General features: G+C 35.0%; 3 protein-coding genes and 1 long non-coding RNA gene across 4 annotated transcripts; 3 read left to right on the forward strand and 1 right to left on the reverse strand.

Moving 5' to 3' along the window:
* Positions 1–1,486: 1,486 nt before the first annotated feature.
* Positions 1,487–5,144, forward strand: LOC149209621 (glucan endo-1,3-beta-D-glucosidase-like). The gene is made up of 2 exons (XM_089398689.1): positions 1,487–1,732; positions 4,593–5,144. The coding sequence occupies exons 1-2, from the start codon at positions 1,487–1,489 to the stop codon at positions 5,142–5,144; spliced, it is 798 nt and encodes a 265-aa protein (XP_089254815.1).
* Positions 5,145–34,221: 29,077 nt separating this feature from the next.
* Positions 34,222–37,812, forward strand: LOC149209622 (WAT1-related protein At5g07050-like). Its single transcript, XM_089394303.1, has 7 exons — positions 34,222–34,560; positions 35,320–35,382; positions 35,488–35,604; positions 35,722–35,974; positions 36,443–36,601; positions 36,704–36,855; positions 37,389–37,812. Exons 1-7 carry the CDS (start codon positions 34,376–34,378, stop codon positions 37,621–37,623), a joined length of 1,164 nt encoding a protein of 387 aa, XP_089250429.1. The 5' UTR covers positions 34,222–34,375; the 3' UTR covers positions 37,624–37,812.
* A 3,434-nt stretch (positions 37,813–41,246) lies between these two features.
* On the forward strand, positions 41,247–42,349 carry LOC149209623 (uncharacterized). Its single transcript, XR_016252242.1, has 3 exons — positions 41,247–41,734; positions 41,820–41,861; positions 41,948–42,349. It is a non-coding gene; the product is annotated as an uncharacterized LOC149209623 (long non-coding RNA).
* Positions 42,350–54,320: 11,971 nt separating this feature from the next.
* Positions 54,321–56,893, reverse strand: LOC149209624 (uncharacterized). Its single transcript, XM_089398690.1, has 2 exons — positions 56,032–56,893; positions 54,321–55,360 (listed from the first exon to the last, which is right to left on the reverse strand). Exons 1-2 carry the CDS (start codon positions 56,891–56,893, stop codon positions 54,321–54,323), a joined length of 1,902 nt encoding a protein of 633 aa, XP_089254816.1.
* Positions 56,894–72,089: the final 15,196 nt, after the last annotated feature.

The raw sequence follows: 72,089 nt of genomic DNA on the forward strand, positions 1-72,089 counted from the left end.
ACAAACAATATTTAAGCAGAAAACAAGCTTACGAGATATCTTTAGATGAACCAAATAAGAAAGAAATAGTCCTAGATCGGTTTCCAAAGAAATGATTCCTGTAACAGCGAAAATGCATACACAAAAAAAAAGAAACCAGCTCTTGTAGGAAATAGTGTGACAAGCAACAGTGTTGTAGTAAACATTAAATGATGTTCAGAGAAACATATACATGTCAAACGATTCACAGGAAAACGTATATATATATATATATATATATATATATATATATATATATATATATATATATATATATATATATATATATATATATATATATATATATATATATAGATATATATATATATATATATTCAGCGAGCCGCGAAGTACAGTCCAACCATTGCCAAGTTAAGGACTAAATAGCATTTCGACTTGAGGATATAACATTCAGAACTAATTAATCTCTTACATATAGAGAACCCAAGATCGAACGGCCAAACATCTATTGTAATGAGATGCAGGCGCAATATTCGCAGGTATCTCACCAAAATCTTGCTAGAAAAATAATTCTGATAGTAAACAAAGCTTTACATAACGCCGGAAGACAGTAAGCACATTTTCGGAATAGAGGATTTCAAATTACAAAACCTGGGTAGTGTGCGAATTTCTCTACTCATTGTAAGCACATTTCAGAACAGAGAACAAAAATACAGAGTCTGGGTAGTGCTCGCACTTCCCTATTCATTCAAATCTTTAAATTAAAATGGATACTTGTAAATAACAAGAGTAATAAACAAGAGTTGAATTGATTTTAACAGCCGCAAGGCTATATCGGTCCAAACCAATACCAAATGAGCCGAATGTCCAACATATGCCTTCAGAAGAGTCATAAATAAGGTTAAACCAAAATATATACAGTACGTAGTTGCTACAGTAAACTAAAGACGGAACAATAGCCTCATAACTGGAAGCTTCCAACTCAGAACCGCTGGAAGCGAGGGGGCTACCCCAAAATCCGTAACACAAGACCAAGACGAACTGGACCGGACAGTGTTGAACCCTCCGTCGCCATCTGCGTCCAACCATGAAAAGAATAAGGTTGGGGCATCGTTTAGGCGCAGGGGGTAACCCTCTGCCGACGGATGGTAGGATAGATGAGCGGAACATTCACCCAGAAATTAGAACACACAGTACATCAAAGAGCCGAAGATGCGGTACCTGTGGTAACCTCAGCAATCTATCGCCTGGAGGAAGACCACCCTGTCGTATTAACACCAGAAGCGGATGTCTGCATCAAGCAACAAGGAGATTGAAGAAATCATTAGTCCAACTCCTTAGAAGATAAACCAAGGAAAACGAGGAAATGATAAACTGGCTGCAACACTTACCAGAAGCTAGATTGAAGAATATAAGCTCAGAAACAGAAGCTCGGCGGTGAGAACGCGTGCGAGCGGAGATGGCAGACATTTCCTCGGCGCGGAACAGTCTCACTTACTGTGGCGAAATGGAGTCAAATGTCGGAAAACCCTCGAAGTTTCGGGATAAGCTGAAGTATATAGCCGATATCAGAGGTGGAGTCGTGGGGGCGCCTCCACCCTCCGATTTACCCAGAGTATCCACGCCGTTGATTAAGGCGGTAACACCAAATAGGAAGCGGGAACTTTCCACCTTGAGCCGTGCCATTCACGTGAACGGGCCGGCGGAAATTAATACCGTGGCCACATGTCCGTTGCAGGCGGTGCCAACGAAGGTAACAAGCAGATACGCCCAAAGCCAACGCGTTGGATTATATATGGTATAATTCACATAGGTTTAAACATCATAATTAATAAACACATCCAATGCAAAGGTAAGTTAATCCGATGGTAAGTTAATCCGAGAATTATTAAGCTGCTGAAGTTGTAGTCTTATTATAAAAAAATTTGTATATACATTTTAAAATAAGGGTGAGGTACGTGACACAAAGTATGAAGAGAATTGAATCTATGAATTAATTTATAAATTTACAAAATTATTTATAAATTAAAAGAAAATTAGAATTGTAGGTCAAAGGTATAAAGAAAATTGAATTTATAAACTAATTTATAAATTTACAAAATCATTATATAAATGAAAATTAAAATTTTAATATGTATTTTATATGGATTAATTTAAATCAAAATATTCACTAAAAAAGTTATTTGACAAATCCAATTTTTTTTTATGAAATAGATAAGGAAAAAAATGCATATTTTAATAATCGTGGTATTTCTCCCATTGATCACAAGCAGTTTGTAAATTAAAAAAGAAAACAAAAAATATTGCTGATTTGCATGAAAAAATTCTCCTCTATAATATTTATATAATTTTAATTTTCTAAAAATATATATATGTAATTTTAATTTTATAATATATTTCTATAATTTGAGATTTTTGTTTGTTTGTTGTATATATGTATATTTGCTAACTTTAATTATAATGAAAATCATAATTTTTACAACACATACTTATCTTGTACGATAATATTAAATGAGAAACATTGTATACAACAAATAAATTTTAATGAGTGAAATGGAGTAGAAAATCAAATATCTACATGATCAACTGCCAACAACTTTTATTTAGTGAAATGGATTAGAAAATCAAATACCGATATGCTCATGTATCTTTACATTGCAAGAAAATTAAAATGCTTTGCATATGGTATTGTCATGTTTTCTAGACCAAAAAAACAAAATAGCCAATATAATCATAAAAAAATTCATAAATTATTATTTCCAATTTTAAGGCCATCCTTACATTACAAGAAAATTAAAATTCTTTGCATATGGTATTGTCATGTTTTGTAGACCAAGAAAGAAAAATAGCCAATATAATCATAAAAAAATGCATAGATTATTATTATCCAATTTTAAGGTCAGAGCCAAGGTAGACACCAAATTTGGGTATCAGACCCCTTGTTTGTGAGACAAGGACCCACCTCCTAAGGCACACATACTCTACCCTCTCTGGTTTTTGAACTTGTGACCTCTTAAAAGCAAATACATGCTCTATTAACTCAGTCATCGTACTCCCTCCAGTGATATAAAACTAGCCTACATATTTTGTGGAGAAATTATTTAACAATAAATGAAATAAAAAATGGCCAACAAAAGCCCAATATCTAAATTTGAAACAAGTTAATCAAATTGCTATGTTGTAATTATCTTATAGGGTTTTATGTCATGGTCTCGAAAACACCAATGTAAACAAATTTAGTTTCATTTCATAGCTTCCAAGCATGCTATAAATGTGGGGATTTCAAGAAACGAGGAAACAACAACAAAGCATAGAAGAAAATGGAAACTAAATGGGAAAGGGAAAAGGAAATAGTCAGAAAGGATGCAAAAGGGGTCGATGCATGGTACCTTGCAATAGAAAATAGTAAAGAGAAATAGTTATTGTTTTCAAGGAAAAAAAAAATTAATAAAAAAGCCATGGAAAAAGACAAAAAAAAAAATATCCAAATTAACAAGTAATAAAAAACAAAAAAACATATTGGAAAAATAATTTTTACTAGATTTGTATATTAGACAGAAAATATGGAGAAAAAACTAAAAATGAAAATAATAGAGAAAATAAAAAAAAATGAAAATAAAAAAGATAAATAGAAAGAAAATTAAAAAAAAAAAAAATTGTAACTAATAAGAAATTGGAAGTTATTAAAAAAACACCTATAGTAAAACCTCAACAAATCACCTTACAAATAAATCAATTGAAATAATAATAAAAAATAACCTAAATTTAATTCACAAATGTTAAATTTTAGATAAATTGCAATTTTTTTAGTTAAAAACAAATTAATACAAGGTAAAATTAAATGCAATAAGTGTAGAAATTATAATAAGCGCTATAGACTAACTAGTACCTACAATTTAGCTTAAACATAACTTAATTAAACTAAAATAAAATAAAAACATAAATATTTCAACACAAAAATAAAACAATTAATAAAATAGTGTATTCTTGAATGCCATCACCAAAAATTAAGAAATATGATTAACTATAATATATATATGTGTGTTTTATTTTTATTAATATATATTTTTTATAATTAAATTTATTAAAATATGTTATAAAATAATAAGTCATCTTAAATTAAAATAGGCCGAAAAAATTTAAAAATCATGAAAACTGAAATAATAGAATAAAGAAAAAAACAATGAAACAAAAAATAAATAAAACAAAATAGAAATGGAAATTACTAAACAACCTATAATAATACTTCAACCAATCATCTAAGTAAATAAATTTAAATAATAATAATAAAATAACAAAAATTAAATTTCCAATATTAAACCTTGATCTAAAACCATACACAGTAAAAACAAAACTGAATATATAATTCCATATCTACCTCTAATATAATAAATTCTACCATATAGTAATCATATACTAAATTTAAATACATACAAATACTAAAATGATGTCTATTTTCCATAAGTAAAATCATAGCTTCAATGAAAAATAAAGCCCTATCATATATTTAGTTTCCCTCATAAAATCATATGTTAAGAAAAACACAGCATTAGCATTAGGTACGTGAAATAATTTTCTTCCCATTTTTAATAATGGCTTTTCATTTTATGTAGACAGAAAACGTCATTGGAAAAATGAGAATGTTTGACGCTGAGCCCACTGTTATAAGTGCATTTGAGAACTCAGGTGTGGAAATAATGGTGGGAGTCACCAACCAGGATATCCAGACGTTCACCAGCAGTGAAAACCCTGCAACCCAATGGTTCAACACCAACATCAAGTCCCACCTTCCTGCAGCGAATATCACATACATTTCGGTGGGCAACGAGATTCTGCCCGCTGATCAGGTTAATGCCCCGTTACTCTTACCCGCCATGCAGAATCTTTACGCCGCCATTCAAACAGCCGGTTTAGAAAACGACATCAAGGTGTCTACAACACATAGTATGGCTATCCTCGGCTCTTCTTACCCTCCCTCTGCCGGCGCCTTCAGTGCTCAAGTTGCAGACACTATAAAATCAATTCTAGGTTTCCATTCCACTACAGGTTCTCCTTTCATGATCAATGTGTACCCTTATTACAGTTACTTGTCAGACCCTAAGGCATTTCTCTTGACTACGCTTTGTTCAGACCCATGGAAATCTGACTTATCAAATTCTGTTTGATGCAATCGTGGACGCCATACTGTTCGTGTCACACCAACGTTCACATACACATAATTTTTTTTTTTACTATATACCTCATTTAAAGAACTTGCTATATAACACATGATTTTCCAACCTTTATGTATACACGTATGTTTAATTATTACCATACGCATGCCACGTATTTACAGCTGATTAGCCTATGTTTTGATTACTGTTGTAACCCCGGTTTATATAAGCTACGTGGCTATATATTACACTGTCATACGGGTTTTGTGTATGCATTGACTTCATGTAGAAGCCAGCTATTAGACCACCAGTTCTACAGTGAATATTAATGTGGCATCGGGCTTTGGCGGTCCTGCCGCAGCCCTTGCAGGTGCCAACTCACTCTTGCCTTAATGACTTCAGTCCTTAACGAGGCAGGTGGCAAGGTTTGGCTCCTTTGGCCATGTGACATCTCGGTCACAGTGATCTCGGCCTTTACGCTTTGTATTCCCGCCTTGCATAGACGGTCAGGATCTCACCCTTGGATCAAAGGGCTGAGATGCACTCAAGGGTTTAAGTCCTTACAAAACCTCATCCGAACGTTCTCGGGGTTTATTCATTCGTTCGGCCTTTCCGGCTCCGTCTCGACGTTCATCCTCTGGTTCAACCCCACCCGCGCTACCTTCTTCACCTGCAATTGCTCCGAAAGCTGTGAAGTGCCTGACTCTAATCCAGCACAGGTATATGGGACCTCGACTCTTAAATCTATTGCATATATTTACAGTTTTGATTATCTGTAACGATCTCTTATGGCTTGTTTTCTCTTTGCTTACAGGGCGCGCAGTTGGGCTATCTGAACCCCTCTGGTGGTGCCAAGGCGGTTATACATGCTGGTTCCACCCTCTCAGCAGCCACAGGTATGCCCTCAGATTCTTATTTGCTTTGCCCCTGTCCACAAGAGCTCGCGGACCATCGATTTGAGTTGTTTAAAATTATGATTGTGCAGACCGCTGTTCGAATGAGGGTCTCTTCGCATCGATTGCCGAGGTATTCTCCACAGAGAACCCTCACAATTTGCACTTAGGTTTTCTTTTGTGTTCTGGTCAAGTCCATGACCCATCCTATTGAGATGTTATCCACAGCGGAACTCTCCTGAGTTCTGTTGTATGTATTTAAGGACTTATTTTGTTTGTAATGCAGCCCCTTGCGGCATACTCAGATTTTTGGTTTACCATATCTGATCTTGGACATGTGACTTCGGATCTGGCCGTAACGCGCAGATCCGGCTAACGGGTTCAGGTTCTGTTTAAGGTTTCCCCGTTATTTAATGTATGAACAGTTCTATTCTTCCAAGATTTCGCCATTCGGGTTTTGTTCTTTGTGTTTTATATATGGAACCCTTGCAATTTATGCATGGACTACGACTCTATCTGAGCCTTTAGGGAAATTTACGTTTTGCACCTTATATGAATATAATCTGTGTATTTAACCATGCTAGAACAGTGCATGAAGTTTATGTTTTTATTACTGGTTTCGCTCGTCTCCACGACGGCAACCTCATGGATTATCTCAGGTCATGATGACTGCTTCGAATCATTCGTTCTGTATTCTCTATACGACTGACGTGTTTGCTAAGCTTGTTCAGTATGTACAATATGCATTTGGATGGTTATAAGAAAAGATATTATACTTTCCCCTTTCTTATGAGAATGTCGAAGTAAATGCATGCCTGATTTTCCTCTTTGAAGTAACATGTACAGGATTACTTGAATATACATATTCATAACTTGTTTCATTTATCGCTCTAAATGAACTGGGTTCTCTGATATTGAGTCCGTGAGTACTGTAACTTAATAATGTGGTTTGATGGAATACAATATGATTCTCATTCTCTGTTTGCATAGTTTACAGAATAGACTCTGTTTATGTGAAGTAGTTTATTTGTTTCTTTATATATCACAGTCATTTATTCTAAATAACTGTAGCCGTCGACGAGATAGCATCCAACTGTCGTCGGTGCTCTCTACCCAGACTCAGAGGTTCTAACGTCGTTCCTGTCGACACATTCAAGTATCTACTTGATTATTTATCAAGGTGTTCAATACTATTTATTCCACTGTTAGTTTTTTTCTATTGTTAAACAGTGACTTGGTCTTTTGGACGAGGTTATATCATGACCGTTATTCAATAACCAGTTTTTGATTAACCTCCCCTTGTGCCAATATCCAGTCTTTAACTATATACATTTATGTAGCTTTAACTACAGTGCGACTAGTTCAGACCATGTCTATTGAATGACAATCTGTCCCTTAACTTAAAACTACATCTGTGTAGTTATATTATTGTTATGACAGTAACTAGGAAAATGAACTTAGTTCCTGTTTGACTACTGTAAATTCACAGTATTTCCATATTCAATCAGAGACTCTGCAGTTTGAAACCGTACCTGGTTCACCAGAGTCAGGAATGGGCTCTCAAACAAGTCACCTGTGCTTTGATTTTGCTCTTCCACCCAGCCATGAGATCCATCTCTCAGACGGAATTCTCCCCCCGAGCCATCTTGCAGGCCTCAAGCCCTCAACAAGATTTGTGCACTTTGTGCTTGGTTATCTGGTCCTAACCAGACTTAACCAGTTCTTCTTTTCTTTTTCCTTTTTCCTCTTCTTAGGAAAGGTCTCTTCTATCTGTCCCCACAGCACAGAACTTCCTCCCTACAGCCAGGACTTTTCCTATTTGGGAGGGTAGTTTCCATCAGTTATTATAACTGATCTCTTTCTTTTAAATCCACCTCCTAGAGGCTGCCAACATTTCAAGAAAATATTTAAATTACTTTTAATAAAATAGTTTGTCACAGTTTTGTTTTTAAAACATAAACAACAACTGTCTTACTGTCTTTTACCACAGTACATTTTCACATTTACATAGTCTGGGGTCATTACATCTCCCCCTCCTGTGATTGGACATCGTCCCGATGTCTGTCTCCCTTAAACAAATTCGGGTAAGCTTCTCTAAGGAGTTCCTCATCCTCCCAAGTGGCCTCTTCAGGCCCATAGTGCTGCCACTGCACTTTAGCTTGGAAAATAACCCGTTTCCGCAGCCGCACTTCTCTCCGGTCGAGAATGGTCAGTGGTTCGACCAGAACCTCGCCTTCCGGCTCGACCCGAACATTCTGCCATTGAATCACATGTTTAGGATTGTAGACGTATTGTTTTAACACGGAAACGTGAAAAACATTATGGATCCTAATATGGCTTGGTAGGGCGAGTTGATAAGCTACCGGCCCCACCCTTGCCAAGATTTGAAAAGGTCCAAAATAGCGAGGCGAAAGTTTGGCACACCCGCTCCACTGCAAAGTACTCCTTCTGGGTTGAATTCTAACAAACACATGGTCCCCAACCTGGAATTCTTTGAACCTTCTCTTTCGATCAGAAAAACTTTTTTGTCTGTCCTGAGCGGCTTTTAAGTTGGTACACACTTTTTTTACCGTGTATTCCATTTCCTTGAGCATTTCAGGACCAATTCGTAACCTATCCTCAGGTCCACTCCAACTTGAGGGTGTTCGGCACTTCCGCCCATACAGCACCTCAAAAGGACTCAGCTGTGTTGAGGAATGATACCCATTGTTATATGCAAACTCGACCAGGTGGAGGTATTCCTCCCATTGAGTTGGTTTCATCATAACACATGCTCTCAGCATGTCCTCCACTACTTGATTCACTCGTTCCGTCTGGCCATCAGTCTGGGGATGATAAGCTGTGCTAAAGTTCAGCTGTGTTCCCAGTTCAGCAAACAATGTCCTCCAAAAGGTTGATGTGAACTTAACATCACGATCAGAGATAATTACCTTCGGAAGTCCATGCAATTTGAACACATTTTGCATGAAAATATGAGCAATTTGCACAGCCTTATACGTTGATTGCACAGGTATGAAGTGTGTTGCCTTACTTAACTTATCCACTACCACCATAATGGAATCATTATTTTTCTTTGTTCGAGGCAATCCGGTTATGAAGTCCATGGAAATAGTCTCCCATTTCCATTCCGGAATGGGTAAGGGTTGTAGCAGCCCTGCTGGATGCAGATGCTCTGCCTTAATTTGTTGACATTCTAGACATTGTGCTAGATACTCGGCTACCTCCTTCTTCATTTTTGGCTAGTAATATTCTTTTCGAAGAGCGGTAACCATTTTCTGGTACCATGGGTGCCCGGTGTAATGGCTGATATGAAATTCGTCCAGAATCAGCTTCTTAAGACTATCTTCATTGGGTACATACAACTTTTTATTAAAATACAGCATTCCGGCATCATCTAGCTCATACCCCTGTTGTATTTCCTTACCAGAAAGTTGTTGTACTTGCTGTTTAATTTGCTGGTAAACAACATCTTGATCAGCCGCTGTTTTTATCCTTTCAAGTAGGGTACTCTGCCATTTACTAACCGAAATCTTGCACACGCATTGTACTTTTCGACTCATTGCATCCACTACTCGGTTCTCCTTCCCCTTTAAATGCTTAATTTCAAAATCAAACCCGCTTAAGAAGTCGGCCCAACGAGCTTGTCTCGCATTTAAAGTGGGTTGGCTGAAATAGTTTGTTAAGCTGTGGTGATCTGTTAACAGCAGAAATTTTCTTCCCAAAAGGTAGTGTCGCCACATTTTCAGGGCATGAATAACAGCTGCCAGCTCCAAGTCGTAAGCAGAATATTTCTGCTCATGTTCCTTCAGTTTCCTTGATTCATATGCAATTACTCTTCCTTCTTGCATCAGCACTCCTCCCACACCTTCTTTACTTGCTTCAGTACAGACCACGTAATCCTTATTAGGATCAGCTATGCTTAATATGGGCGCGGTGGTGAGTAAGTGCTTGAGCTATTCAAAGCTCTGCTGACATTCTGAGGTCCACTTAAATACCTTTCCCTTCTTTTGTAAGGAGGTGATAGGGTATGCTACCCTTGAAAAGCCTTCCACAAATCTTCTGTAATAACCTGCTAGCCCCATAAAGGACCTAATATCTGCCACGTCCTTTGGTATGAGCCACTCCATTATAGTTCTGATTTTCTCAGGGTCAACTGCAATTCCTTTCTTTGTGATTACATGGCCTAAGTATTGTATTTCCTCCTTAAAGAAATCACACTTACTAAACTTTGCATATAATTGATGTTCTCGCAAAGTTTGCAACACCAATCTGAGGTGTTCTTCATGCTCCTTCCTTGATCGGGAGTAAATCAGAATGTCATCTATGAATATCAACACAAATTTATCTAAGAACCTATGAAACACACTGTTCATCAAACAATGAAGGTAGCAGGTGCATTGGTCAGACCAAAAGGTAGCACCACGAATTCATAATGGCCATACCGCGTTCTGAAAGCTGTCTTAGCGATATCCTCTTCTTTAATTCTGATCTGATGATATCCAGATCGCAGATCGATCTTAGAGAATACCGTTGCCCCCTTCACTTGGTCAAAAAGTTCATCTATCCTAGGCAAAGGATATTTATTTTTAATCGTGAGCTTATTCAGCTGACGATAATCAATGCACATCCGAAAAGTTCCATCTTTCTTTTTGACAAATAACACTGGGGCTCCCCAGGGTGATACACTGGGACGGATGTAATTTTTATCTAGCAGCTCCTGCAGTTGCATTTTTAATTCTGTTAGTTCTGGTACACTCATTCGGTATGGTGCCCGTGACACGGGTGCTGCCCCAGGAATTAATTCAATGGTGAAGTCCACATCTCTTTTAGGTGGTAATCCCGGTACTTCCTCGGGAAAAACATCTGCAAATTCTTGTACCACCGGAATGTTACCCAGCGTAGCAGTTTTTTCTTTCTGATTTGCGTAACCCACCTGAATAGCGTAAATTTGACATTTCTTTCTGATGCATTTAGCTAACTGAGATGCTGTAATGGGTCGAATCTGTACGAGATGCTTGTTTCCTTGTAACTCCTGCTGCTCTCCACGGTCATCCTTATAGTAAATGGTTTTTGTCTTGCAATTTACTAAGGACCAGTGCTTCTCCAGCCAATCCATCCCGATCAGGATGTCATATGAACCCAAAGGTAGTATGTTCAAGTCTGCCACTATTGGCTGCCCTGCTATGGTTAGAGAGCAGTTATTTATCTTGGCCAAGACCCGTCTCTTGGCTCCTGTAGCTAACTGTACCAACCATGGATTCCTGAATTTTTTAGATTGTAACTTACACTGTTCTACTATCTTTGGGCTAACATAACTTAAAGTAGCTCCTGGATCTATAAGAACAGCTATAGAAAGGTTTGAAATTTTACCTTCAAATTCAACCATGGTCGGCTGGTATTCTGCTTGGCGGTCCTCAAAAGCTGCATTAATTCTAGGTACATTACGTGCCACATCCCCAACGGTCGAAGCTTCATGAATTTGGGATATCTGGTCTGTCCCCTTTCACTGTGGGCAGTTTTTAACATAGTGAGGTCCTCCACAGCCCTAGCATTGAACTGGGGGTCTGGTCATCCCTTCGCCTTCTAGTCTAACAGGCTGCTCACTTGCTCTAGATTCACTTATTGGCCTAGATCGGGGCGCATTCTTTGCAACAGATCTACTGCTCAATCCTTTACCAGCTCCCTTACTTCCATTGTTGCGACCTCCCTTGCTGCTCCCAACCATCCGACTACCCTTTTTTTCATTCCATCTTTTGTTTGAAGTATCCCCCTTCTGTTTATTCTGCTGGTAGCAGATCCTTGCTTTACGAATAGCCTCATCCATGGTCCTAGGATTGTCAAACTCAATCCTCTCTCTTATATACGAAGGTAAGCTGCTCACAAACCTTTGTACCTTGGCCTTTTCCTCTTTGATATAAGGTACATAACGTAACAGAGAGGTAAAGCGATTAATGAACTCGTCCATAGTCTGCTGTCCCAATCTTAAATCATGGAATTCTCTTACCTTTTCATCGTAGAAGCGTTCAGTCAAGTACCTTTCTTTGAAGTATTTCTGAAACTTCTCCCAGGTAATGGTCCGTTTGCTTACCCCCTTGACAATCTTGATTTCCTCCCACCACAAGGTTGCCTTACCTTGTAACTGGAAGATAGCTAATCTCGCCTTCAAGTTATGATCATACTCGTACAACTGAAAATATTTATTCATATTTATTAACCAAGCTTCAGCTGCTTCCTCCTGTTCGCCATCAAAATGTGGGGGTTTAATTTTTTGAAATTCTCCCTACAACTCCATTCTCTGACGTTTTGAAGTTTGCTGCTCTGGTACATTTTCAGAATGATCCTCTTTGCCTTCTGAATTTTCAGGTTCAATCTGATAGTTTTGTTCTTCTGTCATCCTCTGTTGTTCCGCGCTGGGGTTAGATAGAGGTGGATTTTACCTGTCCGACAAACTCTTCAGAATGCTTTCTTGTTCAACTGTCAAACGCGCGTTGTCTTCTCGCAACCGTGCCATCTCATTTTTCAACTCTTGAACAGTTTCCAGTATTGCAAGATTGGTACTTCGTGTTTCCTCACCCAACTGTAACCACAGCTCTGGGTTCTCTCGAGGGTTACTGCCGGTTCCTTGCATTTCATCTCCTTTCTGGTTTAACTGTTAGTTGTTGTAATTCTGTGTTTCACCCCTAAATAGACAGAACAACGGTTAAGTAAATTATTAACTTACATACATATGCATGGTGTATGCTACTGCACAGTGAAACATGTTTTGCTTGAGGCCACAGTGTTGAAACTGGGCTCTGATACCAATTTGTCACACCAACGTTCACATACACATAATTTTTTTTTTTACTATATACCTCATTTAAAGAACTTGCTATATAACACATGATTTTCCAACCTTTATGTATACACGTATGTTTAATTATTACCATATGCATGCCACGTATTTACAGCTGATTAGCCTATGTTTTGATTACTGTTGTAACCCCGGTTTATATAAGCTACGTGGCTATATATTACACTGTCATACGGGTTTTGTGTACGCATTGACTTCATGTAGAAGCCAGCTATTAGACCACCAGTTATACAGTGAATATTAATGTGGCATCGGGCTTTGGCGGTCCTGCCGCAACCCTTGCAGGTGCGAACTCACTCTTGCCTTAATGACTTCAGTCCTTAACGAGGCAGGTGGCAAGGTTTGGCTCCTTTGGCCATGTGACATCTCGGTCACAGTGATCTCGGCCTTTACGCTTTGTATTCTCGCCTTGCATAGACGGTCAGGATCTCCCCCTTGGATCAAAGGGCTGAGATGCACTCAAGGGTTTAAGTCCTTACAAAACTCATCCGAACGTTCTCGGGGTTTATTCATTTGTTCGGCCTTCTCCAGCTCCGTCTCGACATTCATCCTCTGGTGCAACCCCACCCGCGCTACCTTCTTCACCTGCAATTGCTCCGAAAGCTGTGAAGTGCCTAACTCTAATCCAGCACAGGTATATGGGACTCGTCTCTTAAGTCTATAGCATATATTTACAGTGCTCATTATCGGTAACGTTTTCTTATGACTGGTTCTCTATTTGCTTACAGGGCGCACATCTGGGCTATCTGAACCCCTCTGGTGGTGCCAAGGCGGTTTTACAAGATGATCCCACCCTCTCGGCGGTCACAGGTATGCCCTCAGATTTATTAGCTTTGCTCCTGCTCACAAGAGCTCGCGGACCATCGATTTGAGTTGTTTAAATTATGGTTATGCAGACCGTCGTTCGAACGAGGGTCTCTTTGCATCGATTGCTGAGGTATTCTCCACAGAGAACCCTCACAGTTTGTATCTAGGTTTTCTTTGTGTTCTGGTCAAGTCCATGACCCGTCCTATGGAGTTGTTATCCACGGCGGAACCCTTCTGAGTTCTGTTGTATGTATTTAAGGACTTATTTTTGTTTGTAATGCAGCCCCTTGCGGCATACTCAGATTTTTGGTTTACCATATCCGTTCCTGGACATGTGACTTCGGATCTGGCTGTAACGCGCAGATCCGGCTAACGGGTTCAGGTTCTGTTTGAGGTTTCCCCGTTATTTAATGTATGAACAGTTCTATTCTTCCAAGATTTCGCCATTCAGGTTTTGTTCTTTGTGTTTTATATATGGAACCCTTGCAATTTATGCATGGACTACGACTTTATCTGAGCCTTCAGGGCAATTTACGTTTTGCACCTTATATGAATATAATCTGTGTATTTAACCATGCTAGAACAGTGCATGAAGTTTATGTTTTTATTACTGGTTTCGCTCGTCTCCACGACGACAACCTCATGGATTATCTCAGGTCATGATGACTGCTTCGAATCATTCGTTCTGTATTCTCTATATGACTGATGTGTTTGCTAAGCTTGTTCAGTATGTACAATATGCATTTGGATGGTTATAAGAAAATATATTATACTTTCCCCTTTCTTATGAGAATGTCGAAGTAAATGCATGCCTGATTTTCCTCTTTGAAGTAACATGTACAGGATTACTTGAATATACATATTCATAACTTGTTTCATTTATCGCTCTAAATGAACTGGGTTCTCTGATATTGAGTCCGTGAGTACTGTAACTTAATAATGTGGTTTGATGGAATACAATATGATTCCCGTTCTCTGTTTGCATAGTTTACAGAATAGACTCTGTTTATCTGAAGTAGTTTATTTGTTTCTTTATATATCACAGTCATTTATTCTAAATAACTGTAGCCATCGACGAGATAGCATCCAACTGCCGTCGGTGCTCTCTACCCAGACTCAGAGGTTCTATCCTCGTTCCTGTCGACACATTCAAGTATCTACTTGATTATTTATCAAGGTGTTCAATACTATTTATTCCACTGTTAGTTTTTTTCTATTGTTAAACAGTGACTTGGTCTTTCGGACGAGGTTATATCATGACCGTTATTCAATAACCAGTTTTTGATTAACCTCCCCTTGTGCCAATATCCGGTCTTTAACTATATACATTTATGTAGCTTTAACTACAGTGTGACTAGTTCAGACCATGTCTATTGAATGACAATCTGTCCCTTAACTTAAAACTACATCTGTGCAGTTATATTATTATTATGACAGTAACTAGGAAAATGAACTTAGTTCCTGTTTGACTACTATAAATTCACAGTATTTCCATATTCAATCAGAGACTCTGCAGTTTGAAACCGTACCTGGTTCACCAGAGTCAGGAATGGGCTCTCAAACAAGTCACCCGTGCTTTGATTTTGCTCTTCCACCCAGCCATGAGGTCCATCTCTCAGACGAAATTCTCCCCCCGAGCCATCTTGCAGGCCTCAAGCCCTCAACAAGATTTGTGCACTTTGTGCTTGGTTATCTGGTCCTAACCAGACTTAACCAGTTCTTCTTTTCTTTTTCCTTTTTCCTCTTCTTGGGAAAGGTCTCTTCTGTCTGTCCCCACAGCACAGAACTTCCTCCCTACAGCCAAGACTTTTCATGTTTGGGAGGGTAGTTTCCATCAGTTATTATAACTGATCTCTTTCTTTTAAATCCACCTCCTAGAGGCTGCCAGCATTTCAAGAAAATATTTAAATTACTTTTAATAAAATAGTTTGTCACAGTTTTGTTTTTAAAACATAAACAACAACTGTCTTACTGTCTTTTACCACAGTACATTTCCACATTTACATAGTCTGGGGTCATTACAGTTCGCCATGGGAGCTTTGGGCTATCCCGACGTCACTATCGTTGTCACTGGAAGCGGTTAGCCCTCTAATGGTACAGATGTTGTGACAATAAGCCATGCTACTTACAATAACAATTTTGGGATGGAGCAATATTGCCCTCCACCTGCGTTCGAAATACGCATCACATGTCAGGGTGTTGTACGCAACGATTGTTTGGATTTGCTGGGTCACTACATATGTATGGATTGTATCATGTTGTAATATATTGTATCATGATGTAATATAAAGCTTCTTCATTGGGGATTTCCCCTTTGAAAAAAAAAAAAACAATTTTATCTAACATGCGCTGTTTATGGCGGTTACGCTCAACAGGCCACGCCAAAGCATTGAGTCATTCATTTTTGTAAAACACCTTTCTGGTGTGTTAGAGTATTGTAAACTTAAGTGGAGAAAAGTTAGGTATGATGTGTAATATGAAAATAAATTGCATTGTTAAATAATTTAATAAATAAATCACATGGAAAAGCGAGACATCAAGAGATGAGATTCTTGCCAAATTCTATTGAGGAATGGGATATGAATAAATCTTTCATGATAAGCTTCCAGATGTGATTTTAGATAAGCTCGATGGATTGGAAATAAATATCCATCAAGAAAAACATAAACCCTACGGGAGATAAAGGTAAGCTTTTATGAGGAAAAGCCTTGTGGGAGATAAAGACGAGCTTTTCCGAGAAAGGCCTAAGCAAATGGAAAAATCCATAAATGTGAGACGTCACTAATGAAAACTATATCATGAAAAAGGGTATTAAATACCCATTGCATAGATCAATTGGGGACAGTTGATCCATGGGAAGAACTTCGACTCGGGCGAATCAAAGGTGATTCATGGTTGGGTAGTGGCGCTTCACTCTCCAAGTGATGTTATTCTTCTATCCTAGTTGGATACTCTTGCATAGATGTTTTGTATGTTGATTTCTTACCCTCTCTGTTATAGTTTCAATTTGTCTATGAGAAGATTCGCTTAAGTTTCTTCGCCATGAGAATTACTGAATTAATTATATGAGATGTTTATATATGAGTAGATTTACTTGTGTTCTCCTCCATTATGGATGAAGATCTAGTCCCTCAAATTATATGAGTAGAGCTACTATGGAGGAAGATCTAGTCCCTCAAATTATAGCCTAACATCTTCCATTTCCTTTGGCTCATTAGACGTTGGAGACTTCTAACATGGGACCATATACATAAAAGGGCTTCATTGGTCCATCATGGTGTCCATTATGTTAGAGGAAGGAGAAGACTATGGAATACCTACTAAACATGTGTGTGATGATGAAAGTTGTATAGGAAACGGTGCAAAGTTTTTTTGGGTATTGAGATTGATCAAGAAATATCCTTTGGGAAATGATGGAACATTAGAGAGGATCTATCTTTAAAAATTAGGTTGTCAACCTAGCACAGATATTATTCCTAGGATTCTTGCTTTGGAACATTTGGAAGGAACATAATAGGGTTATCTTCAAAAATCAATATTCCACGGAGGGGGTGGTGTGGCAAACCACCATTTATAGCATAAAAGAAACAATCTTGGTAGAATAGTGGATGGTGGAGGATTGGAAAGTTGAAGGGGAAGAAGCGAGCATCCTTTCAAGACGGGAACTCTCTTATGTGATGATCGGTTGTCTCACTGCTGTTCCAACTAAAAATCCCATCTCTTCTCGTTAAGGCTTCCTTTTTCCTCCCAAGGTCTTTATAAAGTTTAATTTTGATGTAGCTTCTAAAGAAAATCTAGGGCTTGTAGGTTTCGGTGGTGGTATTAGGGATAGTCAGGGGAGATCGAAAGTGAGTTGATTAAGAATATTAGTTTGTTGTTCTAAGATCCTCCTCAAATTAGAAACAAAATGCTATTCTCTTGCTTAAGGATTCATGAGTTTTGCAAGTGAAAAATGAGTATTTATGTTAATTTTATGAGAAATTTTAACATAAATAAGAAACTGAACAACAACATATAAATGTATAGAACATCACCAAAAACACATCACAACAGGAACATGATGAAGGAGTTCACCCCTCCTAGACTACGTCTCATTGGCCTAGCTTCCAATGGCTTGGGTCTCTCTATTATGCTCAAATGTGTAAAAATATGTGTTTACAATGCTCAAATGCTTCTGAAACCTATTCCAATGAGTCTAGAATGTTCGAAAATGGTTACCTAGCCTCTTTTTGCACCCAATTTGGTCGAAAACTGGAGAATTTATGACCTCTCCTAGTTTTCCCACTATTCACTCTACATTTTGCCTAAAATCCGATATCAAACTCGCATTTTTGCCCGAAATTCCACTCTCTAAGAAAAAAATCCCCCAAATTTCATGTAGATTTGTCGGACCAGTAACTGGCCCAACCCACCAATGGTTAAATTAAATGTTACATGAGCATTCACATGCGGGTGGTTATCCTGATGGTTAGGCAATGGTGGTCCTTTGGGTGGTCACATATAATGTTGTCGGCTAACTGTCAAAGCGTTCACATGTTGGCAGTTAAGATTAGGAGCATTCACATGGGGTGGTTAAGTCCCCGCCCACTTCCGAAACTCTGCGGTATTTACATTTAAATACTCGATGCAAACCATACGGTTAAGACCCACATTTATGGTGCGATAGTGAAGCCTTTGTGTTAGTGTTTGGGAGGTCATGGTTCAACCCCCGCTGCCTCTAGCCAGACCCTTGCACGATTTTGTTGGCCCTGGGCTGCCACATGGCGACCTCAGATTGGCCACCACAAAAACACGTGGACCACACAATTCTTGCAACTTGGACCAATAACAAGGTGCCACTTGGCACCACCCAATTCGTCAGAGATGTACAGTCAGCTTGCCAACTTAGCCTAGTCACTTGCGCAGGCAACTGTATGGATGGACAGTCAACAGCCTAATTAGCACTCTGCGATTTGTTTTGCGTGTTCGAGAAAATATAAAGAACTCGTTTCTGGGAGCATACAGTGGCCATTTCTCACGGAATGAGTTTTTCCAAATTCAGGATGATGAGAACTACATGACTGTTCAGGTTCAACATCATTCTGATGACTTTTATTATTGAGCATAATTCTGAGCATCTGATCATTCCTCCCCACTAGAAGCCTTTTGGACCCCAAAAGATCACTTTCAGTTGTTCAATAGGTGAGGGTACAGTTCCCTCACCTTTCCAATCTCTATCCATTTGGCTTTTGAATGATTTATTCCCTTGAGACCCACTCGAAGATAGCTGACACTTCCTCTTTTAGATGTTGTTGTTCTTCTGTCAAGTATAGTGTCTTGCTAAAGCTCATCAAAGAATTCTAGAGAAAAGTCTTCAATAGATGGAATTTGAATATTCTCTCCTTGATCTTCAATCAAAGGAGGCTCATACACCCTTCTCCTTGGAGCCTCTCTTTTCTAATGTGAAGCCAAACTTCATCACCGACTTGGAACTTGTGATCTACATGATGCTTGTCATGCCTTGCTTTGTACTTGCCTTGGCTCTTTTCATGTTGTTCTTAAACTCTTTGGTTTACCAATTGGATTTTTTCAACGAACCTTCTTTCTTTGTCTATGTCATTATGACCATCAATAGAAACATCTTTTCCAAAAATCAAATCTAAAGGATATTTAGGCAAATATCCCAAACATGCATCAAATGGAAATGTTTAAGTTGGAGATTTCTTGGCCCAGTTATGATCATGTTGAATATAGTGCAAATGTTCATCCCACAAATTAGGATGCTTGCTGCAATACCCCCTAAGAAGATGTATCACTATCCTATTCACCAACTCTATTTGAGCATCTGTTTGTGGATGAAAAGTTGTACTCTTTTTCAATTTAGTGTCCATAAATCCCCACAAGCTTAACCAAAAATTCCAAACAAAGCGAAAATCTCGATCACTAACAATGGATGTGGGCAATGAAAAATGCACCCATATATTCTTTAAGAATAACTGAGCAGTCTGTTCAGCTGTAACTTGTTTTTTACATGGAATCAAACTACACATTTTGTTTAACCTATCCACAACTACATACAAATAGTCATGACCTCTTTCGGACAGTGGAAGACCTCCTACAAAATCCATAGAAACACTCTCCCACAATCATGAAGGAACCAGAAGTGGTGTGTACAATCCTAACTTCCAATTGCTAGGCTTACTGACTGCACATAATTAACATCCTTTAATAAAACATGACACACTTTCAAGCATGCATGGCCAATAACAATACCTTTGTAGATGTGCCATTGTCTTACTTACACCGAAATGACCAGCAATAAGAGAAGTATGTGCCTCTCTTATGATGTTGACTCTTTATCCCTGTGAAACAAAGCTTTCCAAGATGGTCGAACAATTTATCATGCAAATGACAATCCAATTCTCCTACTTGGTTACCTTGACTCAATCTTGTATAAAAATCTTGAAATTCATTGTTTAACACATACTTCTCAATATTACTTTCATGCAAAATATAATTATGCTTGAGTAAAGTAGTTGCACTAACAATAGGCCTAGAAAGCATATCAACAACTTTATTGTAGATACCTTTCTTATACCTGATTACTAAGTGGAATTGTTGAAGAAAACCCATTCATCAGAAGTTCCTTGATTTCTGCAACTTTGATTGAGATTGCAAGTATTGCAATGGTTGATAATCAATGTGAATGAATGTTTCATTACCCATCAAGTAGTGTTTCCACTTTTTCACACTTTGCACCAATGCATACAATTCCTTGTCATATGTAGGATACTTAATCATTGCACCATTAAAAGTTTTTGAATGAAAATAGATAGGCTTACCATGTTGCATGAGAACTCCACCCATGGCATTGTCACTAACATTAGTCTAAATCTCAAATGATTGTCTAAAGTCTGGAAGTGAAAGTAATGGAGCTGAACTGATCTTTTCCCTCAATGCATCAAAAGCCTTTTGTTGTTTTCCTCCCCACTGAAAAACCTTTCTCACACTTGTCAATGCATGCAAAGGAGCTGCTATAGAAGAAAAGTTAGCAATGAATTTCCTCTAATGTTGAGCTTCTCCCAAAAAAATTCTTACCTCAGTTGTCTTGGGCCTTGGCCAATTCAAAATGGCATCAACCTTGGAGGGATCTATTTTCAACTCACCTCCTTCAACAATATGACCCAAGTAAACTAAAGAAGTTTCTCTAAACTCACACTTTGACATCTTAAAATAAAACTATTCTTTCTTCAAGACATCAAGTACTTTTCTTACATGCATGACATGTTCATCACAAGATTTACTGAAAAATAATATTTCATCTAAGTATACTATAACAAACTCATCAAGAAATGGCCTCAATACATCATTCATCACACGCATGAATGTAGGAGGAGCATTACATAAACCAAAAGGCATAGATAGCCATTCTAGCAAACCTTATTTTATTTTTAGTGATTTCTTCCAAATGTCTCCTTCAACTATTATAATTTGATGGTAGCCACTCTTTAAGTCCAAATTAGTAAAATACTTTGCATCTTTCAATTGATCAAGTAAATCTTCTATTCTAGGCAGTGGGCAACGGTTCCTTACGGTAATTTTATTCAATGCAGGGAAGTCCACACATATGCACTGTGTTCCATCCTCCTTTGGCACCAAGATAATAGGTGAACCACATGGCGAGGAATATGGCATGATGATCCCTTTATCCAAAAACTCTTTAATTTTATTCTTAATTTTTGCACTTTCCATCACTAAGATCCTATACATGCCAATGCTAGGAAGTGGACAATCCTGCTGCAACTGTATCTCATGTTGGATTCCTCTCTTGGGAGGTAATCCTTTTGGTTCCTGAAACATATCAAGATATTGGTTAACTACATCAACCAATTTAGATTTCAATTTTGAATCACAACCTTTAAAAGCTTCATTATCAACATCATTCTTGGGTTTGATCATTAGAAGCACACAATTCTTTCTTGAATTCACTAGTCTTTTCATCTGCCTCGCATTAACAAGTGAAAGCTTCAGTTTCTTGCTATGATATTTGTTTTCATGTCTACGAGAGATAAATTTTCTGTCATAGAGGTACGGCCTACCCAAAACTATACCATACATGTCTAATGGCACAACATCAAGCTCCACTTCACCTATGAAATTTGCAGTAATGGAGAATTTTAGTATACACTTTCTAGTAACCTACACTTCTAGATTATCACACACCCATCCAAGTGGACATGGTTTATAATGTGGAACGGTTTCCAATTTTAAACTTTTGACAATGTTTTCAGACATAAGATTGGCTTGAGAGCCACTGTCAAAAAGTGTATGAATTTTTCCATGTTTTGAGATCACCCTTATGTGAAAAAGTTCTATCCTTTTCTTTTGATTTGGAGTTTCATTGTGTGAATTTGAAGTACTAGTGCTAGAAATGGATTCTCTTCCTTTTATACCCATGGATGTAATTTTCATTTCATCACCCGAATTGGATCTCAAATCCCATTGAGTGGTTGCAGTTGTCTTTTGTTTTCCCTTGTTAAATTTCTTTTGTTTCATTTCAGGATGAAGCTTCCAACAACGAGCTTCATCATGACCCTCTTTGGAACAATTTTTTTGTATTAATTTCTCCCCTTCCCTCTTGATTTATGCATTTTTCCTTCCCTTCCCTTTGAAACTATTTTATTTTCCTTTACTCTTAAATGGATTTTTACTACCGTCTTCTGGAGTTTTTTTCCCTCTTGCCTCAAGATGAGTGTCTTGCACACACACATCATCTAGATTATTAGGATTAAACATTAAGATATTATACCTAAGGTAACTGTGTAAACCCCATATGTACTTCAGCAACATGTCTTATGATTACAAATCTACACCTAACATTAGAGATATTTGTCTGAATTCTTGGGTGTAATCTTGTACATTTTGACCTTTAAGTTGTCTAAAGTTCTGCCAATTCACGATGGATTTTTGCACATAAGATAGAAGGTAGAATTGTCTTTTAATTACAACAATGAAATCAGACTAAGAAATTGATATCTTACCATGATTTTTTATCTCCTCTTGTGTCTTTGATTCCCACCATACTAGTGTTGCACACTCCATTCTCAAGAAAGCTAACTAAATCTTTATGTAATCCTCTTGAAGGTTTTGAATTCTATAATAAACCTCCAACTGATGAATCCAATTATCAATATTCTCTTCATTCACTTCAACATTATATATGGGCAACTCAAATTTAACATCAAGTTTTAGTAAGGGTGATTTACTAGTTCATTTTGAGGTATGTTGATGAGTATGAGTAAGCGTTGTGTTAGAGGAAGAGCGTGAAAATGATTGTGAAGAAGAAGATGAAGAATATGGTGGAAAGTGTGGAGGTAAACCTCCATTTCCATTACCTCCTCATGAAGAACCTTCTCCTTTGGGAGGTTTGCAGCTTTCACCCTGCAACTTGGTATTCCTCTCTTCATAGACGACCTTCACCATCTCTGTCATATCAAAGAAAGACTTCCTGAAGACATTCTCATCCTTTGTCATGTTTGTAGGTTCTCCTACATGAGACATACTCACTGGAGTCTCAACTGCAACTTCAAGATGAACTGGTTTTGCATATTGTGGAAACCTTTCCCTCCTTCCCCTTGACCTAACTTTAGGGCTTCCAACCAATTTCCCTTCTCCTCTTTTGAGTTTTAACCTTGTAAGCATGACATACACTTGCAAACAGTTAAATCTTTCTTTCACAGAGCAAACCTAGTGCTCTAATACCAAAATGATCAAATTAAGAATATTATATTGTTGTGATAAGATCCTCCTCAGATTAGAAACAAAATGTTATTCTTGTGCTTAAGGATTTATGAGTTTTTCAAATGAAAAATGAGTTTTTATGTTAATTTTATGAGCAATTTTAACATAAATAAGAAACCGAACAACAACATATAAATGCACATAACATCACCAAAAACACATCACAACAGGAACATGATGAAGGATTTCACCCCTCCTACGCTACGTCTCCTTGGTCCAGCTTCCAATGGGTTGGGCCTCTCTATTATGCTCGAATGTGTAAAATGATGTGTTTACAATGTTCAAATACTTATGAAACATGTTTCAATGAGTCCACAATGTCAAAAAATGGCTACCTAGCCTCTTTCTGCACCCAATTTGATTAAAAACTGAGAAGTTATGACATCTCCTAGTTCTCCCACTATTCTCTCTACATTTTGCTCAAAATTTGGTAACAAACCTGCATTTTTTCTCGAAATTCGGCTATCTAAGCGACAAATACCCCAAATTTCGAGCAAATTTTTCACACCAGTAACTGGCCCACTAAAACCCGCTAGTGGTTAAATTAAATGTTACACGAGTGTTCGAGTGTGGGTGGTTACTCCGATAGTTAGGCAGTGGCAGTCCTATGGGCAATCAACTATAATGTTGGCAGCTAATTGTGGGAGTGTTCACATGCTGGGTAAAGATTAGGAGCGTTCACATGGGGCGGTTAAGTCCCCACCCACTTCCCAAACTCTGCGGCATTAACATTTAAATATTGAGCGCAAACCACATGGTTATGACCCACATGTATGGTGTGATGGTGAAGCCTTTGTGTTAGCGTTTGGGAGGTCATGGGTTTGACCCCCGCTGCCTTGGGCCAGACCCTTGCACCATTTTGGCGGCCTGAGATTGGCCACCACAAAAACATGTGGACCACACAGAACTTGCCACTTGCACCACTAACAAGGTTCCACTTGGCACCACCCAATTTTCCAGAGATGTACAGTCATCTTTTCAACTTAGCCTAGTCATTTGCACAATCAATTATACGAATTCACAGTCAGCAACCCAGTCAACACTCTGCAATCTTTCCTTCCTTGTTTGAGGAAACGAACAGAACGTGTTTCTGGGAGCATATGGTGTATGTTTCATGCGAAAAGAGTTGTGTCGGATTTAGGATGATGAGCACTACGCAGTTGTTCAGGTTCCATACCATTCTGATGATTTTGATTTTTGAGCATAATTCTGAGCACCTGATCAGAGGGGGTTGTTTATAGGATATTGTGGCCATACAACCAACAATGTTGTTGAATTTACAGTGCTAGAAAAGGGACTAACAGTGGCCGGAAGACTAGTCATAACTAACATTGAAATTACATGGTAATTGCAACTAGTCATGACAATTGTTTAGAGATTAGTCAATGGTTCTCTAATTTCCAAACTGATCAAGAGCTAGAGGTTGGAACACTAGGCCTTGAGAATTAGAGACCTATTGCTAAACTTTCCATATGTCATTACTTCCTACACGAGAAGATATGGTGACAAGGTGGTTTATTATTTGGGAAATTAGGGAACCTTGGATCCCCCTATAGCATTTGAATTGCAATGCCCCCCCTTGCTCCCCCATCCCCCCGTCCTTGGGGTGTATCCTGGGAAAGTTCAGAACTTCGAAAATATCATAGAGCAATATATCCAATTCCTGATGCGAGAGATGAATGTGGCTGAAATAACCCTCGAGGGGCATTTACCCCCATGCATAGAGGGAATGAAGTGTAACAATGAAGGTAGTTTGCACACCTTGTTTAAGAAGGATACAGAAGAAGCAGGTTTAATTTTATTTGTCTGAATTGGAATGGGAGTTATTAGAAGGTCTTTGGTTATGGGAGGAATGTTGTGGCTAGAATTATGTGGTCTTGTTGTGCAAGGTAGTTGTTGGTGCAAGCTACACCCTAAATTCCCTCCTGTAATGACATTGGAGTGAGTATAGTCTTGCATTTAATAGTTGGACCAATTGGAATAGTGAAGGAGGCTTGGCTTAAGGAAGAATCCTTGAGCTAGTGGAGTGGAAAGTGTTTGCTTCTTAGTTGCATATCTAGGCAAGCAATAAAGGGGCACCCTTCCTCTTTGACTCAAGTAATATTGTTTTCCACTCTGTGCTCTTTTCTTTAGTAGTTCCATAATTATGGCTTTGGTGAGGTTTTTCGAGGCTGGCTAGGGTTGGAGGTGGATACCGCAACCATTGATTGTCTACATTGGAAGGTTTGGGGCCCTGCTTCTCTGGACTCCTTGTCTTGGGCTTCCATACATGCGTGTGCATGTGTTTTTCAACTTTGGTTCCACTGCGTTTTTTTTAAATTGGTCGAAGTTGGTGGTGGATCTTTCTTTTATAGATAATTTGTATTTATAAACCTAGGACATAACGGAGTCCCAGCCCCCGTCTGAGGGATTGAAGCACAAGGATGCCTTTGTGCCATATTTGGGGATTGAATTCACTCCAAGGGGGATCTCCTAGGATACAAGCATTGAGGAAAAAGGTGTTACATGCCAAAAGTGTGAGGCTCAGTGGGTGGCTGATGTTTCCTTTAGAGAAGTGGCACAAGCGCGACCATAAGGGACACTGGTTTTTTGTCTTGTCAACTAGTAATGTGAATTATGCATTTTGTCCCTCCACCATTTCTGTGCTCTTGGTGCTGGATGAGGAGCATTATACCTAGGTTAGTTTGGGTGGTGAGCCAACAGTGAGGTTGTGGACAATTTCAGGTGGTGTTCTTGGGCTCAAAAATATGTAGTGACAATGGGGTCATATAAGGAGGGGAGTGTAGCCCTAAGGCCAAGGCATAAGGAATCAAGGGGAGAAAAACGATTTCAGAGAAGCGATTAAATAACCATGTGGGTGGATTTTCCACCGTTGTTCGACTCCTTGGAGGTGATGATCAATGAGATGAGAGTTTTAGTGGAGCAACTGGCTCGTGATTGTCATGATGACAAGAATGAGATAATCTCCTTCATGAATGACCTCCAGCATAGCCAATGGAAAATGTTGTATCAAATTTCCCGCCTCTGTTGTGGACAAAAGTGCCTTTAGGAATGAATGATTGGATCACCTAGAGGGTAGTGTGGAACCCACAAAGGATCATGTGCATGAAGAATTCCAGATACACTACAATAATGATCCCCTCGACCACACTCCAGGCAATAATGTGGATTGATTATTATAATGTGTTGTATTTGGATACTTGTGTCTTTTGGGCGAGAAGGGCAATATGTTTGCAAACTTGTAATTTTTTGTTATTTTAGTCAAATGTTTTATTCCTTTACCACGTGGCCAACAAGTCTGGTAGGAATGAGGCTGATGGTTTGATTTTGAAAAACTCTCAACAATTTATCTTTTATAAGAATTAATAGAAACTTTCAATTTACAAAAAAATGATAATGATTTAAAATAAAGTTATAATTTAGTTAGTTTTTGTGTTTTTTTAAATCTTGAAAATGTGAGATGTATCCTTACGTAAGTGTTCTAATATCTATCAATTTTTATTAGCCATTTAATTTATGTGCTTGTTCTAATTTATGGAAAATAACGACAAAAATTAAGATTTGGATATGGCAAGAATCTTAAAACCTTATCCAAGAAGTGTAATATGGAACATTGTTGTTTAGTATTTGCCTCTCATGCTAAAAGTAATTGATATCAATTATTGAATACATAAAAAAAATCATAAATTATTGATAGCAATTATTGACTAGATGAAAAAATCATAAATTTGATGCTGAAACACAATTGAATACGATGAAGGGAAGTAACAAAAGTAATTAATGCACTGAATAACCTTGGAGAAAAATAGAGATAGGTGATTAGATGATGTTGGATGAAACATTAGCCCAAACATTATTGTTCGTTACAAAAGTTCACTGTTTATTGAAATGTTCTTGTGCACATTTTATTCCATCTTTACCTTATGGGGCCAAATAAAGAGGATAAAATACAATGTCTAGGATATTTATATTAAATAATGGATATATAATATATAAATAAAATAAATAATTTCGTTAAAAGCTAATTATTGTAACAAACTATTTATTTTTTAACTTTAAATTCATACTCATCTTAATAAAAAATCTATGGTATAAAACCAAATTAATTTGAAATATTACGTGATCTGAATTGTGTCACAACGAATTCATATTTAAGAAAATAACTAATATAAAAAATTACAATATTTAGTATATTAAATTAAAATATATAGTTATGCAAAGGCTTAAATGTGAGTGCAAAAGATTCCTAAATTTTTTTATTTTATTTTATATTTTTAAATAATGATTAAAATTGCGAAGAAAAAAATGAATATAAATAGGAAGAAATATGTAGATTTGTTTCTTTTTTTTTTTTTTAAATCGCCAGTTTCTATGGTTAGTAAAATTTGGAAACATAATCACATCTATTCTTGTTTTTAATATTAATTATGAAAAATCTAAAAATTTGAAATTATGTTTTTTTTTAAATTAATTTATGAGAACACTTTGCTATTAGAAATATTTTCTTATTTTTAAAATTTTAAAACAATTTTTTATTATGAAAAAATAATTTCAAACCACAAAAAAAATTAATAATCCCTACTAGAAATCGGAAATTAAAATTTTTAAAATAATTTCAATTTTTTAAAAAATAAATTTGATATTTAATTTTACAAAATTTTTAATAAAATTTAGAAATAATTTCTAAAACAATGAGAAGTTAATTAAAAATCAAAACATTTTGACCTAAACTGATTAAAAATATACAAATTAGTACATAAATATTGAAATGAGAAAGTAGCATACTCTTCTTCGAAAGACATAACATTTTATCTTTAAAAAATTACAATAAAATTTTAATATATTAACCAATTAAATTTTAAAAATATAATTTTTAATGTATATATTAAAAAGTGTGTAATTTAAAAGAAACTAGCAAATATATTATTATAATGTATTACTGCAATCTTTGCCAAGGACTAATAACTATGAGACATATTTTATTTTTACTGAAACCTTTGAAGTGAAACGTGTTAATAAAATATATTGAATTATTTTCATATGTTTTAATACTATTAAAGGTTATATTTTAATAATATTAAAAATTATATATCCAAAGTGTTAACTCTACATAAAGTTAGTTAAATTTAATTCGAAAGATTAGCTGAAGTAGTGAAATGTTTTGAATGTTAGAGGGGTCGGCCAATTGCAGGAATTAACTCTCTTTATTATTTTTTAAAGATAATTTTCTTTATTACTTATTTAATTTTTATATCAGTAATTATAATTAAAAATATTAATTAATAAAATTAAAAAATTAATATCTTATTCAATTATTATATATATTTTTAAATTATTAAATATTTAAAATTAAAAAAATATATATATTTATATGTTTAATTATTAAATATGTAAAATTATAACAAAATATGATGTGGTTTACGAAATGTGGAGATGGTTAGATCTACTTAATCTTTGTATTATAAAATTTAATAAAATTTAATTCGAAGGTAACTGTTTGAAAAATTATAAAATTAAACTCCACTGTTTGTAAAATTATTAAATTATTTATAGATTAAAAGAAAATTAATATATCTATATATATATATTTCAATATTGATTAGTCAAAATATTCACTAAACGAATTGTTTGAAAAATCTACTTTTTTTTAAATGAGATGAATAAGGAAGTTTTAAACAAAAAGCTATATATTTTAATAATCTTGGTATTTCTTCCCCATTGTAAATTTCCTTAAAAATTTTCTCCTCTATCATATTTATATAATTTTAATTTTATAATATACTTTTATAATTGAAGATTTTTTTAAATTTTATAATATACTTTTATGATTGAAGACTTTGTTTTGGTATATATATAATTTTAATTTTATAATATACTTTTATAATTGAAGATTTTTTTAAATTTTATAATATACTTTTATGATTGAAGACTTTGTTTTGGTATATATATAATTTTAATTTTATAATATACTTTTTATAATTGAAGAATTTTTTTTGTTGTATATATGTAATTTTATTTTTATAATAGACTCTTATAATTTAAGATTTTTTTGTTTTTGTTTTATATATGTATGGTTGTTTTTATTGATGTCACGTTTTCCATATTTGGAAATGATGATTTGTTTTTGATAAATGAAATACATATTACTTTTTTAAATAAAATAGTATATTAATATAATAAAATAAAATAAAATAGTATATTAATATAATTATTTTAAATTATAGTTGTATGATTAATATTAATATGTTTTTATTCATATTATTAATAATAACTAAATAAATATAATTGAATGTGGAAATATATCTTTAATTTTTTTATAAATATAAAATTAAAAAATAATAAACAAGTGTAATTTAGTTTTAATTAAATGAAATGTGAAGTTTAGAAAATTTATTTTGGAAGAACATTTGTTTCATGAGCATTCTATATGATTGATATACAAATTACTATAATTGTGTTTCTGGCAATAAAGATAAAGGATATGGAGCAAAAGTTTTATTGTTATCATTCAAATTCTAATTTATTTTATTCAATTTTAATATACTAAATTTAACTATAAAGAAAATCATAATTTCTACAACACTTACTTATCTTGTACTATAATATTAAATGAAAAACATTGTATACAACAAATAAATTTTAATGGGTGAAATGGAGTAGAAAATCAAAATATCAATATGATCAAATGCCAACAACTTTTATTTAGTGAAATTGATTAGAAAACAAATACCGATATACTTAACTTTTATTTAGTGAAATGGATTAGAAAATCAAAGACCTATATGCTCAACACACAATTAAGTAAATAAATAATGATATTTAAAAATAAACCTAGACATTAATACAAAAAAAACATATAATTGCCGAAGAATAATGAAAATCCTGAATTGAAAAAAAAATTAAATGAAAAAGAGTATTTATACTTACTAAATAGATTGAAAATTTTGTAGACGGAGAAAGCAAAATTTCCAATATAATCATAAAAAATTTCATAGATGATTCCATAGATAACATTGAGATAATTTTTTCAAAAAAAATAAAAATCTATTAGCTCAGTCATCCTAGCATATGGTATTGCCATGTTTTGTAGACCGAGAAAGAAAAACTGTCAATATAATCATCAAAAATTCCATAGATGATTCCATAGATAACATTGAGATAGATTTTTCAAAACAAAGGAATCTATTAACTCAGTCATCCTAATCCCTGCAATGATATAAAACTACTCTACATATTTTGTGGAGAAATTGTTTAACAATGAATGGAATAAAAAATGGCCAACCAAAACCCAATATCTAAATTTGAGACAAATTAATCAAATTTCTATGTTGTAATTATAAAACTACTCTACATAGGGTTTTATGTCATGGTATAGGCTCTAAGCATTAAAAGACTGATGTAAGCAAGTTTATTTTCGTTTCAAACTAAATTAAAATAGAAATAGTTATTACTTTGAAGGAAAGAAAATTATAGAAAAAATCCACAGAAAAAGGAAAAAAAAAAAAAATATAACCAATTTAAAATGTAATGAAAATAAAAATAAAAACAAAAACAAAAAATATTATTGGAAAAGTTTTTAAACAGTTTTTCTCTTTGAAATTTGCATATTAAATAGAAAATATGGACAAAAAGCTATAATTCATAAAAATTGAAGTAATAGAGAAGAAAAAAAAAATCAAAATGAAAATAGTTAAATAGAAAGGAAAAAAAAGAAAAAATAGAAACTAATAGGAAAATAGAAGTTACTAAAAAACACCTATAATAAAACCTTAACCAATCACCTTATAAATAAAAAATTTGAAATAATAATAAAAAAATTACCTAAATTTAATTTACAAATGTTAAATTTTAGATAAGTTGCAGAATTTTTTAGTTAAAAACAAATTAATACACAGTCAAAGGCAAAATTATATGGGATATGTGTAGGTTAAATATAATTTAGCTTCATGTCAAACTAAATTAAAAGAGAAATAGTTATTACTTTGAAGGGAAGAAAATTATAGGAAAAAAAGTCATAGAAAAAGGCAAAAAAAAATACAACAAAATTAAAAAGTAATAAAGAAACAAAAAAACAGAAGACAAAAATTTATTGGAAAAAGTATTTTAAATCTTTTTTTACTGTTTAGAATTTTCATATTAAATAGAAAATATGGAGAAAAAAATATAATTCATGAAAATGGAAGTAATAGAGAAAAGAAAAGGAAAAATCAAAATGAAAAAGTTAAACAGAAAGGAAAAAAAAATAGTAACTAATAGAAAAATGGAAGTTACTAAAAAGACACCTATAATAAAACCTCAACCAATCACCTTACAAATAGAAAAAATGAAATAATAATTAAAAATAACCTAAATTTAATTCACAAATGTTAAATTTTCAATAAATTGCAGAAATTTTTTTGTTGAAAACAAATTAATACACAGTCAAAAGAAAAAATTAAATGCCATATGTGTTAGGTTAAATATAACTTAATTAAACTAAAAAACAATAACAAAAAATTCCATAGATAACATTGAGATAGTTTTTTCAAAGAAAAAAAAAATCTATTAACTATAAAACTACTCTACATATTTTGTGGATAAATTGTTTAACAATAAATGGAATAAAAAATGCTCAATCAAAACCCAATATCTAAATTTGAAACAAATTAATCAAATTGCTATGTTGTAATAATGTGATAGGGTTTTATGTCATGGTCTAGGCTCTGAACATAAAAGACTACTGATGTAAGAAAATTTAGTTTCATTTCAAACTAAATTAAAAGAGAAATAGTTATTACTTTGAAGGAAATAAAATTATAGGAAAAAAGCCACAGAAAAAGGCCAAAAAAGTATAACGAAATTAAAAAGTAATAAACAAAAACAAAAAAAATTATTGGAAAAAGTTTTTTAAATATTTTTTGGTCTTTAAAATTTGTATATTAAATAGAAAATATGGAGAAAGAACTATAATTTATGAAAATGGAAGTAATAGAGAAAAGGAAAAAAAATCAAAATGAAAAAATTAAGAAAGGAAATAAGAAAAAACAAAAAAACAAAAAAAATAGTAACTAATAGAAAAATAGCAGTTATTAAAAAAACACCTATAATAAAACCTCAACCAATCACCTTAGAAATAAAAAATTGAAATGATAATAAAAAACAGGCTAAATTTAATTCACAAATGTTAAATTTTAGATAAATTGCAGAAAGTTTTAGTTCAAAACAAATTAATACAGGCAAAATTAAGTGCAATATGTGTAGCGAATATAACAAGGGCTACAAACTAGCTAGTTCCTACCACTTCTCTTGAATATAACTTAATTAAACTAAAAGACAATAAAAGCATAAATATTTCAATACAAAAATAAAACTACTAATAAAATAGTGTATTCTTGAATGCCATCACCAAAAATTAAGAAATATGATTAAGTATTATGTATATATATAATTAAATTGATTAAAACATGTTCTATAATAACAAGCCATCTTAAATTAAAATAGGGAAGAAAGCTAAAACTTCATGAAAATGGAAATAATAGAATAAGAAAAAAACAATGAAATAAAAATGAAATAAAATTAAAAACGAAATAGAAATAAAAATTACCAAACGACCTATAATAAGATTTCTACCAATCATTTTACTAATAAATAAAGTTAAGTAATAATAAAAATTAACCAAAAAACTAATATTAAACTATATATTATATCTCGTTCTAAAATAATATATAATAAAAACAAAACTGTATACATAATACATACTTATCTCTGATATAATAAATTTTACCTATATTATTTTACCCAATTAAAAATACTAAAATAATATCTATTCTCCATAATAAATTTTACCTAATTAAAAATACTAAAATATTATCTATTCTCCATAAGTAGAATTCATAACTTCAATGAGAAATAAAGCCGTTCATACATCAGATATTTAGTTCCGCTCATAAAATCATATTTTAAGAAAAACACAGCATGGGTTAGGTGAAATAAATTTCTTCCAATTTTTAATAATGGCTTTTCATTTCTTAGTAGAATCTTTTTTTTCATAATTAACATTTTAGATTTTATGATATTAAAAATATTAAATTATAATAAAATTAAACGAAGATTAGGTTACGGAAGTAGTTTAGTGAGTTTTGAGTGTTTTTTATTTTATTATTATTATTATATAATTTTAAAGTTATTATCAAGCCACTAAATTAGTGTATAAAGCTTTTTTGTTGGTAAAACAGAAAAATCCATCTCCTAGAAAATTTAATTGCTAAATTTATTAAAAAATGCCTGCTCTACCCTACCCCTCTAGTGACTTCTTAAAAAAACAAAAACACCATTCAATCTTCCCATATAAGATGCTATATCTACCCTTCTCCCAAATTCTCCACTGAAAATCCTAAATTTCTCGCTGAAAATTATATGCCCTCGGTCCTGGATCCCGTCTGATTTCTACCCTCGAAATCGACAGATCTTCTGCGTCACATCCCAGCACTTTCTTCTGAGCGCCAGCGCGCATATGTCTGCCTTTTAGATTTCCCAATATGCGTTCACTTTACTGACGCATCATCCACCATAGTCTGCTTTATTATTAGTTTAAATTGTTAGTCCTGACTTCTGGAAGTGGAAGAATTAATTAACAAATATTGTGCAGACCAAATGCCAACATGCGATTCATTTCTGGAAAGTAGAATTGAAAGATGACTGTTTTATACAGAGTATGTTTGACTGTTGAGTGAATTATTCCAACAATCTTGATTCCCAAATCTTATCTGTCCTGGTTTTTTTCACGTATAAATATGGATGCCCCCTAAAGCTCATTACCTAGAGGAGGGGAGGAAAAGGAGCTCCAGTATTGATGGGATACCTCTAGATAGGGAAGAGGCTAAGGAAAGAAATTGTGTTTTGAAAGTTTTGCAGATTTGATCTGATTATCCATGGGGAAGTTAATTGAGAAATCAACCCCCTATGTAGCGATGATATCCCTGCAGTTTGGATACGCAGGCATGAATATTATCAGTAAAGTGTCTCTAAACAGAGGGATGAGTCACTTTGTGCTTGTTGTATACAGGCAGGCCGTTGCTACAGTTGTGCTCGCTCCTTTTGCCTTCTTCCTTGAAAGGTATTTAGCGAGGTCCATATCCATTCGGCTAACATTTCATGTTTTTAGAGTTGAAATCATAGATTTGTAGATCGTTGAAGGTTTCAAATGGCGTATTATGTTTCGTTAGTTTGGCATGAGTAGAGTATAGGTAATGTTTAATATTTTCGAAGATAGAATTTATTAATACACTGGTAGTGTAAGAAGATATAAGTAATATGAAGTTAGTGTAAGAAGATATAAGTAATATGAAAGCAAGTTTCATCACTAATTTTGATCTCTAGAGTTTTGGTGTTTGAAATGGATTTGCAAAGAGTCTTACTCATGTTCATAGAGACTTGTATCTGAAGTTGTAAAATATTTTTTTATTGCAACTAAGCAAATGTTAAAGTTTACAAAGACATACATATTTCTCTATATTTAGAATTGAATATCTGACTTCGTTAAAGGAAAGACCCTTCTTTTATAAGACAAAGGATTCACCTGGCACAAGTCTCTGCATAATGCTTGATGCATTTAGAAATATATTTTATTATTTTATTCAAAAGACTTGTATATGAAATATCTTTTCTGGTAAAATAAAAATGACTACTAAAAGCATATATACTCTACCTAACTACATGTCTCTCATCATATTTCATGTTTTGGAAATAAAATTTACTATCTTATCATAGAGAGTTGTATCTAGAATCATGAATTTTTTTTATTTTTATTTTTTTAAATCAATGTTATATTTCTTATTTATATTTAGATTGAGAACTAACGTACTGTACATCGCAGGAAGATGCGACCCAAACTCACATTTTCCATCTTCTGTCAAATTTTTGTACTGGGCTTGTTGGGGTATGTATTATTTAGGCTGTTTCCCTCCATCTCTTATACCGCCTGTGAACATTCTTGGCTAGAAATTTAAGTTAAATATGAAATATTGTTGATGCATGCCCGCAGGCCTGTAATAGACCAGAATTTTTCTTACCTGGGTTTGAAATTAACTTCTCCAACATATGCGTGTGCGCTGAGTAATGTACTCCCCTGTATGACCTTCGTGATTGCTCTCCTCTTGAGGTAATCAAATCATGTCGTTAACAGCAAACCTATCCAATGAAGACACAGGCACTTGTCCATTTTTTTTTTTTTTTTTTTTTTTTCCAATGGGCCAATGGGATATCTGTTGTTGCGCAGGATGGAGAGAGTGAATATAAAAAAGCTACGCAGTGGAGCAAAGTTGGTGGGAACCATCGTGTGCGTAGGGGGAGCAATGTTGATGACGTTATACAGAGGTCCTATCGTAAGGATGTTTTGGTCTCCGCATCATCAATCCTCCAAGCACAACCAGACATCTGCAGGAACTGCCGCTGGTAGTAAAGACTGGATGGTCGGCTCCGTTTTGATGGTTGGCGCAACTCTGGCCTGGTCGATCTTGTTTATTTTACAGGTGATTTTATCTGTAAGAGTGATTTAATATTTTGGAGTGTTTTATAGTGCATAATTACATTTATCCAAAACCCCGGGACAAGTTTTTAATTTTTATAAATATGAATTTATGAATTCAACTCAATTGCAAATGGGGTGGTAAAAAAAAAATAAAAAATTGCAATAGCCGCTTTTAAATCATGTTTTTAATGGTAGAAATAAATTCAGTATTATAAAAAATTTCTAAGGTATCTAAAATTTTGAAAGTATTTAGAATCTTGAAATTTGATGGCGGTAAATTAGATTTACAAAAATCCCTGTCGGATTTGATTCAAACCTTGCCAAAATTTCCATAATTTAAAAAAAAAAAACAACCCAAACAAGTTTAAGGCAATTGTTTAAAAATGTGATAGAGATTCTTTCAAATTCATTCTGTAACTAATTATCACTGTCACAACTTCTGACTACCCTCATGCTTTTGAATGTGCAGTCTGCAGTCCTCAAAAAATATCCTGCTCAACTTTCACTTGCTACCTTAATATGTTTGCTAGGGACGTTACAGGCAACGACTCTAAGCATAGCTCTCGTACGTGATCCTTCCCAGTGGGCATTAGGGTGGGACATCAACCTTTTGACTGCAGTCTACTCTGTACGTTTGGCTTTTTTCTTTCTGATTTAAATGAATTCAAGATTAGGAGACTGCATATGAAGCTAATTTATGGCTTAGAGTAATCAATATATCTGGTTGCAGGGAGTGGTGGCATCAGCAATTGCATATTACGTACAAGGTTTGTGCATGCGCGTAAAAGGACCTGTGTTTGCCACAGCATTCAGTCCGTTGATGATGATAATCGTGGCAGTCATGGGATCTGTTATTCTCTCTGAAAATATTTATTTGGGCAGGTTTGTAATTTGTGTGGTGTGTTTTTTTAAGTGGTTTGAGTTTTCAGAAATTAAATCAGGTTTGATATGTGGAACTGCCGTGGCCAGGATCTAAGCTAATCTTTAACATGATTAGAATTAAATTAGATTTATCTAAGTTAACATTAATATGATTAGATTTATCTAAGTTAATATGACATAGATTTTTATTCACAGAAAACTTAATAATACATCTGATCACTTTCTATTCTACATTCACTCTTTTTTAAATAAAATCACTTCTTTAAATAACGAGAGTTTTTAAAATATTCCGACCTTATGATTGGAAATTTCGAAATGTTTTCGAAATCTAAATTCAACTATTGAAATTAAATTCAGTTCAACTATTAAACACAGTTAGTGTAAATCAGATTTTTTAAATATTCCAAAATACAATCAGAGCTGTAATAATTTCTAATTTTTTAACAAGTGCTGAAATTGAAAGGATGATTAACAGTTGTCACAAATAGCATGATTTAATGTGCTAATTAGTTGCACTGATCCACTTTATACAGTGTGCTGGGAGGAGTTATGATCGCAATCGGGCTATACGCTGTTCTGTGGGGAAAATTGAGGGACAGCAAGGCGTTGACAGATGAAAATCATTCGGAAGCGCTTCCCAGCTCTGAAGAAATACTCCCACAAAATGAAAAAAGGGCAGATGACATAGAAGCTGCGTCGAACGAGGCCATGGATAAGGGGCATGAGGCTTCTGAATCAGATGGAACGAAACAACTTTCGGTGAAGTAGAGAGTACAACGTGTCAGTTTGGCATATGGTTATAGTTATATAAATATATTGAAATAAGGGGTTGCTATCATTATCAGTCACTTCCCTGTAATACAAAATATCAATATTGAATGGATAGATGAAGAAACGCTTTTGGGCACTAGGTAATATAAATATATGGGTTAATATAAATATATGTGTTTTAGTTTATTTGTGATGATTTATTGGAATGTTTGAGTTTGAGTGGTTTTTTTTAATTTTGGGTTGTGTTTATTGAATTCAGATACTTATTTTACTATTTAGTATGACTGGATGTGTAAGTATGTTAGTCTGTCTGTTTTTTTTTAAATAAAAATTATGTTATAGATAGAAAAATAATGAACTATAATAAAAAACAATAATATGTTGTAAAGTAATTAGAAGTAAAAAAAATGTGTGAATAAGATGTTTAAATATTATATTTTTCAAAAATATTTAAATGAACTATTTGAAGATCTATATAACTAATTTGTGTGAATATCAACTTCCTATATATCGATATATAGAACACAAAATGTTAAAATAAATATTTTAATGTGGTATAAAAAAAATATTCAATATGTGTTATCAATCAAATATTCTTTCACATTCTTCTGCAGGGCTTTTTCAATCTTCCGTAGGGGCATACAAAAGCTTAAGAATCATCAACTGGCCTTGATCTAGATGACTCCCAGCTTCGCGAAGATAGCTGTTGGCTCAGTTTCGTCCACCTCTCGGGCAAACTCTTGCCCATATCATCACTGAAGCCCCAGTTCCCATTGTCCAGGTGATCGAGGCCTCACTCGATGAAGCTTTAAAGTTTTTTGAAGGTGCCCTAATCTGCTGGTTCAATGGTTTTTGGCCACTTCTTACAGCTCTTCACAGTTGGATCTCGGAGGTATGGAAGCCTGTCATTTCTAATGAAATTAATATCTACCCCTGTGTTAGGGGTTTCCTTATAGTAGATTTTTGAAAACCTTGAAAGCAAACAATGTATTCTAGATTTTGGCCCTTGGTTTTGGGAAAACTCAGGCCTATTCATGAAGCCATGGAACCCATCATTCACAGTTGGATCTTGAAGGTATGGAAGCCTGTCATTTCTGATGAAATTAATATCTACCCCTATGTTAGGGGTTTCTTTATAGTAGATTTTGAAAACCCTAAAAGTAAACAATGTATTCTAGATTCTGACCCTTGGGTTTGGGAAAACTCAGGCCTATTCATGAAGCCATGGAACCCATCATTTGATCCCTCAACAACAGTCATAACCTCAGCACTAGTTGGATGAGATTGCCAAACCTAGCCTTGCATCTCTAGAATTTCTCCTCGAAAGCCATTGGAAATAAAATTGGGAAATTTTTCTACAAATGCCCAGAAACATAGGAATATGCCAAAACCACCTATGCACCCATCCGTGTGGAAATGGACTTCAGCACCAGATTCCCAGCTGAAATAAGCCTAACAAGTAAAGACTATGTGTGCAACCAGAAACTCGATTATGAAAGTGCTCTCTTCAGATCCTGATTTGAGACAGGCCATCTAGCAAAAAATTGCCCAAAAGCCTCCCAGAGCTCTCTTCAGATCCTGATTTGAGACAGGCCATCTAGCAAAAAATTGCCCAAAAGCCTCCCAGAAAAATTCTGCTAGAAAGAATCACTACAGATCTACATGGTGGGAAGGAGCACAAAAAGAACATTACACTATCATCAAGGAAGAATAGTCTCCAAAAAACTCTAAATCGCAAGAAATCGGGCAAGAAAAAGAAACAACTCTCAAGACAAGTAGGGAGAATGTCCCACCCAATAGCTAGCAAAAAAGTGAACTCAACAACCCCTCAACCAGCAGTTATAAGCATTCAAATGCGGCACAAAATAAATCTTCATTTAACAGCAAAGCAGATCTCCCAGACCAAACTTCTTCTCCAACTATCTTCAAAAGGGCAAACAAAACTGTAGAGAAAAAAAAGAAATCTACAACACCAATCTGGCCAAGAAAGACTAGAACCCAGCAAGACAATTAAGAACTAAGAAAATTATAGGTCCCATAGACCAATTTGATCTCAGTGGACGTTAACCGTCATCTCATCATCATCATTAAAAATATATTAACAATAAAAAACCATTTTAATTTACATCATATTTAGTCCTATATATACTCTATTTAGTATTTAAAAATACAATTTAAACCATGAAAAATAACAAAAGTGTATTTTACACTTTAAAAAAATTTACACGTGAAAAAATTCTTTCTCAACTCCTATTAAATTCGTACTTAAAATAAATTTATTCTGATTTTTATAATAAAAAAAAAGTTGTATATAAAAATTGAATTTTGGAAAAAAGGAAAAGCAGGATATTTTAAATCATTTATAATGATTTAATAAATTACTCTAATTTAAATTGCAGTGGATTTTCATTGCTGGCTGTACTATTTTTTATAATAATTTAATATATTATTAGTGGAAATTAAGTTTTGATGAAGTAGAAAATGAAGAGTATTTAAACTATTTTAGTTACCCATCTTTAAAAATATGTACCATAAATATTAACGAATTCATAGTAAAATATTATTCTATGTCCTATAGTAAAATAGATAAAATACTTAATAAACACCACGGTCAAGAATGAACTGAAAATTTTGACATCTTTCTCCAACAGATTTACTCTCAGATTACTCCAACCTTTACTAATGGACCATGATTAAAAAACACCCAAAAACGCATATCACATGTATTTATTATAAGAGGATGCATGCTTAGTCCTCGACGTGTAAGTTTGGAAATAAGTGTATAAAGATAGAGATGCCAGTCATTAACAAAGATCACATATTTTTATATAAAACAATATAAAGTATAAAGTAAGGGTTGTTTGTCTAGGTTTTTTGTGGAATAAGTTTGAATATAAGTGTATGTTAATTTAAATATGATTGTGTGTTTTTAAAAATAAAATAATAATTAAGTAGATTGGTTTATTTTGAAAGAATTTTATTTTTAATAATTAAGTAGAGGTAGAAATTCATCTTAAATAAAATATTTTTAATAGTAGTCATAAATTAAAGGTCGAGATTTATTTCAAAAGTAGTTGTGTCTTTTTTATTTTTTTAATTAAATTGATTAATTTAAAAAATGTCACATGAACATGTGTCATAAATATACATTATGATTTTTCAAACATGTGACATTAACCTATAACATTGTAACACACTCTATTTATTTATTAAAAATGTTGTTACATTACATATATATATATTATTATTAATAATCATTTAAAATAAAATTATAATTTAGCTAGTTTCTATGTTTTTTAAAATCTAACTAATGTAAAAGATAAACCTACCTTCTAATACTTATAGGTGTAAACCTTCTAATACTTATAGATATTTATTGTCACATACACTTGTCAGTTGTACTTATTTCACAAAAGAAATTTACATTCTTAAAATAGTAAACTCAAGGAAAACAAACTTTCTTTAGGTTTGTCCGTCTTCACCATGCAAATAATGCAAACTGATATATGCAATGTCCCTGGATTTTAATGCAAACTATGGGTATGGAATCCAAACATTGGACAGCCTAAGCATGGAATGCACAAATGCATTAATACTTGATTGATTATTGTCAACGAAGAGGATTTTTAATGTGCTCTTAAGCTTAGTTTTAAGTTGGTTTTTGATGACTTACTAAGCCATATGGTTAATTACATTCTCTGGTGTCGGGTGGGCACCAGCTCGCTAGGTTCATATTTTTCAAGAATCCTTTCTCGAAGACTGTGCTCACAACAACTGAAGGTTGTCTCACTGTCGATCGGCCTAGGGTTATGATCTACGGTCTGGCTTTACTAAGTAGGCTAACAAAGAAACCTACCGCATTTTCCCCCGGTTTCCACAGTCAGTCAAAAGGTGAGTGAGTCAAGAACTTTGTTGTTGCAATGGTACGTTTGTGCTTCCCTCTGCTACTTGCAAACTCATTTCTTCCATGAGCTCTTGAGAAATTTAACATTGAGGTAGCTAAGCTAACAGGGTTTTACTTGTCGTTGTGGCTACACTAGCCAAGGGTACACATTTACAAGTTTTTGCTGAGTCTTCATTTTGGGAACAACTTCTACAAAGTTTTGAGGTATGTGCTAGTTAACAATTGAGGTTTGGAATATTCTGTGTTAGCTTATACTGGAAACCCTTCTTATTGACTTTCGCTATGACAGTTGGAGGGTGTTAGCGTGGGTTCAGGATCTCGTCATTCTCAGGTATGATAATCCATTGGTTTTCAACTCTTTGCTAACCATGAGCATACTTTGTTACAATACCTTACATTTTGTTCCCTTACTTGCAGGTTCTTTCTTTCCATATGGGTAAAAACCCTCAATTGCCGAGGGAGCCTGCTCTATTTTTCGTTTTTTCTTTTTCTAGATGCATAAAGGCCTCCACGAAGGGTTTCCTCTCACTTTACAAGTGTTTAGCTTGCATTCTTCGGAATATGCGTTGTTAACTCCATTCTGGTGGCTTCTCTGCAAGCCCTCCGCTGAGTTTTCTTTACCGTGCCAACCCAATTATTGGGGTTTCCTCACACATTTTCATTATGGTTTTTATGTAAATTGTTATTTTGTATCTAAAAAACAAAATTGTTCAGCCGTGCCAAGAACTCTTGAGATACTGGGTCTTTTCTTCACCCTGTCATCTAAGGTCAAGCTCTATAGGGGATATATTCACTTCTATTACTGTGGTTTATGTTGTTATGCAGCTCATAAGTAATTTATGTTGTATATTACAACTTGGAACCCAATTTTCCTTTAAGGGTTTTTATATTCAGTGTAAAATGTCTCAGTTTTTCTTTATGAAGTTGAACCCATGATATTTATGACTCAGCTACGCATATGTTGTTACTTGCCCTTGTAAATATGTTATTCTTGCTGTGTGAAAATAGACAATTCTCCTTTGAGCATAAAGGGTTTTGTCTGTTCCAATAGATATTTCATCTTCACGACCGTGCCCAAGCATGGCCAATTGAGTATGGTTTGTCCCGTCTTAAACCGAATGTAAATATTCCTTTTAGATACGAGAATACTTTAATTATAAGGTCACTAACATTATCGTGCTTCTTCTTCGCATACGTATATATATACACACAGACTTCATTATTTATGTTTAAGTCTTCAAGAAAGATTTTGTTTACAAGCTCCAGTACAGTTCGGTATGATTTTTTTTCTCGATGCATTTACATATGAATAATCTTAACAATTATGGAGATTGCAATTCTTGTTCATTTAATAACTTATCATTACAGTCTTACATACGATAACAAGATGTATTATAAATTTCCAATTTGTAACAAATAAAGTTACTAGAACCGCACACTTTTATTCATTTACATTATTCATATAACCCATACATCCAATCTATTGTAGCTATAAATACTTGTTTGTGTATATTGGTTCTGTAGAAATTCACCCGGTAACCACGCCTCCTAACAACGAGGAAAGCAATTATGTCCTTTCCTCTCCCTCGAGTAGTGTTTTACTAAAACAATTTCCTTTTTTTCAGTATCCCCAACAAGGTTTATCCTCAGGCCTGAGATCCCCCTAGGTTCAATTCCGGAGTCACTCAATAAATTTGAGAATTCCCCTAGCCCTTTGTCTAGCTTAGGAATACCTCGTGGTAGTGACCTGCGTTTTCCACAACTAGCTGCGCAATTTTATGAATCCAGTTCCTTTCTTTCTGATCCAAACTTAAACATGAAGACAACAAATTATAGATATAACCATAAATAAAAAGATGCAACAAAAATAACATTTCATTTCATTAATATTAAAATACTAAAATAAGTTTACAAACAAAATGGAAATACACTAGCTGAAGCGATGGTAGCTTATCTATGAGAAGAGATGTGGCGACTACATGCCTTTGAACTGTGTTATAATAAAGCTCGAAGGCCTACTTATTATTGAGAAATAAGGGAAAATCCTAAACATCCAAAAAGTTAACTCTAGGAGATGAAGCAGCGTAACTATGGGTGTCGTTTACGTAAATTGGTATATCAACTTCCCGAGGTCGTAACTTTGGCATACAATCTTCGTTTGACATGCACAATACCTCGTTAGAAATATCTATCCGAAGACTACAAATTTTGAATGGAAATCATCGCTAATTGCCTCATGCTTGCCCCTATTTTAAAAAAAACATCATTTAGGGCCTCAAAATGGCTTCAGAAGTTCATGCCCTGAAAAAATGCCAAAAATAGTAAATTTTGCTACAACTAAAGAAACTAAAAAACTGAAAGAAATAGGGGTGGGGGTCGCAGTGGAATAGGCATGTTGCCACCAACATCTACCTAGATCACCTCCCTCTTGGTTTCCTTCCTTGGCCTCCTCATTTGAGTTTTTCCTTAAGAACCCAAATAGAAGAGAGATAATAGATTCTTTAAACTGTTTAGTAAAAAGATTGTTCTTTACAGATTTACGTAGGTGAATTCCAAATTTATCTTAAATACTCTTTGTTAGAAGAACATAATAATATAATCATAAACCTAAACAATCCATGAACTATTAGGCTTCCACTTACCCTGTAGATTATTTTTAAATTTAAATATTAAAGTAACTGCAAGTAAAAATCAAAATTTTCGATGGTGTAAATCTTCCCCCCTTACACGTAACACTTTCCCTGGTGTTCTTTGACCTTTTAAATAATTCAGGATAAGTTTCCTACATAAATAACTCATCCTCCCGGATATGCTCATCTCGGCTAAAGTGTCTCCATTGCACTTTAAATTGGGTGTGCCTCACCTTTGTAGCATTATTTCTCTTTGCTAGAGAATTCGCTGAGGCTCTACTAGGAACTCTCTATTCGGTTCAACCTATTAGAACAACCATAATGCAATTAGTTCATAGAAATAATCATATCAATGTCAAAGTAAATATTAAAGTGTTACCTAAAAATCTTGTGAGTGAATCACATGTTTAGGGTCATACACATATTGCTTTAACAATGAAACATGAAATATGTTATGAACTCTTATATGACTGGGTAATGCTAGTCGATATGCCACTGGTCCAATTATTTTTAATATCTAGAAAGGGCCATAGAAATGAGGGGCAAGCTTTGCACAACTAGTCCATCTAAAGTGATTTTGTTAGGGTTGATTTGCACATATACGTGATATCTGACTCTAAATTCCGATTAGGTTCTTTTATGGTAAGCATAATCCTTCTGCCTATCTTGGGAATCCTTTAAATTCTATCAGACATTATTTGTACCATTTGTTCCATCTCTGCCATCATTTTTGGCCCTAGAATTAATCTATTTTCAGGACTATTCCAATTAGTGGGTGTTCTACACCTTCTCCCATATAGCACCTCGAAAGGGCTCATCTTTAAAGATTCATGATAATCATTATTATATGCAAACTCCACCAAATGTAGATATTCCTCCCACTTGCTGGGTTGTTGCATAACATATATGCGTAACATATCCTCCAGTACTTGATTCACATATTCAGTCTGTCCAGTTTGTGGATGGTATGTAGTGCTGAACTAAATCTATGTTCCTAGTCCTATAAAGAGGGCTTTCCAAAATGTGGAGGTGAATTTTACATCTTTGTCTGATATAACTATATTAGGAATACCATGCAATCGAAACACTTCTTTCATGAAAATATCAACAATTTGAACTGTCTAGTAAGTAAATTGTACTGGAACAAAATGGGTTTATCCACGATTACCATGATTGAGTAATTGTGCTTTTTGGATCTAGGTATTCCTGTGGTAAAGTCAAGTGTAATGACTTCCCACTTCCACTTAGTTATAGGTAATGGTTGAAAAGGCCAGTGGGTTGTTGGCATTCATCTTTGACTTGCTCACACTCTAAAAACCTCGCCAAATATTCTGTAATATCTTTGTGCATCCCCGACCATTTTTTTTTTATTACTGAAAACATTTTCTGGTACCCGGGATGGGCGGTATAAGGACTCTTGTGAAATTCATCTAGAATCAATTGTCTAACTGAAATATGGTTGGGGACATATATCCTCCCCTTAAAAGTTAACAACTAATCCTTATTTATACTATATTCTGACTATTTTTCCTGGTTGTTAGTCTGTTGGGCTTGCTACCATAAAAAAAAATATTTTCGATCTCTTTAGGTAGCTTCTTTAATTTGTTTGAGAAATTTAAGTTGTATTGATTATAATGCAATTCATAAACATAGTGCATTCTTCTACTTAGTGCATCTGCGACACAAGTTTCCTCTCCTTTTAGATGTTTAATGTCAAATTCAAATTCACTAAGAAAAGCATTCCACCTTGTTTGACATGCATTCAAACTAGGTTGCTTGAAATAACTCGTCATACTATTATAGTTTTTCATTAGTAAAAATATTTTTCTTAAAAGGTAGTGCCTCCATACTTTTAATGCATGGACTGTAGCAATTAATTCCAAAGCATACGCAGGATATTTTTGCTCATGTTCTTTCAATTTTTGAGACTCATATGCCATCACTTTTCCATCTTGTATCAATACTACCCCTACCCCTTCTTGACATGCATCCGTGCAGACCACAAATTCCTTGTTTGGATCAACAATCTTTAATATAGGGGCAATGGTTAATAAATATTTTAACTAGTTCAAAACTTTGTTGACACTCGCTGGTCCACTTAAAAACTTTCCCCTTCTTTTGCAAAGAAGTGATGGGGTATGCGATTCGGGAAAAACCCTCAACGAAATGACGGTAATATCTAGTCAGGCCCATGAAGGATCATATATCAGCTAGATTTTTGGGTACGTGCCACTCCATAATAGTTTTGATCTTCTCAGGATAAAAAAACTATACCTTCAACTGAGATGACATGCCCCAAATACTGGATTCGATCTTTATAAAGGTCACATTTGCTAAATTTAGCATACAATTAATGGCCTCACAACACTTGCAATACTATTTGTAGTTGTTCGTTATGATCCTCTAAAATTTTAGAATAAATCAGAATATCATCTATGAATATCATGACAAGCTTATCCAAAAAGGGATTAAAAGCATCATGCATTAAACTCATAAATGTCACTGGTGCGTTCGTCAATCCAAAGGGTAGGACCACAAACTCATAATGAACGTAACGAGTTCTAAACATAGTCTTACATATTACCTCCTCCTTGACTCAAATTTTGTGGTATCATGACCATAAGTCAATCTAAGAAAAAAAAATGCGCCATTTTTTTTTTTGTAAGTGTAGGTATTGCCTTCCTTTTCTATTTATATTGACCAATGAGACCAGATACATCGTTTTGGTGGCCTCAACCTGCCCTGAAGGGAAACCAAGTCTGTTGGCCACCTAAGTTTGCTGTAAGCATTCCAAAACCAAAATTTTACTAGTCTTTCCATCCGGGCTATGTGCACTAAACAGTTAAAAATACTTAATAAGCTACGAAAGAGCATGAAACAGAAAAAGCAAGACAGTTCACAAAAAACAGGAGAGGCTGTGAAGGTTCATGCCTTCCAATCACCAGCATTCGGATCAGTATCAACGAGGATATCCATGGGTTTTGCATGGGTTGGAGTCATCTGAGTCAGCTGAGTCAGCTTCTGTTGTATCTCCTCCAGCTTGTTATCCTGCATCATCATGATTACCTGAAAATTTTTCATTTCTTTTTGCAGGTTTGGCATCCCTTGGGCGATTTCAGCCATTTCCCCTGCCACCTGCTCCAGAGCCTTCGCAAGAAGGCATTTTAACACCCAGTAGATGTGAAGAGTTTGCCGGTATAGCGTCAACCTTCCTCGAGTATTACCAGGATCTTGGATTACTTCTGCCCACTCTTCTATCTTAGAGTCAGACTGTTCTTCCATAACGTTTGCCTCCATCTCTTGAATAATCTGGCGAATGTCGTCATTCGTGCCTTCTCTGTAAGCTCTAGCAGCTTCATGGACTGCTGTCAGTGTAGATCTCCTCCCTCTGCATGGGCTATCCGGAGCAGCAGTTGGCAGGTCTTCTTGATTCCACTGTCTTGGACGTCCTCTGCCTCCACGCCCCCTTCCGCGGCCTGGGCACGCCATCCTTCCTTTTACCATTTCCTGTTTACAATTTTCATTCACAGAGGTCAGATTTTGAGGATTTACAAAATTGCCCTCCTCCTCAATTCTCTTGGTTTTTATCCCACCTCCCCTGCTCCAGTCACCTTCATTTGTTTGGGGGTTGCAGTGATTATCTTTTCCGGAATGAAGGAAGGTGAGAAGGCCTTCTGTCATACGAACCAATTCCTGGGCTAGGTGCATGGTTTTCATGTCCCTCCCATCTGCCTCCCTCTTATCCTCCACTGTGGGTTGAGTGATTCGACCCTCCATGTTTCTCCCCAGACTATCTGCTTGGCGACATTTTCTCCACCCGTCTAGAACCCTTCCCTGGTTCAGTCCCATTTCACCAACATATTGCATGGCAAAGTAAAAGGCAGCCTCACGCCTACTCTCTTCTTCCCCAGAGGCTTCCAACATTTCGGTTTCGTCCAATATACCATTCAAGATAGAGAAAAAAACTGAGGAGGGACCAGAAATGACATACTCGAAATCACGATTTTCCTTAGAGGTTCCTTCTGTTTGTGTTGTGCTCTACTCCTCTTTCTCCTAGCGCAGCTTGCCTTTCCTTCTACCCTTCGCCACCTTCGGATGATATAAAACACCTGTCCCACTCCCTCTTCCACTACCGCTGCCAATTCTGCTTTCCTCTTGCATTCCACCTCTCTCACTCCAATTTCTTGAGATGTGCACTGACATGCAGTACGCTACCCTATCGAAAAGGACAACGCCACATCTAGGGATGGATTCCTCTGTCCTGCCACAATCATGATTTTTCCTGCCACCCTCACCTGCTTTTCTCCACACCCCGATCGGGGACCAACTGTCTCTATTGTCTTTGGATCATGTCTTCATTATTGTCTTGGTTTAGTATCATTCTAAGTGGCTCTAATTCAGGTTTCTCTGAATATGAGGTCCATATGCTATCCAATTTCCCTCCTTGTTCCTGGCTTCCCCAGTTTGCAAGAAAATCCGCTGCTCTGTTACCCTCTCTTTTGACATGCTTAATGATCATGTACTCAAATATTTTTAAGATAATTTCCAGCTCTTGAATCAGGCTAGCCGTCCTCCAACTCTGAGTAACTTTGTCCCATGAGGTCCCATTATTAAGTTTTTTAATTATGTGCATTACCATTTGGGAGTCTCCTTCCACTTCCAGGTTGTTGTAACCATTTCTGATTGCTATCTTCAGTCCTTGACATACTGCCATCAATTCGGATTCATTATTGCTCATGATGCCACCATTGTCTGAGTAAATCCATTTTGTTCTGCCTTGGTCATCTCAAAAGAGTCATCCAATCCCCGCCGGGCCTAGATTTCCTTTGGATGCTCCATCGAAGTTTAAATTTATGAATCCTAACAATGTAAACTTTGAAACAGGAACTAATACTGTTATTCGTTTTGTAGAGCTAGCAAAAAAGTGACACGATTTTGAAAAGGGGTGATGCAAAACACACATTTTTTTTTTAGAGCATAGTTTTTGGCACTATAAATTTTTTTTATGTACATTGCATTTTAGAATGGTAGTGATTTTGATGTTGATTTTAAAAAATGGTAATTCTACACCCTGCCCCTTTTTCAAGAGGCCTTTTTTTTTACTTTTTTTTTATAATCCATGAAATGTAAATAATTATTTGGTAAATTTAACAACTTTGGAAGTGCTCTTCTTCTTCATATTTTCTTATTTTTATTTTTATTTTTTTTGTAATGAGGTTTTTATTGTTTTGCATATTTATAGAAAGTTGATATTTTGCATTTTTGATATTCTACATATTTATATATAGTTAAATAATTTTCAATCCACATGAAATAATTGTATCTAAAAAAACATATTTAAAAATATATATAATAAAGACAAAAATGAAAAAATAAAAAATGTTAAAAAAAATTATCTCATAAACCATAAAAGAATTTGGGATATATATATATATATGTGTGTGTGTGTGTGTAAAAAATAGAGAAATTAAAAAAAAAAACAATAGAAAAAACTAGGAAAAAAAAATTAAAACAAGCCACTTAAAAAAAAAAAAACCAGTAAAATTAATATTAAAAAAAGAAAAATTAACTCAAATTATAAAAAAAAAAACCAAAAAAATATGAAAATTATTTTAAAGAAAACCAAAAAAATCTTAAAATATAAAAAAAAACAAAAACCAAAAAAAATTTAACATTAAATTTTATTTTTTTAAACAATTTTTTTTTTATGAAAAAAATTATTATTATTGACCCTTTTTTTAAACAATTTTTTATTATTATTAAAAAAAAAAATATTCATTAAAAATTTTTTAAATTTTTTTTTAAACTAATTAAAATTTTTAATTTAAAATTTAAAAATTATTAAAAATTTAAAATTTAAAATTAAAAAAAAAAATTATGGATTTTTTTTTTAACATTTTTTTAAACCATAAATTTTAAAATATATAATTATTATTTAAAACTTTTTTATACATTTATAAATTTTGATGTGTTTTGCCCACCTCGTCAGCCCTTGGTGGGCAAAACACATATATTTTTTTAATTTAAAATTTTTAATTAAAAATGAAATGTTTTAAAACAAAAATTTAATATAATACATATTAAAAAAAAATTGTTTTTAAAAACACCCAAAAAAAATTTAAATTATTGTTTTTTTTTAATTTTTAAAAAAAAAAAATTAAATTTTAAATTTTAAATTTTAATTCATTTAAAACAAATTAATTGTTTTTTAATGACTTTTTGTTTTTTAAATAAGAAAAAGAATTTGTTTTAAAAAAAGGTTAACCATAATAATTTTTTTTTAATAAAAAAAAAATGTTTAAAAAGTAAATTTAAATGTTAAAATTTTTTTGGTTTTTTTATATTTTAATATTTTTCTAGTTTTTCTTAAAATAATTTTCATATATATATAAAATTTGAGTTAGCTTTTGTTTTTCTAATATTAATTTTGCTAGTTTTTTAATTTTTTTTATTATTTTTATGTTTATTTATTATTTTTTTTTTTATTTTTTTTTTAAATAGCTTGTTTTTAAATTTTGTTTTCATAGTTTTTGCTAATGTTCTTTTCCAATTTCTCTATTTTTAACTTACTTAATTAATTATATATATATATATATATATATATATATATATATATATATATATATTTTGCCAATTTCTTTTATGGTTTATGACATAATTTTTTTTCAACATTTTTTATTTTTCATTTTTGTCTTTTTTTTTATATATATATATATTTTTATATTTGTTTTTTTAAATAATCAACATTTTAATCTTAATTTTAGCAGTTTTTAATTTTTTGATTAATTTTCTATTTTTTTTAAATCTAGTTTGTTTTTAATTTTTAATTTTTTCTTTTTTTTCTTCTTCTTATTCGTTTTTTTTTTTTTTTTTTTTACCTACTTAATTTTTAGTTTATTTTAAATGTTATTTTTTCTTTTCCATATTTTTATTTTTTTTCTTTTTCCAAATTTATTTATTTATTTATTTATTTTGTTATGGTTTAGAAGATTTTATTTTTTTTTCATTTTTTTTAAATATTTTTTTTTACTATTTATTTGTTTATAATATCTTCTTCTTCTGCTTCTTCTTCTTTTTTTCATTCTTATCATTAATTTTTTTTATTTTTTTTTACATTTTTATGATTGATTTTCTTTTTCTTTTCTTTTTCATTTTTTTTTATTTTATTTTATGTTTTGTTTTTAGTATATATTTTAATTTATGTTTTGTTATTTTTTTTTAAATTTTTTTTTGTTTTGTGTTTTTTCATTGTTTTAATTTTTATTTTTTAATTTTATTTATGTTTTCATTATTCTTTTAAATTTTAATGTTTTTTGACGTCATGATAAAATACTTTATGCCATTATTTCAAAATGTTGAAATTTTACTTTTGAAAAAAAAAAACAAGTGTTTTCCCAACATTAACATTTTCGTTTTGAGGGTGTTTTTTGGACAATTTTTTTGCAAAAATTTGGTTTTCACCGCCATTTTTAAAACATGTCAAGAATTTAGCTAAGACAAAAAAAGATGTTATTCCAACATCAACACTTTTCGTTTTTAACACTGTTTTTGATGTTTTTTCGAGGTTTTTTTGGCCAGAGATCCCGTTTCAAAGTTTACATTGTTTCCTGCCGAGGGATGAGAGAAGTGTGTGATACTATTACATCCCATATTGGGTTTCTTCCACATCTATGGAGCCACCATTCCTTGATGTAGGTTCAACTTCCTTAAAATTTGATCTTCTTCTGGCGTCGTTTCCCAGTCCTCTGTGCTCCAGGTGTCCGCTAAGATGGTCTCTCGAATATGACTCAAAGTTTTTCCCCAGATTTGTTCTTTTGACATCTCTTTGTTTTGGAAGATTCTTCTATTTCTTTCTTTCCAAATCATCCACATATTCATCCCTACTGCTAGACTCTAGGCTCGTCTTACCACCGGGCTTGTGAATTGGCCATGTCCCCAATTTTTAATTGTGTTTCTAATACTCTGTTGATCTCTGTGTGTCCTTCCAAAGAGTTTCCTAACCTCTTCCCATTGTTGTTGTGCTCCATTACATGAGTTCAGGAGATGTTCCTGTGTTTCCTGATCTTGTTTGCATAGATTACATCGGGGGGAAGGGGGGGTGCATGTATCCCTCGCTTTTGAAGTTGGTCCTAGGTTAAAATGCGACCTTTACATACCAGCCATAGGAAGTGGGCCACTTTTGGCCACCAATTACTGCTCCATATTTGTTTCTAATTAACTGCCATATCGTTTGGTTCTCTCGGAGTGAAGAGGTGATATGCTTCTTTAATCGTGAAGTTTCCCTTTGTTGTGTAACCCCATCGCAGTATGTCTGGTCCTGGTCTTATAGGTATTTTCCTTGTCTGCATTTCTTTTTGATATATTTCTCTTTGTTCTCTATCCATCTGGTCAATCCATTCGTCCGGACTCTTCCAGGTTCTCCATACTTCTTCTTGATCCCCCTCCTTCCAAAAGTCCCTTACAAAGTTCATTCCTTCCTCTTCTGCCTTTTGACATATAGCGCTTAAAGCTTGTAATCCATTCACCCTTTCTCTTTGCTGCCAGGCTTCCTCCCAGAACTTGGCAGAGCTGCCATTCCTGATTTCCCAGAAAGCGTGTTTAGTAATTATTTCCTTGTTTTGACGAGCCAGATTCCATATTGTTGACCCTTTCGGGGTGTCCCTTATTCTTAAGATCTCCTCTGGTTTTGTTGGCATATTATATTTTTTTGTCCATATTCTTTTCCATAGGTCATCTCCTCCATTCATCCAGCGCCACCAAAGTTTAGCCCCCATTACTTGATTCAGTGAGTGAGGATCTCTGAGGCCTAACCCTCCCTCAGTCTTGCTTTTCACCAATGCCCATTTCCTTTGTTCCTTCAGTCCTCCCCAAATGAATTTTTTAAAAATCTCCACCATCTTTGCACACGCTCCTTTAGGGGCCGCCATTGCCGAGAGTTGGTATATTGGGATCGATTGAAGGACTACCTTAACCAAAACAACTCTGCCTGCGATGTTCAATGTTCTGAAGGACCAGTTGGCTAGTTTTCTAGCAATTTTCTTAATGGTTTGTTGCCAATTCGATAGCCTTAGTGGATTCAAGGCTAACGGAGTTCCTAGATATTTTGTGGGAAGCTCTCCTGATCGAAAACCTAGAATTCTTGTTAAAAAATTCTTGATGTTTCCAGCTATGTTGAAAAAATAAGTGCAGGACTTGTCTTTGTTAATTTGCATGCCAGAAGCTTTCATAAAGAGATCTAGGATCTCTTTAATTCTTCGAGCTTCTCTGAGAGACACAGCACAAAACAACATGATGTCATCTACGAATTGCTGGTGAGTAATAGGTATATTACTGCCCCATATTTGGATTCCTCTAACCTTTCTTTCCCTTACTTCTTTTTTGATGTATCTTCCTAAGCCTTCTGCTGCTATAATAAACAAGAAAGGGGATAGTGGATCTCCCTGTCAGAGTCCTCTGGATGCTTTAAAAGGTTGGGAAGGGGTTCCATTCACTAGGATGGAGAAATTGGGTGAGGAGATCATAGCGGAGATCCACTCGATCCATCGATTACAAAAACCAAAGGCCCTTAAAACTGCTTTCAAATAGTTCCAATTCAAATGGTCATAAGCTTTGGAAAGGTCCAGTTTAATCATCATACCTGCTTCCTTTTTTGTTTTCAGAGAATGCACAACTTCTTGAGAGATCACCAATCCATCCAGGATTTGCCGGCCCTCTACGAAACCTGTTTGTTTAGGGGAGATAATACTAGATAGAATAGGCTTAAGTCTTTTTGCCATTAGTGTAGCTATTATCTTATATATAACATTACATAGGGCAATGGGTCTAAAGCCCTGGGGTTCTTCAGACTTAGTTTCTTTAGGAATCAGAGATAAGAGGGTTGAGTTTAAGCCTGTACTTACCTTCTCGTTTCTTCTTGATTCTTCCACCACTTCCAGGATATCTTGGCCCATAAAGTTCCACCCTACTTAATAGAATTCCACTGTAAATCCATCACGGACAGGGGTTTTATTCTTCTTCATCCCTTTCACTACCTATTCTACCTCTTCCACAGTGGCTGCCCTCATCAGGGCTAGATTTTGATCTCCTGTAATCATGCTTGGTATTTCTTTACAGATTCTTTCAGTGGCTTCTCGACAGCCTGCATTGGGTTCCATGAGGATTTATTTGAAATGATTTACCAAAACTTGCTCTATTTCCTCATGTTGTGTAACTCGTATCCCTGCTTCATCTTTTATAGAAAAGATTCTATTTCTCTGTCTTCTCTGGATCATTGCTTGGTGGAAGAACTTTGTATTCCTCTCCCCTTCCCATAACCAGTTCACTTTGGATTTTTGCCTCCATAGGATCTCTTCTTGTTTCCGTCTTTCTTCCATCTGCCCTATCAGGATCCCTTCCTCTCTGGCTAAATCTTCACTTCTTCCTGCAGTAATGATTTCTTGTTGGATTTTCTTCATCTTTTGATCTAGAAGCTGTTGGTCTTTGAGGATGTTTCCAAATTCCTCTTTATTCCATTTCTTGATGTTTCCTTTAAGTTCTTTTAATTTTAGCTGGAAGGTTTGCATTCTGTTTCTTCCTTTTTGTCGGCTTTGCTTCCACCATTCTTCTACTTTCATCATAAAATTTTTATCCCTGAGCCAGAAGGCTTCGAACCTAAAGGGATTTTTCTTGGGACTGGCTTTGATGTCCAGTTCTACTTTGATCGGCCAGTGGTCCGATCCCATTCTCGGGAGAATCGTTGCTTCAATGAAAATATCATGATTTATAATCTGTTCTGACATTAAGAATCTATCTAGTCTGGATGCGATCTGGTGTCTACCTCCCCTTCTGTTGTTCCATGTGTAGATCCCGTTTGTTGTCTGAATATCCACAAGCCTTTGTTCTGCTATCATATCGCCAAAGGCTTCCATGTCTGCATCTGTTCTTCTGAGGCCACCCCTTTTCTCATTTATGGATGTAATCATGTTGAAATCTCCTCCTACTATCCATGGAGAGGCTGGAAGCAAGGACCAAATAATTGCCAGATTCCGAAGGAAATTCCTGCAATCAATTTGTATATGGGGTCCATATACATTGGATAAGAGGATCCATTCCTGGGAGCCTATAATTCTGAATCTTCTTGAAAGGATTCGAGGTATACTGATCCAGTCTTCAAATTGGACTTCCTCTGGGTTCCAGAGGATTGCCACACCTCCCGCGCTACCTACTGCGTCTTGACCAATTATCTCATAATGTGGCTTGAAGTTTCTCATCACTTCTTTTAGTTTGTGTTCTCGAATTTTTGTTTCTTGGATTAGCATTATATTGGGTTTATCTTTTTTGAGTCTCTCTTTCAAATATCTTTGTTTCCCCTTACTGTTCAGCCCTCTAATATTCCAGGTTGTGATGATCATTTCAATAATTTGAGGGGTTGTTGGAATACCTCCGACAGTGGAACCACTCTTCCTGAATTTACCAGCATTTCCCCAACCATTTGGATGGTCTCACTCATAGGTCTTCTTCCTCTTTTCCTTCCTCCTTTCCCTATAGTTCCTGCTTCTATGTTTTGACTTCCTTGCGTTCCAAGTTGCTCTGGCTGCTTTGCTATTATTGTCCCTCGTTTTTCTTTGTATCTTTGGAACATATCTTTGTAAAGTTGTTTCTGGTCGTCGGGTATGAATCTTTCATCCAAATGCCTCCATTCCTGCAAGAGTTTCTTCATGACCTGTTCCTCTTCTCCTTCTTGGTCCTGTTGTGGATCTATCTCCATTTGGATCTGCTCTTGTAGTTGATCTCTCTTCTCCCCCTCTTTTTCCATTTCCATATTATTTGACTCCTTATTTTCCTTTTTGTTTTCTTTCTGGTTCTCCACTGTTTCATCTTCACCATCCTCACCTTCCGCTTCCATTTCTAATTCTCGTAATACCTCAAACTGGTTCTGGCTTTTCTGAGTGCTCTCTGGGTGGAAAGGATTTTGTTTAGTTTTTCCTTTTTGGGGTTTTCTTCTTCTCAGTACTTCTGTAAACCCTTTATTGTTTCCTCCGCTTTTCCTTTCCTCCTGTTCAGTACTCCCCTTTCCTCCCCCCTGCTCTGTTGGTGTTTCATTATCATTCATCGGGCAATATTTATATAGATGACCATATTCATGGCACCGTCTACATCTGAAAGGAATGTGTTCATAATCGACTGGTTGTTGCCAGACCTCGTCATGGTATTCCACTTCAATATGATCCAGAAGCGGTTCTGTGATATTCATGTAGACACAAATTCTGGCATATGATGTATATCTTCCTCTCTTGGTGGTTTCTGCTACCTTCACAAAGGTCCCGATTGAGTTCCCAATTCCTTCTAGAATCTCTGGGTCCCAGAACTCTATCGGGAGCCCAAACAATCTGACCCATATTGGTGCTGCTAGCATTTTTTCTTTGTCTAGATTATAGCATTCTTCCCATTGCCTCATGAAAAGCCCTGCATTATTGAAGAAATATGGACCCTCCTCAAAGATCCTCTCCTTATCCTCCAGATTTGAAAATATTACCGTGAAGAAACCTTTTGCCCCTAATTTTAGATCAATATGTCCTTTGGGCTTCCACCTCTGTTGTATCCATTTCGTCAGGTCCTTCTCAGATGACCATGTTCCTACAAACTTGCAAATGAGTGCATGGTCTTTCATATATCCTCTGTACTCCTCAAGTTTATTGTTTGGAATAACAAACCTGGGCTTTTTTGTTGCTTGTGGTAGACATTTGTTCCCCATCCTTACTTGCCATACTGCTCCCATAACCGACGTGTCCTTGTTGCCTCTCCCTGGCCTTCCGTTCGCTCCATTCCGTCTTGTTTCTCCTGCCGCTACATCCTTATAGGAGGGGATCTCCCCCCCCGCTCGTTTCAGTCATCTTTCTCTCAGTCTTGTCTGTTATCGGGGCCTTCTTCCCTCAGTTAATCTGTCGTGGTTTGGTTTGTGACTCTACAGGTGGTCGTCTGATCCTAAACCCTAACCCTAATCTCCCGTCACCCTCCTCAGCCCGTCCACAATCATCAGAATAAAATTTTCAGATATCATTTGAATTCAAAAAAAAAAAAAAATTACGCCTTAAACCTGGTCGAATAAATCATCAATTCGAGGCAGCGGGTACTTTCTCCTGACCGTTAGTTTATTAGGTTGTCTATAATCAATCCACACTCTCAGTGTGTTATCCTTCTTTCTTACAAATAATACCAAAGCTCCCTAGGGCAATACACTATGATGGATATATCCTTTATCAAGAAATTCATGTAACTGCGTTTTTAAATAATGATTAAAATTGTCAAGACAAAAGAGAAAATTTTATTTATTTTAGTGTTGAATTAGATTTTGTATTTATATTCCATCATGATTTAAAATTGAATTGTGAAAATATATAATATAGGTAAGGTTTATTGAGGAAAATCATTGAACCAAGTCCAGTGTATAATAAAAATTAGATAGGAAAAGAATGAAGAAAATCGAGAATTGTTGTTTTTCTCTAAATATGCTAGTTCTATGGTTAGTAAGAGCTAGAAACATAATGATAACTACTTTTTTGAAAAAAAAATATTAATTATAAAAATCTATAAATTTGGATTTTTTTTTTTAAATTAATTTATGAGAAAAAAATATATATTAGTTTTGAAAAATCCATAAATTTGGAATACTTTTTGAAAATTAATTTATGAGGACACTTTGAGATTATAAGTATTTTCTTACATTTAATTTTTTAAAACAATTTTTAATTATGAAAAAATAATTTAAAACCATCTACCAATAAAAAATTAAAAATTCAAATTTTAAAATTTCAAAAAATAATTTTCAATTTCTAAAAAAATATTTAATATTTAATTTTATAAAATCTTAACTAACTTAATTAAAAGTCAAATCAAATCATTTTGACCTAAAGAATAAGTACATAAATATTAAAATGTGAAAGTAACAAAAACTCTTAAAAAAACCTAATATTATATCCTTAAAAACTACAATAATACTTTAATATATTAACCAGTTAAATTTTAAAATCTAAATTAAAATTAATTATATATATATATAATTAAAAAAAACTAACAAATATATTATTATAATATATTACTACAATACTATATATATATATATTCATTTTTTTTACGGAAACTTTTGAAGTGAAACGTGTTAATAAAACCTATTGAGCTATTTTTATATGTCGTAATACTATTAAAGGTTATATTTTAATAAGATTAAAAATTATATATCCAAAGTGTTCACTTACATAAAGTTACTTAAATTTAACTCGAAAGATGAGCTAAAGTAGTGAAATGTTTTGAATGTTGGAAGGTTCCGCCAATTGCTGGAATTAACTCTATTAATTTTATTTACTGTTTTCATTTTTATATTAATAATTACACTTGAAAAAATTAATTAATGAAATTAAAAAATTGAATATCTCATTTAATTATTATATTTTTTTTGAAATTATTAAATATATACCACCATTAAAAAATTATTTTATATGATTAATAATTAAACATGTAAAAGTATAAAAGAAAATTCTACGTGGATTAGATGGGTGGAGATTTACTTAATCATTGTACTATAAAACTTAATCCCAGGAATATGGAAAGAATTGAATCTATAAGCTAAAATTTATAGTTTGCAAAATGATAAAATTATTTATAAATTAAAAAAATAATATATATTTTATATGGATTAATGTAAATTAAAATATTCACTAAAATTATTATTTAACCAATTTATTTATTTTTTATGAAATGAAATAAAAAATTTAAACCAGAAATAGTATATTTTAATAATCTTGGTATTTCTCCCCATTCACCGCAAGAAGTTGAAAATTAAAAAGAAAAAAAGAAAAGATTGCACATTTCCTTCAAAAATTTGTTTAATTTTATAATATACTCTTATAATTTAAGATTTTATTTGTCGTAAATAAATATTATATTTTTAAAATAAAATAGTATATTAATATAATTATTTTAAATTATATTGGTTCAATTACTATTAATATATTTTCATTTATATTAATAAAATATAAATAAATATAAGTGAGTGTGGAAATATAAAAATATATATATATATATATATATATATTTATAAATATAAGATTAAAATATAATAAATTAGTGCAATTTAATTTTAATGAAATGCGAGATTTAGGAAATGTATTTTGTAAGAACATTTGTCCTATGTAATGTTTATTGGTATTGTGTATGAGTGACATATATATATGAATGTAATTGTATTTTTATCCATGAAGAAAGGGGACATGGAACAAAAGTTTTATTGTTATTATTCAAATTCTAATTTCTATTATTTAATTATAATATTCTAACTTTAACTATAAACAAAATCATAATCTACAACACATACTTATTTTGTATTATAATATTAAATGAGAAACAATGTATACAAAAAATAAATTTTAATGGATAAAATGAAGTAGAAAATCAAATATCAAAATGATCAACTGTGAACAACTTTTATTGACTGAAATGGATTTGAAAATCAAATACTATCTCCTCAATCCCCAACTATGTAAATAAATAATGGTATTTAAAAAGAAACCTAGAAGTTAATATAAACAAAACATATACAACAATAGTGAAAATCATGAATTGAAAAAATTTAAATGAAAAAGTGTATCTATACTTACTAAACTGATTGAAAATAAATCATAAGCTCATAAGCTTACTTCACAAGTTCAACTCTCATTACAGTCGTGGAAATTTTGAAAAAACTATACATGAGACATAGATTTATGCTTTCTAAACAAACACAAATAAAAGAAAACAAGTATCCTTATATTGCAAGAAAATTAAGATGCCTGGCATATGGTGTTGTCATGTTTTGTAGACCAAGAAAGAAAAATAGCCAATATAATCATCTCATTACAGTCGTGCAAATTTTGAAAAAAATATAAATGAGGCATAGATTTATGCTTTCTAAACAAACACAAATAAAAGAAAACAAGTATCTTTATATTGCAAGAAAATTAAGATGTGTTGCATATGGTATTGTCATGTCTTGTAGACCAAGAAAGAAAAATAGCCAATATAATCATAAAATTTTTTATAAATAACATTGACATAGTTTTTTCATAAAATATATTCTATTAACTCAATAATCCTACTCCCTGCAATGATGTAAAACTAGCCTACATATTTTGTGGAGAAATTTTTTACCAATAAATGGAATAAAAAATGCCCAACCAAAACCCAATATCTAAATTTGAAACAAGTTAATGAAATTGCTATTTTGTAATTATCTCATCAGTTTTTATGTCATGTGCTTTCAAGAAACCAAGGAACAACAACATAGCATAGGAGAAAATGGATACTAAATAGAAAAGGGAAAATGAAATAGTAGGGAAGGAAGAGGTGGATTCATGGTACTATGGAATAAAAAATAGGAAAGAGAAATAGTTGATGCTTTCATGGAAATAAAATTATAGAAATGTGTCACACCCTATATATATGCGCATAAAAAAAAAAATTAAATGATACAAACGGTAACTTTGTCATAAACATAACAACCCCCCATAACTTTACTGCGCGTTAATTTATATGCACCACTGTTATAAGTTGATAATGGTTTGGACCTATGTTGAATGTTATTCGTCCATACGGCTCATTGACTTGACTGCATGGTGACGTGTATTGAAATGGAAAACGGAAATGTTTTGGTCCGACCCGCAGCTTCTACCGGCGTTGAGTTGTTGGCAGCATTTATATCCTTTGTCCGCGTTTCGGCAGGTGGCATGGCTCACCCGCTTGGCCATGTGACACATCGGTTTCCGCCCTCTCGGCCTTCCCGCTCCAGCTTCCCGCGCTGCATCAACGACGGTGATCTATTCTTCAGATCAGAGGGCTGGAGAAAGTTTAAGGGTTTTGGGTTTATACATAAACCCATGAGAACGGCCCTGGGGTTCATTTGTTTCAAGAGGGCCTCTCGACTCCTCTCTGGTTATTCAAGCACAGGTTCGACTCCACCAGCTCCGCCCCTAAACTCTATTGACAGCACCGAGGCCGTGGGTTTGCCCCATCGAAGGCTTGCACAGGTAATTCATTTCTCATTTACTTTGAATCATCTCTATTGTTTGTGCTTAGAGTTATGGATGCTTACTGTTTGGAAGCTCATACTGATTGTGGATTTTTTTTTTTCGCTGTGGAAGTGTGTGCAGATGGAGCTTGCTACGAGCCCCTTTACCGATGGCGGAATGATAGCACCGACGCCTCGGCTCTCTCGGGACCTCCCAGGTAAGAGGTCGACCCTTATTACCGGGTGCAAGGGTTCTATGGTTTCTTCGAGCATGATGTATCAAAGAACTTGTGAATATTACTGTCTATTTCATAATGTGTTGTTCCCTCTCGTTACGAACTAGTCGAGGTATTTCCTGAGGAGATCCTCACGGCTTGCATGTATTTATTATTCTCACGGTTTTATGTCCTCGACCTGCTCTGTTGAAATATGAACTACAGGCAGATCTTCTGCGTCTAAGTCTCGTTCGGCTATTGTTTCGGTTCAGGCAATCTTGCGTTCTTGTGATTTTAGGCTTTAATGCCTCTGTGTATATATAAATGTGCAGACTATTGTTAAGCTGGCCGCTATGCCAGACCTTGTTGGTTAACGTTATACAATCTGGACAATGAATACATATTTTTTCGAATATATAATTATGTTCCCCAAAGTTTATATTAGAACTTCACTCTATTCTTTTGCGTTCTGTGTTGTTATTTTACCCGAGCCCCTTCTGGGTCGGTTGCGGTTTGTTCATTAATGTTATCGTTCATCCTCCTGATATGGTTAAGGGCTTTGTCCGTCCCTGTGACGGCATGGCTTTTCAAATTTTACTTATATATGTTAACAGATTTGTTTTCAATAATTTTAGCGGCTCTGTTTCACTATGCTATAGTTGATTCCCGACATGCAGTAGCGCAATGTTTCATTATCAGTTGTAGAGTTGGGTTATAACCAGTTTAGGGTGTTACTTTGGGGCATGCTCATGCATATTGTTGTTGTTTGTGCGGTTACTCCAGAGGTTTCCACGCAGCCGTGTTCACAGTCACGGTTGCATACCTTCCGAGATTGTAATAACCTTAACATGTTACTTATTGATGCTGTTTTCGGTTATCTGCGTTTGTTTTTCTCCGTTATTTATAAGCTTGTAGCAATACTCTTAACGGTGGCAGTTTTGTATATGGTCTGTCGTATGGTTTCACTTTTCCTCTTGCAATCACAGTTTTTTTTCATTAATGTACTGAACTCTGAGATTCGACAGTCACATGTTTTCTAATGGTTCGTTTGGCGTACTTCTGTCGGAGTTCAATGGGAAGATTTTACAGTCTGGGCATTCCTTGCACAGGAACTTGAAATGTTTCCGTCGCTTGTTCTTGGCATATTAACAGCTTGTTTACACACTACGGTGTTATGGACCGCTTAACCTATTATGTGCTTTCTTTATTTTGGGAGCTACCCCTAACGCACTGGTTATTCCTTTATAATTGTCTATCACATAAATATTCTGTCATTTAAAGTAGATATGTTCGTCTGATTTAACTATATTAAACAGCATGATAATAACGAAAGATATGGAATACATAGTCTATTGTCGACTACTGTAAAACCCACTATGTAGTCAGCATTCACTACTGAATTAATTTCTCTGCAATATGAGCTCGTACCTGGTTCGCCAATGTTGTAAATAGGCACTTCAGTAAATTCACCTGCATTCCGAATTCGCTCTTAACCACCCAACCTTGAGATCCATCTCTAAGACTGGATTCTCCCCCCGAGCTATCTTGCAGGCCTACAGCCCTCAACAAGATACATGCACCTTGTGCCTGGTTATCTGGTCCTTACCAGACTTAACCAGTTTCTTGTGTTTTCTTTCTTTTTTTTCCTTTCCTGGAAATCCTTCTGTCTGTCCCAACAGCACAGAATTCCTCCTCCCACTCCCCAGGACTTTTCCCCGTTTGGGAGGGTGGTTTCAATCAGTTTTCATAACTGATTTTTCTTTCTTTAAAATCCTCCTTTTAGAGGCTGCCAGCATTCCAAGAAATATATTTAAATTTCTCAATAAGATAATATAATTAGAGTTTTGTTTTTTTTTTTGTAAAATAAAAGACAACAAACTTCCACTCTATCTTTTACCACAGTAAAATTCCACATTTACATTTTTCCGGGGTCATCACATCTCCCCCTCCTGTGATTGGACATCGTCCCGATGTCTGTTTCCCCTAAACAAGTTCGAGTAAGCTTTTTTAAGGAGTTCCTCATCCTCCCAAGTGGCCTCATCAGGCCCATAGTGCTGCCACTGCACTTTAGCTTGGGTAATAACCCGCTTCCGCAGCCGCACTTCTCTCCGGTCGAGGATGCTCAGTGGTTCGACCAGAACCTCGCCTTCCGGCTCGACCTGCAACCAACAACAGTTCTAGTTACTTTTTGTTTGAGATCAAAGCTTAGCTAGAACAACCAGATTAATTCTTACCCGAACATCCTGCCATTTGATCACATGTTTAGGATCGTAGACGTATTTTTTTAGTATAGAAACGTGGAAAACATTGTGGATCTTAATATGACTTGGCAGGGCGAGTTGGTAAGCTACCGGCCCCACTCTTGCCAAGATTTGAAAAGGTCCAAAATAGCGAGGAGCAAGTTTGGCACACCCACTCCACTGCAAGGTACTCCTTCTGGCTTGAATTCTTACAAAAACATGGTCTCCGACCTGAAATTCTTTGAATCTTCTTTTTCGGTCTGCAAAACTTTTTTGTCTGTCCTGGGCAGCCTTTAAATTGGTACGCACCTTTTTCACCATGTCTTCCATTTCCTTGAGCATTTCTGGGCCAAATCTTAATCTATCCTCAGGTCCACCCCAGCTTGAGGGTGTGCGGCATTTCCGCCCATACAAGACCTCAAAGGGACTCAGTTGTGTTGACGTGTGATATCCATTATTATATGTGAATTCAACCAGGTGGAGATATTCGTCCCATTGAGTTGGTTTCAACATTACACATGCTCTCAATATGTCCTCCACCACCTAGTTCACTCGTTCCGTTTGGCCATCGGTCTAGGGATGATAGGTTGTGCTGAAGTTCAGCTGTGTTCCCAGTTCAGCAAACAATGTTCTCCAAAAAGTTGACGTGAACTTTACATCATGATCAGATATTATTATCTTCGGAAGTCCATGCAGTTTGAACACATTTTTCATGAAAATATGAGCAATTTGTACAGCCTTATACGTGGACTTCACAGGTATGCAGTGTGCTGCCTTACTCAGTTTATCTACCACTACCATAATGGAATCATTGTTTTTCTTCGTCCGAGGTAACCCGGTTATAAAATCCATGGAAATAGTTTCCCATTTCCATTCTGGAATAGGTAGGGGTTGTAGCAGCCCTGCTGGATGTAAATGCTCTGCCTTAATCTGTTGACACTCCAAGCACCGTGCCAAGTATTCAGCTACATTCTTTTTCATTCCTGGCCAGTAGTATTCCTTTCGAAGTGCAGTGACCATTTTTTGGTATCCTGGGTGCCCGGTATAGTGGCTGATGTGAAATTCATCCAGAATCAGATTTCTAAGACTATCTTTGTTAGGTACATACAGCCTCTTATTAAAGTACAACATTCCGGCATCATCTAATTCATATCCCTGCTGTGTTTCCCTGCTAGAAAGTTGTTGTACCTGCTGTTTAATTTGCTGATATTCAACATCTTGATCAGCTGCTATTTTTATCTTTTCAAATAAGGTATTCTGCCATTTACTGATCGAAATTTTGCACAAGCACTGCACCTTTCGACTCAACGCATCAGCTACACGGTTCTCCTTCCCTTTTAAGTGTTTAATTTCAAAATCGAATCCACTTAGAAAATCCGCCCAACGGGCTTGCCTCGTATTTAAGGTGGGTTGGCTGAAATAGTTTGTTAGGCTATGATGGTCTGTTAACAACAGAAATTTCCTTCCCAAGAGATAATGTCGCCACATCTTCAGTGCGTGTATAACGGCTGCCAACTCCAAGTCGTAGGCAGAGTATTTCTGCTCATGTTCCTTTAGTTTTCTTGATTCATATGCAATTACTCTTCCTTCCTGCATCAATACTCCGCCCACACCCTCCTTACTTGCGTCAGTACATACCACGTAATCCTTATTAGGATCAGCTATACTCAAAATGGGTGCGGTGGTGAGTAAATGTTTAAGCTGCTCAAAGCTCCGCTGACACTCCGGGGTCCATTTGAATACCTTCCCTTTCTTTTGTAAGGAGGTGATAGGGTATGCTACCCTTGAAAAACCCTCCACGAATCTTCTATAATAGCCAGCTAGCCCCATAAAGGACCTAATATCTGCCACATCCTTTGGTATGGGCCATTCCATTATAGTCCTTATTTTTTCAGGGTCTACTGCAATCCCCTCCTTGGTGATTATATGGCCTAAGTATTGTATTTCTTCCCTGAAGAAATCACACTTACTAAACTTAGCATATAACTGATGTTCCCGCAGAGTTTGTAGTACCACTCTAAGATGTTCCTCATGCTCCTCCCTCGATCGGGAATAGATCAGAATATCATCAATAAATATCAACACAAATTTATCCAAGAACCTGTGAAACACACTGTTCATCAAACACATAAAGGTAGCAGGTGCATTGGTCAAACCAAAAGGTAGCACCACAAACTCGTAATGCCCATACCGTGTTCTGAAAGCTGTCTTAGCGATATCTTCCTCTTTGATTCTAATCTGGTGATAACCAGATCGCAAATCGATCTTAGAGAACACCGTTGCCCCCTTCACTTGATCGAAAAGTTCATCAATCCGAGGTAAAGGATATTTATTTTTGATCGTGAGCTTATTCAGCTGACGATAGTCTATACACATCCGAAGAGTTCCATCTTTCTTTTTGACAAATAACACTGGGGCTCCCCATGGTGACACACTAGGGCGAATGTAATTTTTGTCTAGCAGCTCTTGCAGTTGCATTTTTAATTCTATTAATTCTGGTACGCTCATTCTGTAAGGTGCCCGCGACACTGGTGCTGCCCCCGGGGTCAATTCGATGGTAAAGTCTACATCTCTTTTAGGTGGCAACCCCGGTATCTCTTCTGGAAAAACATCTGCGAATTCTTGTACTACTGGAATATTGTCCAGCGTAGCTGTTTTATCCTTCTGATTTGCATAGCCCACCTGAATGGCATAGATCTGACATTTCTTTTTGATGCATTTAGCTAGCTGGGATGTCGTAATGGGTCGGATCTGCACGGGGTGCTTGATCCCTTGCAGTTCCTGCTGCTCCCCAAGGTCATCTTTATAGTAGATGGTTTTAGTCTTGCAGTTTACTAATGACCAGTGTTTCTCTAGCCAATCCATCCCAATCAGGATGTCATATGAACCCAACGGTAGTACATTCAGATCTACTACTATTGGCTGTCCTGCTACGGTTAAAGAGCAATTATTTATTTTTTCCAAGACCCGTCTCTTGGCTCCCGTAGCTAATTGTACCAGCCATGGATTTCTGAATTTTTCAGATTGTAACTTACACTGTTCTACTATCTTTGGGCTAATATAACTTAAAGTAGCTCCTGGATCAATGAGAACAACTATAGAAAGATTTGAAATTTTACCTTCAAATTCCACCATAGTCGGCTGGTATTCCGCTTGACGATCATCCAGGGCTGCGTTAATCCTTGGTACACTACGTGCCACATCCCCAACGGTCGATGCTTCGTGAATCTGGGATATCTGGTCCGTACCCTTCCGCTGTGGGCAGTTCTTGACATAGTGGGGTCCTCCACAGCCCCAGCATTGAACTGGAGGTCTGGCCATTCCTTCACCCTCCGGCCTAACAAGCTGTTCGCTTACTCTGGTCTCACTTGTTGGCCTAGCCCGGGGTGCACCTCTTGCTACAGTTCTGTTGTTCAATCCTTTGCCAGCTCCCTTACCACCATTGCTGCGACTTCCTTTGCTATTTCCGACAATCCGACTACCCCTTCTTTCATTCCATCTTTTATTTGGAGCATCCCCCTTCTGTTTATTCTGCTGGTAACAGATTCTAGCTTTGCGGATAGCTTCATCCATTGTCCTAGGATTGTCAAACTCGATCCTTTCTCTTATATATAGAGGTAAGCTGCTCACAAACCTTTGCACCTTGGCTTTTTCCTCCTTAATATAAGGTACATAACGAAGCAGAGAAGTAAAACGGTTAATAAATTCGTCCATAGACTGCTGTCCCAGCCGTAAATCATGGAATTCTCTTGCTTTTTCATCGTAAAAGCGCTCGGTCAGATATCTCTCTTTGAAGTATTTCTGAAACTTTTCCCATGTGATGGTCCGTTCACTTACCCCCTTGACAATCTTGATCTCCTCCCACCACAGGGTTGCTTTACCTTGTAGCTGGAAAATAGCCAGTCGCGCCTTCAAGTTATGGTCATACTCGTACAACTGGAAATATTTGTTCATGTTAATTAACCATGCTTCAGCCGCTTCTTCCTGTTCCCCATCGAAATGTGGGGGTTTAATTTTCCGAAATTCTCCCTGCAGCTCCATCCTCTGACGTTTTGAAGTTTGCTGTTCAAGTACATTATCAGAATGGTCCTCCTTTTCCTCTGAGTTTTCAGGTCCAGTTTGATAGTTTCGTTCTTCTGTCATCCTCTGCTGTTCCGCACTGGGATTAGCTAAGGGTGGGTTCTGCCTATCCGACAAACTCTTCAGAATTCTCTCTTGTTCCACCGTCAAACGCGCGTTATCCTCTCGTAAACGCGCCATCTCATTCTTCAACTCCTGAACAGTTTCCAGTATTGCGAGATTTGTACTACGTGTCTCCTCGCCAAGCTGTACCCATAGCTCTGGGTTTTCCCGAGGGGCGCTGCCGGCTCTCTGCATTTCACTGTTTTTTTTTTAGTTGGCTATCAGCTGTTGTGTTCCTGTGTCTCACCCCTAAAAATAGGCAGAAACAGCAGTTAGTTGGTTTATCACCCCTCCTTACATATGTATGGAATAACTTTCTGCACAGTAGAACATGTCGTTCCCGAGGCCACAGTATTGAAACTTGGCTCTGATACCAATTTGTCACACCCTATATATATATGCGCATAAAAAAAAATTTAAATGATACAAACGGTAACTTTGTCATAAACATAACAACTCCCCATAACTTTACTGCGCGTTAATTTATATGCACCACTGTTATAAGTTGATAATGGTTTGGACCTATGTTGAATGTTATTCGTCCATACGGCTCATTGACTTGACTGCACGGTGACGTGTATTGAAATGGCAAACGGAAATGTTTTGGTCCGACCCGCAGCTTCTGCCGGCGTTGAGTTGTTGGCAGCATTTATATCCTTTGTCCGCGTTTCGGCAGGTGGCATGGCTCACCCGCTTGGCCATGTGACACATCGGTTTCCGCCCTCTCGGCCTTCCCGCTCCGGCTTCCCGCGCTGCATCAACGGCGGTGATCTATTCTTCAGATCGGAGGGCTGGAGGAAGTTTAAGGGTTTTGGGTTTATACATAAACCCATGAGAACGTGCCTGGGGTTCATTTGTTTCAAGAGGGCCTCTCGACTCCTCTCTGGTTATTCAGGCACCGGTTCGACTCCACCAGCGCCGCCCCTGAACTCTGTTGACAGCACCGAGGCCGTGGGTTTGCCCCATCGAAGGCTTGCACAGGTAATTCATTTCTCGTTTACTTTGAATCATCTCTATTGTTTGCGCTTAGAGTTATGGATGCTTACTGTTTGGAAGCTCATACTGATTGTGGGTTTTTTTTTTTGCTGTGGAAGTGTGTGCAGATGGAGCTTGCTACGAGCCCCTTTACCGATGGCGGAATGATAGCACCGGCGCCTCGGCTCTCTCGGCACCTCTCAGGTAAGAGGTCGACCCTTATTACCGGGTGCGAGGGTTCTATGGTTTCTTCGACCATGATGTATCAAAGAACTTGTGAATATTACTGTCTATTTCCTAATGTGTTGTTTCCTCTCGTTACGAACCAGTCGAGGTATTTCCTGAGGAGATCCTCACGGCTTGCATGTATTTCTTATTCTCAGGGTTTTATGTCCTCGACCTGCTCTGTTGAGATATGAACTACAGGCAGATCTTCTGCGTCTAAGTCTCGTTCGGCTATTGTTTCGGTTCGGGCAATCTTGCCTTCTTGTGATTTTAGGCTTTAATGCCTCTGTGTATATATAAATGTGCAGACTATTGTTAAGCTGGCCGCTATGCCGGACCTTGTTGGTTAACGTTATACAATCTGGACAATGAATACATATTTTTTCGAATATATAATTATGTTCCCCAAAGTTTATATTACCAGAACTTCACTCTATTCTTTTGCGTTCTGTGTTGTTATTTTACCCGAGCCCCTTCTGGGTCGGTTGCAGTTTGTTCATTAATGTTATCGTTCGTCCTCCTGATATGGTTAAGGGCTTTGTCCGTCCCTGTGACGGCATGGCTTTTCGAATTTTACTTATATATGTTAACAGATTTGTTTTCAATAATGTTAGCGGCTCTGTTTAACTATGCTATAGTTGATTCCCGTCATGCAGTAGCGCAATGTTTCATTATCAGTTGTAGAGTTGGGTTATAACCAGTTTAGGGTGTTACTTTGGGGCATGCTCATGCGTATTGTTGTTGTTTGTGCGGTTACTCCGGAGGTTTTCCACGCAGCCGTGTTCACAGTCACGGTTGCATACCTTCCGAGATTGTAATAACCTTAACATGTTACTTATTGATGCTGTTTTCGGTTATCTGCGTTTGTTTTTCTCCGTTATTTATAAGCTTGTAGCAATACTCTTAACGGTGGCAGTTTTGTATATGGTCTGTCGTATGGTTTCACTTTTCCTCTTGCAATCACAGTTTTTTTTCATTAATGTACTGAACTCTGAGATTCGACAGTCACATGTTTTCTAATGGTTCGTTTGGCGTACTTCTGTCGGAGTTCAATGGGAAAGATTTTACAGTCTGGGCATTCCTTGCACAGGAACTTGAAATGTTTCCGTCGCTTGTTCTTGGCATATTAACAGCTTGTTTACACACTACGGTGTTCTGGACCGCTTAACCTATTATGTGCTTTCTTTATTTTGGGAGCTACCCCTAACGCACTGGTTATTCCTTTATAATTGTCTATCAAATAAATATTCTGTCATTTAAAGTAGATCTATTCGCCTGATTTAACTATATTAAACAGCATGATAATAACGAAAGATATGGAATACATAGTCTACTTGTCGACTACTGTAAAACCCACTGTGTAGTCAGCATTCACTACTGAATTAATTTCTCTGCAATATGAGCTCGTACCTGGTTCGCCAATGTTGTAAATAGGCACTTCAGTAAATTCACCTGCATTCTGAATTCGCTCTTAACCACCCAACCTTGAGATCCATCTCTAAGACTGGATTCTCCCCCCGAGCTATCTTGCAGGCCTACAACCCTCAACAAGATACATGCACTTTGTGCCTGGTTATCTAGTCCTTACCAGACTTAACCAGTTTCTTGTGTTTTCTTTCTTTTTTTTCCTTTCCTGGAAATCCTTCTGTCTGTCCCAACAGCACAGAATTACCCCTCCCACTCCCAGGACTTTTCCCCGTTTGGGAGGGTGGTTTCAATCAGTTTTCATAACTGGTTTTTCTTTCTTTAAAATCCTCCTTTTAGAGGCTGCCAGCATTCCAAGAAATATATTTAAATTTCTCAATAAGATAATATAATTAGAGTTTTGTTTTTTTTTTTGTAAAATAAAAGACAACAAATTTCCACTCTATCTTTTACCACAGTAAAATTCCACATTTACATTTTTCCGGGGTCATCACAAAATGTGAATGAAAAAATCATAGAAAATGACAAAAAGAATTATAACCCAAATTAAAAAGTAATAAAACTAAAAAAAACAAAAAAAATTATAGGAAAAGGTTTTTAAATAATTTTTTACTCTTTAAAATTTGTATATTAAATAGAAAATAAGGAGAAAAAGCTATAATTCATAAAAATAGAAATAATAGATAAAAGAAAAAAAAATCAAAATGGAAAAGTTAAATAGAAAGGAAATAAAACAAAAAACAAAAAAAAACATTAGTAATTAATAGAAAAATGGAAGTTACTAAAAAAACACCTATAATAAAACCTCAACCAATCAACATACAAATAAATAAATTAAAATAATAATAATAAATAACCTAAATTTAATTCACAAATGTTAGATAAACTACACAGATTTTGAATTAAAAACAAATTAATACACAATCAAAAGAGAAATTAAATGTGATACTTGTAGAAAATATAACAATGGCTACAAGCTAATTAAACTAAAATACGATAAAAGCATAAAAATTTGAACACAAAAATGAAATAACTAATAAAATAGTGTATTGTTGAATGCCATCACCAAAAATTAAGAAACATGATTAACTATTTTTTTTATTAATATATATTTTTTATAATTAAATTTATTAAAATATGTTATATAATAATAAGTAAAAATCTAAAATTCTTGAAAATGGAAATAATGCAATAAAGCAAAAAACAGATAAATAGAAAGGAAATAAAACTAAAAACAAAAAATTAGAAACTTATAGAAATAGAAGTTACTAAACACCCACTTCAACAATTCATTTTAGAAATAAATAAATTTAAATAATAATAAAAAATAACAAAAAATGAATTTAGAAAGTTAGATTATATTAAGCCACTAATTCTTTTGGTCAAAGACAATACACAATGAATGCAAAACTAAATGTGTAATACTATGTCTAGTATCTACTATGCATATAATAAATTTTTTATATATATGAGTTGTCTATGGAGGTTGAGGAATTGCCTATATGATCAAAAGTAGTCGAAATTCAGGAAAACAAATTCAAATTTTTTTATAGAGGCAGTGTTTGAATCATGTTTTTGATAGTGGAAATAGATTCAACACCATGAAAAATGTCTAAAACATCTAAAATTTTTGAAATTTAACAACTATAA

The sequence above is a fragment of the Pinus tabuliformis genome, chromosome 1_2, assembly GCF_031772625.1.
Source record: "Pinus tabuliformis cultivar Carrire ecotype Pingquan chromosome 1_2, CPIR1, whole genome shotgun sequence".
NCBI classification, from domain to species: Eukaryota; Viridiplantae; Streptophyta; class Pinopsida; order Pinales; family Pinaceae; genus Pinus; species Pinus tabuliformis.

What these genes read in the sequence shown, in the direction of transcription:
- LOC149209621 (XM_089398689.1), top strand. Translation starts at nt 1,487, where the DNA reads ATGGAGTCAAATGTCGGAAAACCCTCGAAGTTTCGGGATAAGCTGAAG. An exon ending in TGCAGGCGGTGCCAACGAAG is followed by an intron (nt 1,733 to 4,592) that starts GTAACAAGCAGA and finishes CATTTTATGTAG; the next exon opens with ACAGAAAACGTCATTGGAAA.
- LOC149209622 (XM_089394303.1), top strand. Translation starts at nt 34,376, where the DNA reads ATGGGGAAGTTAATTGAGAAATCAACCCCCTATGTAGCGATGATATCC. An exon ending in TTTGCCTTCTTCCTTGAAAG is followed by an intron (nt 34,561 to 35,319) that starts GTATTTAGCGAG and finishes TGTACATCGCAG; the next exon opens with GAAGATGCGACCCAAACTCA. An exon ending in TTTTGACTGCAGTCTACTCT is followed by an intron (nt 36,602 to 36,703) that starts GTACGTTTGGCT and finishes ATCTGGTTGCAG; the next exon opens with GGAGTGGTGGCATCAGCAAT.
- LOC149209624 (XM_089398690.1), bottom strand. Translation starts at nt 56,893, where the DNA reads ATGGGGAACAAATGTCTACCACAAGCAACAAAAAAGCCCAGGTTTGTT. An exon ending in ATTAGAAATGGAAGCGGAAG is followed by an intron (nt 55,361 to 56,031) that starts GTGAGGATGGTG and finishes AAGACGCAGTAG; the next exon opens with GTAGCGCGGGAGGTGTGGCA.